The sequence below is a fragment of the Rhodamnia argentea genome, chromosome 1 (assembly GCF_020921035.1).
Source record: "Rhodamnia argentea isolate NSW1041297 chromosome 1, ASM2092103v1, whole genome shotgun sequence".
In the NCBI taxonomy this organism is placed as follows: domain Eukaryota; kingdom Viridiplantae; phylum Streptophyta; class Magnoliopsida; order Myrtales; family Myrtaceae; genus Rhodamnia; species Rhodamnia argentea.
This window is the reverse complement of record NC_063150.1, coordinates 20,177,040-20,229,402: the sequence shown is the minus strand read 5'-3', so window position 1 is coordinate 20,229,402 and position 52,363 is coordinate 20,177,040. Positions and strand designations below refer to the sequence as shown.

The 52,363-nt window shown below is 39.0% G+C and overlaps 3 protein-coding genes across 7 annotated transcripts; 1 reads left to right on the top strand and 2 right to left on the bottom strand.

Annotated features, from left to right (window-relative positions):
* Positions 1-24,690: 24,690 nt before the first annotated feature.
* LOC115728702 (transcription factor MYB15-like) lies at positions 24,691-26,535 on the top strand. Its single transcript, XM_030659067.2, has 3 exons — positions 24,691-24,847; positions 25,015-25,144; positions 25,695-26,535. The coding sequence occupies exons 1-3, from the start codon at positions 24,715-24,717 to the stop codon at positions 26,407-26,409; spliced, it is 978 nt and encodes a 325-aa protein (XP_030514927.2). The 5' UTR covers positions 24,691-24,714; the 3' UTR covers positions 26,410-26,535.
* A 9,224-nt stretch (positions 26,536-35,759) lies between these two features.
* On the bottom strand, positions 35,760-38,839 carry LOC115731734 (putative F-box protein At5g55150). 5 transcript variants are annotated; one of them, XR_007198845.1, is made up of 3 exons: positions 37,622-38,838; positions 36,766-36,853; positions 35,760-36,425 (listed from the first exon to the last, which is right to left on the bottom strand). XR_007198845.1 is itself a non-coding variant. In XM_048281049.1 (2 exons), the coding sequence occupies exon 1, from the start codon at positions 38,744-38,746 to the stop codon at positions 37,655-37,657; it is 1,092 nt and encodes a 363-aa protein (XP_048137006.1). In that variant the 5' UTR covers positions 38,747-38,839; the 3' UTR covers positions 35,760-37,120; positions 37,622-37,654. The 5 variants fall into 5 exon arrangements, 2 of the variants coding, with proteins under 2 accessions (XP_048137006.1, XP_048137009.1); XR_007198846.1 differs by having other exon boundaries at positions 35,760-36,205; XR_007198844.1 differs by having other exon boundaries at positions 36,766-38,838.
* A 9,919-nt stretch (positions 38,840-48,758) lies between these two features.
* Positions 48,759-51,905, bottom strand: LOC115727439 (malate dehydrogenase). The gene is made up of 7 exons (XM_030657663.2): positions 51,749-51,905; positions 50,950-51,108; positions 50,667-50,842; positions 49,752-50,029; positions 49,517-49,652; positions 49,302-49,413; positions 48,759-49,060 (listed from the first exon to the last, which is right to left on the bottom strand). The coding sequence occupies exons 1-7, from the start codon at positions 51,789-51,791 to the stop codon at positions 48,966-48,968; spliced, it is 999 nt and encodes a 332-aa protein (XP_030513523.2). The 5' UTR covers positions 51,792-51,905; the 3' UTR covers positions 48,759-48,965.
* Between the last annotated feature and the right edge of the window lie 458 nt (positions 51,906-52,363).

Sequence of the window (52,363 nt, the reverse complement as noted above, 5' to 3'; positions counted from 1 at the left end):
GCAACGAAATGGATTATTCATCGCAGTAAATTTGCAACGAAATGATGTTCGTTGTAGTAAATTTGCAACAAACATCATTTAGGTTGCAAGATTGCCAATGAAAAATTTTTTCGTTGCAAAATTTCCGACAAAAACTCTATGTTGTCGCAAAATTTCCTACGAAAGGCTATTTTCGCCGCAAAAAAAAAGAGGGCTTAATTCCCAATTAGGTCACTCGCTTCTCTCTCACGCCCTTCCCGGCTTCTCCAATCTATCTTTGCTGAGTTTGCTCTTGTTGTCACGCGTCTCCTCTCCGAGTCCTCTCTATCTCGTGTCTATCTCTCGCTTTGTCACCTTGCCTCCCTCGACGCCGATCTTCGCCTCATGGCTGCCAGCCTCCCCTTAGGCCCTCAACTCACCTCCTCGCTCGTCTCGCATTGCCTCGCCTCATTTTGCCACCTCAACTCGCCTCCTCGTCTCATCTCCTTGGCTCGCCTCCTTCAAGCTCTCTCATTCTCGCCTCTTGATCTCGTTCCTCGCTCATCGCTGGACGCTCGATTTTGGTATTGTGGGTCCACTCTGCTGCACATGAAAACTAGGTAATTTCTTGTTTAGATGTATCGTGTTGCGGCATTCAATCTGAAACTTTTTGGATCCTTTCCCTCCTTTTTGAGATCCATGTGTGACAATGAGTTTTGAGTTGAGTCGGATCTGGTGGCTGCTTTGGGATGGATGTATAGGCACTCTTTTATTCAGATATGTTGCTCTTCTTTCTATTCGCCGCATTGTTTGAGCTTGAGGTGAAAGCTTTTGGTCCGGTGATCTTGATTTTGTGTCGTGAATTAGCATGCGACTATTGGATCTAATTTGTTGACCCATCGCTTTTGGCATTTTATGCGAAATTGGAGATTGTTTATATGAATTTGTGTACTTGTTTAAGCAAAAAAAAAGCATACTTCTTTTATGAATGAATTGAAAATGTTCCTTTTTTCTTTTATTGGCGATTATTCACCCTTCTAGTTAATTGGATGTCCATTGCCTACTTTTTGTGGGTGGAGATCTCTCGGTTACTACCGAAAAAAAAAAAAAAAAGAACTCTCCATTCTTGGGTTTTTATTTTCCAAATTGCTCTTGTTGATAGGTTTTCTCTCAATTTTGGTCTGCAGAGCTCTCTAAATTGGCTACAAATGCTTTCTTGGCCCAAATGATCTCTTCGATGAATGGCAAGTCCTCACTTTGCAAGGCAATTGGGGCGCTTGTTATTCAAGTGGCTTATGCTGTGGGTAAAGACTCGAGAATTGGTCCCAAGTTCCTTAATGCTAGTGTTGTTGGCTCTAGAGACCTATAATATCGTGATGTTTGGAGTTTATAAAAATGGTATTTGTTATGCTAAGATCTGATTGAATGATGTTGTAAAGACATTGGATTTACAAATTTTGGCATTAAAAGAACGAATTCCTTTTAGTCAAAAGCACCGGGCTTTTGCCTAGTGGAATTTTTGATACATTCTATGTGTTGAAGCCGATGTAGTCAATGACGATGTTAAAGCATGGTTTACAATGAAAGAGCAAACTTGTCCATACATAGAAGGGAGCACTGTTTCGTGAAAAATTAGTTGCAGCGTGCAAAGAAGGTCAATGGGCATCTCAGCTTTGAATTGCCCTCATTTCATCGTGTGATAATGCTCTTTTTTTTTTATAGAAAATTTTCCTTCTATTTTCCCATGTGCCTACTAAATGGTTATCATTTTGTGATTGCTCTTGTATTCTTTTGTAGATTTATCTAGTACTAAATGATTTTTTCTTGTGCCCCAAAAAAGTTTGTGGGAGTGTTGGCTGCATAGCCGCTTGTCTTGAGTCAGAGATTGAATTGGAAGGAAGAGCTGCTTATTATATAGGAGTACCAATTGTGATATACGTGCATCTAAATCCGACCATTGAAGAGGTAAAATACAGGTTTCAATCTTGGTCCAGATTGGGTTATATTTAGAAGATTTTTCGAATTGAATTACATTTTCAAATGTTAATATAAAGTGTTTAGTTCAATGTAAAGTACATAGAAATATTAATATTTTGATATGCACTGTCTAGAGTAACTATGAAAAGAAAATTTCCTTAGGCCGAAGTAGGAAAGAAAATGTTGGGAATGTTTGGTGTGGCACGAACCGATATTTTAAATCGTACAATCATGTGCCATTGGGATCTTGATTTCCCTTAAATGGCCTAAGTTAGCCTTATTTGTTCTTACTCATACTCTCATACTCAAGGATTTTGGATAAAAAGTGGTTAGGGATAGCTATGTTTATATTACTGAAATACTTTGGATGAGGTGGAAAATAGTCTCGCAATGAGATTAGACCAAGTGGTGGTATATATAGCTCATGAGATAAATAAATTTCTTTCAAATTTTTAAATTTTTTACAGAATGACTAAATAACGAATGTACTATCGATTGGATTGTATTCTTTCTATGTGAGGGGGATATTGTTAGCCCTATTGAAGGACCCTCTTTGACTAAAGGGCTTCTTTGGTAAAAACCAAACAAAAGATAGGCAAGTATATAATGTCATGTAATATGCTCCTCTTTATTTTTTCGTGGAATCCGATGATTACAAGATTTCAATAGGGACATTCGGTGCCGGAGCTTGGTATTTATTAGAGGCGATAGCAAGTTTCTTATGCTTCTCACTTGCTCTTCAAAATAAAATGGTAAGCTTCATGATGTATGTCATTATGTGTCCCTAATAGATGTTCTTATTTTTTTTTCTATGTTTGTATAACCTTTTTAATTGTTAGTATAAGCGTGGAGGTCACATCCATGGTGCATCTTCACAAGGAAGACCAGGTCCTTCCCATTCACCTTCGCCTTCCCTCTAGCTTTCCCCTCGCTCATCCCCCTCTCTTTCCGCTAGCCCTGCCTTTCCTTTGGCTCTTTCACGGCTCTTTCCTCTTACTCTCAACCACTACATGCCAAAGGACCCATCCAACCTGAATGTACTTCAACTCTACATTCTTATGTTCCACCTTCTTCAGTGGAACACTTGCATGATGAGGGAAGCACACCCGAAGAAGATAGCCGGACCGTGATAAGGCCATTTGGAGATTCGTAAGTACTTTTTTTACGGTTATCCCTTTGTTTGGTTTTACATATGGATGTGAACTGCATTGTCCTTGTTTGCAGATTCAACGACACTCTGTGGGTGGTGTGGGTACTTAATAAAATTGTGAATAACTATTGGAGGGGTTGTGGATTAGTTATAGTGCCACTCCAAGACAAGTGAAAGATTTGTGATGGAACAAGTTCAAGGTAAGTTTTGTTCTTTTGTTTTCTCACAAACTAAGTTCGGCGTAAATGAAATTAGTTGTTTTTCCATTGATTACAACGAAAGTTCATATGGGAGGAATTAGAGGAGGAGGAAATTAGAAGAATTTTTAAGAAAAAAGCTGGTGATCACATTCGCAATGTGATGAATAGAGCAAAGACACAAAATGTCAAGCCAGATTTTATCATCGGTGACAATTGGGCGGAAAATGAAGACAAGTTGGGAAAGTGAAAAAAATAAGGGAAGGAGTGAACGTAACAAGAAGAATCGAGCTTCTTGTTCTTCCGAAGGGTCTCAGACGTATGCTAGGGGGCTCCATCAACGTTGCGGAGCATAAAAAAAGGATGGTAAGTTCTAATAAATATGCGGTAAGTTAATTTAATTTAATTGATCACTTGTGTTTCAATTTTGTAGGCACATGAATTGGGGATGGAGCCCACGTATTTCGCTATATTTGAACAAACATTTAAAAAAAAAACAATAAGACATGGACTAACAACCGAGTGAAATGTTTTAAGGCATGTAAGATTATATACTTTTGACTTGATGGAAACACGGTTTGAAAACCATGAATGCATTCAATGTTTATGGTAGTTAGATATATGTAGTTATTTTATTTTCATATCTATTTTGTTGATGTAGGAAAAATATGATGAGCTATTAATGAGTACGGCTAGTGGTGGTGAAAGTGGGAGTGCGGATGAAGTTTCAGCAGTTGACGAACAGGCATTGTGGATGAAGGCAGTGGGTGGGAAAATATAGGGCCTGGGATCCATGTCAAGGGTGTGCATAGGAAAAGCGGTTGGGAGCTCGTCCTCCAGTGCGGTTGCTTAAACGAGGACACGTATGGAGGAGGAAATGACCCAACCGAGACATTTACTTGAAGAGAAGGATGAAGAGATTAAATTGGTCAAAGACCAGCTTGCACAAAAAATGAGCAAATCAAACAGATGGATGAGTGACATAAATCCTTCAAGTGTCAAATGCAGTCTCAAATGCAAAGGGTCATGCAACACCTCCATCTAAATGACAAACGGGTTCCTCCTATACCTCCCACTAATGAAAGAGGTGATGGGCAAAATGATGGGCAACACAATGAGGACGAGATTTCTGATGATGATGAATTAATTAGAAATCTTATCAATGGTTAAACAAGAAGGTGGAGGAGGTGGAGATGAAGACACGGTACACGATCGCTTTAAATTTCTGAAGAAGGTATTTTGTTTTTTCTAAGTTAGGATTTTAATTTTTCTCTCCTTCAAGCCTAAATTTTCTTAGTGAAGTCTCAAGCACTATGACTGAAAATGATTCTCCTCCTAGTTGTTTCATTGTTGTTGTCATGAGTTAGAAAGAGTAGGATGGTTGAACCAAAACTTAGTAGTGCATAAAATGAGCCAAATTTGCTTAGAGTAGGAGTGGAAGAGTCGATTTCTATACTTTTAATTGTGATAAATCTACATTGGGCCAGAAGTTTTTAGTGCATATGCTAACCGGATCATTACACAGATTTTGATCTGTCAAAACCACATTATAGACTAACTAGAGACAGACCAGCTGTAGAAAAGTGCTGCATAAGTACAATCTTTGAAGTAACAATATTACTTTTTGAAATGATAGTGCATGAACTAGTTGTAGTGGCAGTTTAGCTTCCGATGAACGCCATGATAAACAATGAACAGGGACAAGTTAAATTAGAGATTGAACAGCATAGCGACACTCTACTGTCAGTACATAGCGCTGAATGTCTTTCACAGCTTGTTGCTATTGAGCTGCAGGGCATTCACATATTTCTGTTTCCTAATTCCTGCCAACTTGTCAATGTTAATTCAATTTCTTCTGATCCTCTAGGACCCTTTTATCAATGGGAAGGAGATCTCTGCAGCAGACTTGTCCTTAGGGCCGAAGCTATACGACATGGAGATTGCTTTGGGTCATTATAAGAATTGGTCGGTGCCAGACTCTCTACCTTATGTGAAGTCTTACATGCAGGTAACCAAAATGGGTCTTTCGCTAGTATGACAGCTGCTTGACTGTGACAAATTGATTCATTGTGAAAAGCTAGTGCTCAATATCCAATGATGTCCTCATATGAAGATTCTTATGATATTCCTATTGTTGTATTCTTTCGCCTATGCTTGCTGCGTAATCATTTTTCCCTTAATCCTATATGAGCTGCTTTGTCTGGACAAGTTTTGATGGCAGCAACAATTCCTTGAAATTTCTTGAAGTTTTTCCCATTACAATGATATTTTCTCATATTCATCGGACTTATAATTGGGGCTCTCTTTTGGTAAAATTTATTAGGTGGCTGATCAGCTTATATTTCCCTTTTATACTCCTGCCTTATTCTAATACTGCTCTGTTTTTCGCGTCCAGAGTGTCTTCTCAAGAGATTCATTCGTCAAAACACGGGCGCTCAAGGAGGATGTTGTAGCAGGATGGCGTCCGAAAGTTAGGGGTTAAACATGTCTCAAATTGACGATTATGATCGAGGATCCGAGGGATGTTGAGCGAAGGAGACTTTTCGGGGATCAAAACCCCGATGCCCCTACCTTTTGCTTTTTGCCTTATCGAGACTCCTTTTGAGTTATCACAATGCACTTGTATGGCTAGAATAGTAGGAGATCTTTCAGTTTCCTATAATTGAAATAGATGAATATATTTTATATTATATTATTATAATATTTAGATCTTATTACTTGCTTAATTAATGGTAACTATAAATTTTAGAATTAATTTTGCTTTCAATTAGATTTAAAATCGGAAAATAAAAAATTATCAAATTACGTCGCTAAATTTATCACTAAAGAATAAATAAAAATTCATATATCGGTCACTAATTAGCGACGGAAAGAGAAGTCCGTCGCAAATTTGAAATTTTGCGACCAAAATTTCACCAAAATTCGTTGTTAATGTGTTTTGCGAGGAATTTTGTGACGATAGAAAATTTCGTCGCTAATAGGGTGTCCCAAAATTTGCGACGAAAATTTGTAGATTCGTCGCAAATTTGAGACGAATTTTGCGACAAAAATCGAGTTGTCGCAAATTTGCCACAAAAGTCGGGATCGTCGCAAATTTGCCACAAAAGTCATGTTCGTCGCAAATTTGTGGCGAAAGAAAAATTTGGCGCACATTTGCAACGAGTTATCCTTCTCATCCAATTCACAACCTATTTTGTCAAATTTGCACACTCACAAATTTGCGACAACATTCGTCGCAAATTTGCAAGGATCTCGACTTTTGTCACAAATTTGCGACAACTCGATTTTTGTCGCAAAATTTGTGGCAAATCTTCAAATTTCTGTTGCAAATTTTGCGACGCCGTATTAGCGATGAAATTTTCTGTCGTCGCAAAATTTCTCGCAAAACACATTAGCAATGAATTTTGGCAAAATTTTCGTCGTAAAATTTGTTACAAAAAGTGTGTTTTTTTAAGTGAATGATTGCTGTGGCGCAACTATCATTACTTGTATTTGAAGGACCTTTTTGAAGATAGGTCCCTAGAAAAATAATTTCCCGGCATTCGTTTCGCTGAATCTAATCGAACTATGTAAGCTTATGTTGAGTAAAAAAGACATTTCGTTGGGTTCTAATTTAACATGAGGAGAAGATGGACGAACAAATTACTTTTTAAAGAATGATACGAGTTTGATTACGACACGGTATAGAACATTACTAAGCATAGGATGTTACTTCGCATTTTCACTTTGCGTAGAAAACGAAACTTTTCCAATAAAGAAAGAAAGCAACGTGACCAACGTTAAATTTAGAAAATTACATTAAATTGCTGTAGGAATATATGGAATTTTCAGAGATCAATTAGGTGTGAAAAGGCTTGGCCAACGCGATTTTTGTTGGCACATCATTTCAAGATTCTAAAAGTGAAATGTATAGTTTTGAGTTCACAGACGATATATTTTCTTCGATTCGCTAGCGAAATGTCACCTATATTGAATCTGCAATCAAAACCCGTCCGACCCTTTTCTCTAGAAAAAAACAACAATCCAACGATCATTTCGATCAGATGCGAAGATGAGATTGACTTTGAGCATTGACTTTTCAGAAATTGCCCCACCCCCCAAAAAAAAAAAAAAAATCCAATTTTTGACTTATTATCAGAAATTATTGGGTGAGAAAGTACCCATAACTTGGCAATGGGCCTAAATTTACAAGATCATGGGCCGTTGAAATCGGGTGCCACAAATTGTTCACCAGAAGGTTGCGCAAAAACAAGGGTCATGATTCAATGGGCTAAATATAGATTGAGCCCTTAAATGACTTTTTGCTTTTGAAATTTCAGCTGAAAAGCGAAGCGATTTGCGAGTTTGGGCTAAATCAAAACGAGCCCAGGCCCATCTATTCGGCCCGACCCGATCAACCACACGGGATTTTCCCAATCAAAGGAGTCTTATCAGCATATTCAGTATCCAAAGGACCAAAGCTACTTACGAGAATGTTTCTGTCTTTTTTTATTTTTTTTTTATATCTCGTCTCAGCTAATAATCATAAATGCTCGTAATCAAATCGCCCGTGTGCTCATCTAGCAAAACAGGGCGACGGGAATGGCGGGCGTGTCTCCATGCTCATCGAGCGGTTCTTGAGATTACATTGGCCGGCGATCATATCGACATATCGAGGAACATAACCGTAAATTTTCCAATTCGATTACAAGCTCATAATAAAAAAGACAACCAAGGAGGAGGAGGAGGAGAGAAAATAGGAGATGGAGGGAGCGATCTGTTTCCACACGTCACCCATGAGTACGAAACAAAAAGAATGTCTGTACGTGCCATGTTACCAAAAGTGGACTGTCAACCATACCTGCTTTAAGAATTTCCAAGAAAATGTCAAAAAAGTTCTAAACCTGTTGTATTTTTACCAATTCAATCTTAAAACTTTTAATTTTGTCAATTCAGTCCTAAATCCTTTACATTTGTGCTAATTCAATTTTAAACCTTTTTTATCTATGTCAATTCAGTCCATCCGATCAATTTTGGCTTGTCGACGCTTATGTGGATCCGACCGGTCTTGACAAGGCAATTTTTGATAATATTTTAGTAATTTTAAAAAAATTATTTCTTTCATTTTATTCATTTTTTTTAATTTTGTTTGTTCATCTTCTTCCCGATGAACAGAGAAGAGGATTCAAGCAAAAAAAAAAAAAAAAAACCATAGATGAACGACCATGGCGTTGGCTATTGCCTCCAACCAACTAAAGGCCCATAGCCAAGTGAACCTTGACAACCACTAGTGCCGCCGTCGAGCGAGCTCAAGCTAGCTTGGATTTGGCTCGGCGAGGTCCGACCCCGTGGCCACTCTTTGGTCTCTAACCAACTCCCTTGTTTCCCTCTTGAGCAGCCTTGCGGGTTAGACCTTGAGCTCCGTCGCCATCTCTAGGCGCCATGGTTGGCCGAGGTCCGGCTTTGCCCAACCTTAGGGTGCCTCGGCCAAGCCAGATCTATTCATTAGGTCCTCTCTGTTCATCGGGAAGAAGATGAACAAACAAAATTTTAAAAAATAAAATGAAAAAATAAAAGAAATCTAAAAAATTGAAAAAGAAATACTAAAATATTATCAAAAAATGCCCCGTTAGCATCGATCGAATCCACATTAGTGCCAACTGACCAAAATTGACCGGATAGACGAAATTGGCACAAATAAAAAAGGTTTAGGACTGAATTGACACAAATGTAAAAGGTTTAGGACTAAATTGGAAAACTTAAAAGGTTTAGGACTGAATTGGCAAAAGTGCAATAGGTTTAAATTTTGTTTGACAATTTTCCCAAGAATTTCCCAAGCAAATATCGCGTGTTCGAGATGTACTCGAATTTAAACCTCATGTAGGGGTTGGAATTTGGCCAAAAGGCTAGAACGTGGAAATATATTTAGGAAGGCGAGTAAAGGGTTGACACCGTGTGAAATTTCGCGACATCCCTTATAGTCATTGTAAAAGTTTATGTCCTTAGACGGAATGCACCGTTTCACCTTTAAATATTCCAGCAGTTTCACAAATTTAAGGATACCAAATCAACGTAAGAAGCAAAGCCAAAAGAGATGATCTCATCTTCAAAGATAATACGGAACTGGGACGAATTCTCATTGTTATGTCATATTATATCATATTTTAGAAGGTCATTTTCCTTTATAATATAGTAAAACAAATATGAGAAAGTCATTTTCTTTATTATATCGTATTATCGAGGAACATCATATTCTTGTGAGAAGGTCAAGTTGTTTATCATATAATAAATCATTTTATGCATGTAGGAAAATTTTCTAGAAGACCCAAAGCAATTTGTCTGTCAAAACCGTGCTAGCACGAAGTTTAAAATTGCAGCAAGTGGATCCAAAGTAAAAGAAAATAGTTTATTAATTCACCAACCCAAGCAAACGTCATCGTTTCATTCATTTCTATAAATGCCTCCATTTTCTTTCTTGGGCGACAAGAGACCGAATTTCACGGAACTCACACTTATTATAGTAACAAAATTCTGACAAATCACAAATCATAAGTCAAAGCAAAGGTCCATTCATTCTTGTAGATGGCTCTATTTTCTTACTTGGGCGACAAATAATATTAAATTTCATTGAATCTACCCTTATTATAGTAAAACAATGGAAAAAATTGTTTAAAAAATCATAAACTTATTGCATTGGTGCCAACTCAATTATAAATATTATAACCGTGCCAATCTACTTCTAAAATTTTGCATTTATGACAATTGAGTGACTAATTTTGACTGGAAATTGCTAACACGGATATCAATCGTCCTACGTGACATGGATGACGATGGCGTGAATATTTTTTAAAATAATTTTATTTCATAGTATTTTTTTAAATTATTTTATTGAGGGCCAGTGAAGGTCACCGGCCAATCCATGTGGGGTCCTAGGCGAGGGCCGGGCCAATCCCTGTGGGGCCACGGGCGAGGATCGACAACCCTCACCCAACCCCAAGTGAGCGCGTCATTGCCCTCGCCCAACCCTCACAAGCCCTCACCAGTCTTCAATTAGAAAAGAAAAAAGATTGAAGAAAAGAAAAAGAAAAAACAAGAAGAAAAAACAAGAAAATATTATAAAGTACAAAAAATAACAAAAAAATAAATAAAGCAAAGTCTAGGTTAACGTCATCCAATCAGCAATTTCTTGTCAAAATTGATCGGATAGACTCAATTAGTACAATTGTAAAAGGTTCGAAACTAAAATAGTACAATTAAAAAATTTATGACCGAATTAGTACAATGTAATATATTTATGATATACTTTTTTTTTTTTTGTACTTGTCCCACAAAACAATTGTAACCTGACAAATCATGAGTCAAAGGCAAAAATTTCAAAAGACGAGATTCACCAGTCGTGTAGTTGTCTTGGTCCAACTGTTTTTGTCAGAGATACTTCATTTCCAAGATAAATTATATAATTGATTTATATTGGACCACCTCATTTCTCTGTTTTTTGGTCAAAGACCACCTCATTCAAGGCTCGGGAAGAATTGAGTCAAAATTTTTTAGTCAAGAGTTTGCGTCACATCAATGTAATCTTGTGGCCTCGTATTCTCAAACCGTATTACCGAACACGTTTAAAAGGAGAAATTGCACAAAATTTCTACAATGGTGCGTGCTCATCTTCAATTGGTTAAACCAATCATTCTTGAACATTTAATTTGTTGCAGGTGTCGATCTTCTATCTATTATGAAAAATATGTCCTAAATTTACACATTTCAATGATGGCATCAAATGTTCGACATAAATTTCAAAACTTGTTCTTATGAAGTTAACCACATTTTCGTTGTCGTCGTCATTGTCGTTGTTGTCGATATTATTATTACTAATGTTGTTATTATTGCCATGCCCCAATATTTTTGGGATGGTCGTCACATTTTCTTATCTTCCTCATTTGCTATAACAAGTTTTATTTTTTTTAGCGTATTTGAGGCACGAGAGTAATTTCACTAAACAATAAGAAGAACTATGATTATACCCTTGCAAAATCACATGTTAGGCACGTGCAAATATAAAAATAATCAGAAGGTTGATAACCGCAACAAAATGAAAATTCAAGGGATCTTGTGCAATGGCCAAAACTTCAGGGAAAGGAGGTACACCATCTTGAATTTCATTCAGCGAATTTTCTGTCTAATTTCCTTAATATGATATTTTACTAACTAATGAAGGGTCACCATTTCTTTGCCAACCACCTTGTTCTTCTTATCAACTATGTGTTGAGGCATGCACGATGATGAAAGATTCTATATGACAAAAGTTTTCAGCACCTTGTTTGGAACAAAATGTAGAAGGTAAAGCAAAAAAAATGGGAAAAAGGCTGTTTTCTCGTATAGAACACTGAGGCATCACAGCCCTCGTTGGGTCTAGGCGAGGGCCTGCAAAAAAAATATGTAGAAATGCCCTTTACACAATTTCGGTAAAAGTTAAAGCGGCGTCAGAAAGTCTTTTTCAAAAAAGTTACGTAAACAACGTGACTTAATTTTGCGATATTTGGGGAATATCTCGATATAAAACTATTTTTCTATCAATAGGATAGTGGTACAAGGGATGAAGTAGAATACCATGAGAACAGCCTCTTGTTTTACTGTAATAACATGTATGATCCGTAGTTAAGGTGGTGGATCCTCATGAGCCAACAACCTGCTTATTTAAGTTGGTGCAAGTCTTTGCTTGGTGAGCTAGACATTATCTCAATGAGGCGTGACTATCAATCTCCTCGTCCAATGCAAATTTGGACAAGTATTTATGTTGAACTTGTGATCCCATATTACCCGATAATAAGTCCTATATGTTCTTTATATGCATGTGATCTCCCTCCACCTATAAGCTTAAGCTTTTAGTCCTAGTAGTTGTCTTGCCACAGTATCATTTGAAACTTGGCATTCTCGTCTCAATCATGCGTCTTCCTCTAGAATTGGTCATTTGATTTCTAGTAGTCAATTAGGTTCCGTTGACAATAAGCATTTTGATTGCTTGCCATGTAAGTTGGGAAAACATCATGCCTTACGTTTTGATCTTAGTGAATATGTTTCTCACGTTCCTTTTGATTTGATCCATTTTGATATTTGGGGCCCATCTCCTACTCCCACTATTGGAGGATCTTGCTACTTCGTGATTTTTGTGGATAATTGTTCTCGTTACACGTGGATCTATCTTATGAAGCATTATTCTGAACTGACTTGCAAAGTGGGATGCCTATTCAAACTTATCTCTTTAAAGCTTCCAAGTGCTCCTAGACTAGTTGATTGTGGCCCCATAAAATCTCATAGGTATATGTTCTCACCCCCCCCCCCCCCAATTAGTCAAATTTCACGTGTTGCTTGTAATCTAGTTTGCACATGAGAGGGGGTGTTTAAGATGTTATCCCACATCGCCGGATAACGAGTCCTATATAGTCTTTATATTTATAAGTTTAAGTTTTTGGGTTGGATTTTCTAATAATTTGAAAAAGTAATTGTATTTTTGCTCCTTAAAGTAATGTGAGGACTCTTAGGTTATGGCACAACATATATTGCCAGTTGCGGAAGAAGCCCAATACTTCATATGGAAAAATCATTAAGAGAGAGCCAAACCCAACCCCATTTTTGTATTTACTTGTTGCTTAACAAGTTATACCAATTATTCGTCACAACTCCAAATCACATCAATTCTCTTTTGTGTTACTTCTTTTACTTAACATCATTACGTTTTAAACCTTAGCAATCTACCTCTATGATGTGAGCCTCGTTTGTGTTTGGTCTGTCCTCCCTTAATCTAAATAGCCTCGCGCCAACATATCTTAAGATATATTTCGGAACAACCATCATCGTCAATGTGAGACCATGCTGCTACACTATCGTTCCCGGCCTTCACCCATGATTTCTCCTTGACCACACCTAATCGGTTATACCATGATCTACTCTGGGCCTATCAATTAACCATTGACGGTTATATCCTTAGTTGGGAAGTGCCGAAAAAGCCTGATAACTCAATCTAGAAAGATCATCAAGTAGCTCAAGTCTGAGAGCCTGTTAACATATGCAATTTAATGTGCATTTATCGAGAAGTTTAATGCATTGAGTAATTAACCACAACAGTTCTATTTTCTATTTTTTTGTTCCGGAGAAGAGGTTTGGAACAAAAATCTGTTTGGTAATGCAATTTCATTTTTTCCATTTTTAGGACAAATTTTTTGCCCATAAATAGATTCGAAACAGAAATAAGTAGTAAAAATTTTCTGCTTTTCCATTTCTTGAACAAAAACAGAAATAAGAATTCTTCTTATTGCTCACTCCCTCTCTTTTGCGTCCGGTTTCCATCTCTCTCACATCCTTGCCGTCAATAGTCATCCGTCGGCCACCGGTAGCCATCTACTTGTTGTCGGTAGCCGTTCGCCGGTCACCCACTACGGATCTCCGGTCTTCGATCTCCGATCCCCTGTTGCCGGTTGCTATTCGCCATTGGTTGCCTTTCTCATGTCCCTACCGTTGGTTGCCTTGCGCTGTTGGTCACCTCTCTCGGGTCCTTGCCATCGTTCACTATTTGTCGGTTGTTGATGCCACTCGCTATCCCTTGGCTACCGTTCGTCGGCCACCAGTCCCAAACTCCTCTTCACCCTTCGTCGACCGTTGTTCGCTCATCGCCGATTAAGGCCCGGCGATTGGCCGCCGTACAAATTTTGTGTTGTTATCAAACGAATTTCTGTTCTATGAACAAATTTTGTGTCATTATCAAATGCATGTCTTTGCTCATAAACTCATTCAAGAATAGAAATAAAAATTGGCCAGAAATAGAGCCTGGAAAGAGAATGGTTGTCATTCGCTCCCTTACTTACCATTAGTTATGTCACACCACATCAATTTATCGATAGATGATTCCACTAAATTCTCTTCCCTTACACGTGCACCTCAAATCACACTTCATCAAATTATTTCTCTCCATCATTTTGTAAACAATCTTACCACCAAATGCAAATAATTGTAGTTCTGCCCTTCACCGGGCCTTTGATATGCTTCTCACCTAACCCATGATAACAAACGAGGGTATTCCATCTATCCAAGAAGCGTGCGACTATTCCCCTTTCAAAACATCATCTAAGGACATTCAAGGGAACTTACTTTGGATATGGACCACGAAAACGTGAGAAAAGTCTAATTAAAAAAAAGATGACATGTATACTTCTCGTCAACCACGCATTGTCCCATTGACGAGGACGATACAAGTTTGAACATTAAGAGATAGACAAGTCTCTGTCGCATCAACTCGAAGGACTAAAGGCATAAAGCTTGTCATCATCGCATGGCCACCCACAAAGGAGCTCTCTGATCTCCACCCCCTTATAGTCGAAGGGATTAGGCGTATCGAATCTACGACTCAGCACAAATTGCAACAACACACCTTCAAAGTCCTAATATGGCGAATTGGAAGAATATTGCTACAAGGAATGATTAAATAATGTTTTTGTCCGTCAATGCCTTAAAGCAAATCGAGAACGTACTCCCTCTCAAGTGGCGAAACATCAATGGCCCAAAACCCTAGAGTTCACCGCCTCACCTACTATGCTTAAGTTTAGTAAAAATAAGTGTGCTCAAAAGTCACAGAACTGCTACGTGTCAGGTAGATCACTTAATGTTCCCCAGATGTATCCCCAGACAAGGACCATATAAATTCTTCACATTCAATTCAAACGAGGAGACAATTTACAGGCACCTCATTTACCCAAAAGGGTCAGCGATGTACTTGAGAATGTGAAGAAATAGATACCTCTCTCTCTCTCTCTCTCTCTCTCTCTCTCTCTCTCTCTCTCCGAGGTTACTTTCCGAATTTGGGAAATTTCAGTTAATATGGGGATCAAATGAAATTTAGCACCTGCTTTTGGTACTTGGATGCGATGGGAGCTTTCAATGGCGTCATGGTAATCCACGATTAAAGTATGATCTGGATCAGGTTCTTGACCACCAAAAGCAAAGCTGTTCGAAGCATTAAAAGATGTGGACAGGCTGATATAGAACATGAAATCACGCTGATCCCTGATTTGGCTTTTCTGATTTCCAGCGTGGTTGGTGAAGTACTCTTTATTCAACGTGGTTCTTTTGCTACAATGTTTTTGGACTACTTTGTATACTGTTGAAAGAGAAAAGTGTGAGAAGTCAACAATCATGGACCGTTAGGTGAGGACTTGTAAGCCCTCGCCCAGGCCAAGAGGGTTGAGTCCTCGCCATTGGCCCTCGCTCATGGCCAAGGGAGGTCGCTGGCCATCGGCAAGGCTCAGTGACCGGCGAAGGGGAATACGAGAAAGGGAAGAAGAAATAAAATAAGCAAAGAAGGAAAACAAACAAAAATTCAAAAAGTTTTTAGAAAAGCTGTAATAATCGTTCGCGTGGGCGTCGGTCGTGCCGTATAAAATGGTTGACAACTACATTAGTGATTTTCGGTTAAAATTAATCAAAAGGACTACATGGGCAAAACGTTAAAAGACTTACAATTAAATTGGCACAATTGAAAGATTTATGTTTGAATTAGCCGTCATATAATAGATTTAAGACTTTTTGGACAATTTTTCCCATTGAAAGATACACAGATATGCCATGATTATAATGCATATGTGAAATAATATTGTCCGTACCTTGTTGTTTGATGTTACAAATTCTGTACAGAAGGACTACCGTTTCTTTCTCGAGTCAACTGTCAAACAATGCAAGGTATGCTTTTACACAGAAGTCCTCGACAACCAACTTGTGTGTATACCCGAATTCGAAATGAAAATAAATAAATGATGTTAAGTTTGGATAACTCGGCATCTAAATTTTATCGAAAAAAAATTCCATACCCGACAACAAATATACGTAACTCAATCTTTCAAAATAAGTTAGATTCTCGATCAATCGTTCAATTTATTTTTCATTTACGTACTTATGTGTAGCCACTATTTTTTTTTCTTTTCTATTGTTTCAAACAATGATGCTTAATTTGAATCCGAGTAAAGTTCTTAAATTGTTTCGTTTGAACTTTGGAATGTAAAATTCGAGGGTATTCTCTGGAATGAAGGGAAGAAAAATATTTTCTCTCAACTTGGGGGGTGATGGTGGGGAAGGTAGACTCCACATTATTTCTGGATAGTTACAGCTAGGTAAGGTCATATAGTAACTTCTCGCACCTGAGGTGAATCATTGCAACTTTGACTCATGTGTTGTCGCCCTGTGCTTCGCACAAAGTCTTTGAACGGACTTGTTGCCAATGTACCCTGGTTCAAAGACATTATGCTGAGGTATGCTTTTGTGTCGTTGTCCTCAGTAACCAACTTTAGCATGTACCCGTGTTATTTTTCTTATCTTTAAGATAAAAAAATATTAAACAGTAAAAACTTCCACTAACTTAGCAATTTAAGTGCATATAATCACTCTTTTAACAATTATTTTCCGTTTGACAAAAAAAACAATTATTTTCTGTTGTTGATCCGTCATATCAAACACCATTTTTTAATTTCAAGACAAAAGGAGAAATTCCTTCACCTTTGACTTGCATGCAAAAAGCGACTGGAATAACATCAAAGCCATACAGTAGGTATGTATAATAAGCTTTATTAAAGATGGGTATAGTATGTTAAAAAAAAGACATGTTCTAGTATTGAGATCAAGCACATCGAAATCAAGTCATCATAACGACGGATGTGTTTTACCAACATACATGGTCCTTTAAAACATATATAACATTAGAATTTCTATTACTATGTCTATATTAAATTGACTCTAATCGTAAAACTTCAATTTTATGTGTGCTTTTTCAATAACCAAGTTGAAAAAACTAGTTTGTAATGGAAATGCTTACCTCCATTTAGAGAAGGAAAGTAATCGATAGAAAAGGCATGTTTTTGACACGACGTGCAGAGGAGATATCCTTGTTCGATAGGAAAGTCAAGTCGTAAGAAGTAAGTCATTTGCGTGGATGGAATACTGCTTTCGATATTGCACTAGAGAAAAGCAAAGTTTTCCATGCGGTTTAAGCAAAAGCCATTATGAAAGGCATCCGTGCATCAAGCGACGATCACTTAGTGGATCTAGTACTCGGATGCTCTTTCCATGCTTTCTTGAGACAACATAAATGGTAAAAAGTGCATTTAAAGTAAGTATGATCTGTAATTTTAATCTCTTTATTCATAAATCGATTAGATTATCTCGAATATGGTTATTTAGGAACACATGGCGATTTTTTCAGTTCATAAGAATAGACTAATGCAAGGAAGACGAGGTTCTCCTTTTGTGGTAAATCTGTGCCACCAACAATTCATGAGGAAATTGCAATAAAGCATCTGAAAAACATAATATTTTACCATTCACCTGTAAACGTTCTAAGTTTTCACTTTCCTTTCAACTTTGATATTTCCGTTTGTCCACTAATTTCTTTATCTTTTGGAATATTATGGTGGACAAAATTCAGAAGGCTATTTGATTAGTTATATATTAGAAAAGAAAATGCTATTAGATTGGCCAGAGGAGAGCTATTTGATTAGTTGATAAGAGCATAGTTTGGTCAATAATGAATAGAACAATCGATCACTTGATGGGAACCGACAACCCACTAATGAAAAGTTATGGACAAGTGCCTTCATCAAGATTTGAAAAGTTGATTGATCGACACGAAAACGTAACTAGGTAGTTATGTTTTGTTGCCGCTAATTTAGAAATTTTAAAACTTCTTGCGAATAAGTGATCTAGATAATAGGAGTTGGTGGATAATACAGCTTCTTATAATTGCCATTAGGAAGTGATTTGATTATATGAATTCCAAAGTCGTAACAGTTGTCATTACCAAAAAAATATAAAAAGTTGTAACTGTTGTATGTAACGTCGATTGTGGGCTATAAATAGATACATCATACTCTTTGTAAATCCTCCATCCATCCATCCATCCATGCATCCATCAATCAATCAATTAAAGAACTTAATGTCCTTGCAAATCAACTACAACTTAAATATCTTTCAACTCCCGTACTTTAGCTGTAGTGTTAAGATGTTCTTCGTCGACTAAATTCTGACCTTCTATCTTATTATCGCACCTTGTCATCGATTAAACTCTAACAAAGCTTTTTATGTTATCGGACTTCATCGTTGATTAAAATCCATTGAAGCATATTTGCTCTTTGAAAGAGACCCGCCAAATTCATTGGCCAACGTATATACAATCCTGGTCAATCATATCTTTGCTTTTATCCTGTCATGGTTGGGAAAGAAATGACCACTCGTCTTCTTTGACTGAATATAATACGTATGGAGAAAATCAGACCCTCCTCTTTTTCTCCCGGAGATGCTAGGTTTGGAAATTCTTTCTTGCCATCGGCATCGCATTTGAATTTTTTAGGGTGGTGAGATGATCACCTAATAAAGATGGTCCGTGCGCAAGAAAAGATATTGATATCATGAAATAGAACGTAAAAGGGAGAATTGGAAATACTGATCGTAATATTTGCATCCATATCAATTTGCATTTTCATGGTGCATCCCCACTTTTAACGCTAGAAATTTTGTATGGCATCCTTTATTCATAGTTGTTGTTTACTCATTAATCAAATTGTCATTTTCTTTCCCAAACTACCATCCCCATTAATCTCATTGCACCAACAAAAGAACTCATAATATGCTTAATCTCTCTCTCCGACCATCTCAGCCGTCGTTCATCTCGGACTCACCTGCCGCTCTTCCTTCCACATCTGCAGCGCCGCCAATGGCCGCCTTAACATTGCTGGCTCAAGTCGTGCCACCACACCTCTCTCTACACCCTCTTAATGGTTGTCAAGCTCAGTGTCCCTTCCTTGGCCGCTGAAATCTCAACCATGCCGTTGAGCTCGACCGCCATGGAGGGCTCATTGCCTCCAGATGTAGAGGAGGGAGGGAGGGTTTTCAGGTTAGGTTTGCAAGAGCGGCACCTTGGTCCTTTTAGTATGGGATGCATACTGAAAGTTTCAAAAATCAGGGATGTAAATTGATATGGACGCGAAAATTTGAGGGCCTTTTTTGCAAAAAATTTCAAAAAAAAAAAAAAACACTAAAGAGGTTAGCATTGTCTAACATTAAGTAAACTTGACCTTCGAGCTAAATTTGGAAATCTCGTGTTGCTCCTTGACTGATGAATAAGGAGAACTACCTTCAAGGAACATGAGGCTGGACTTGGAGTGCTATGTTAAAGGACAACCAACCCCCAATTGGCATATGAAAAAACAATGATTTTACTCTTTGAATCACATGGAAGTCTGCTGGCGCCAAAGAAAGAAACAATGATGGCTTCTTTCATATGCTCCAGTGGACATTAATCAACTCCGCCATAATTTTCTCTTTCATGATGTTAAATGCAATATTAGGAACCAAAATCACTTGAACAAAAAAAAAAAAGAATATGTCTATCCGGTAAATCTCAACCTTCATACTTCATTGGCTTTGGCTCACTCCAGACAACGAAAATGATAGATGTGAATTTCAATAATAGAGGAAATCGCCAATCATCATTTTCTGGAACCTGAAACCTTTCTCCTCAAATTTGTTGGGCTACATTTGGTAGTTCGGATTTCTAATCAAGATATGATTAGATAGGATATGATAAGAAATCCAATTTTTTTTTCATATTCTATCTACTGTTTGGCGAGCTACCGATTTAAAGTTGAATAAACAGATACAAGGTGTGGCTGAATCGACTTTATTTTGCTTAAACATCAATATTATTTAGAAATTATTCAATGATAAGTTCTAATGAGTGAGTCATTATTGAGCTGAGGTTTGGATCATCTGAATTCGGGCACAACATCGACGAAGCAAACTCTGTAGGATCAGTGTATTGATTTGGAGTTGAATGACCCAATGGCCTTACTCGTTCTCTTGTTGAGTGAGTAAACAATTGCTGAACAATTTAATTATTCGACCTCTTTTTGCAAGTTGAAGATGCACTCATGCAGGTCATCCAAGAGAGCCCTTTCGAATATCGAGACCTCTTTTGAAAGACGATGATCAACCTCGAATTCTTCATAACATGTCGAAACCTATTTCAAATGTTGAAAATTATCAAGCGATTAAAGAACGAGGGATACGATCTTATATCACGCTAAACAATCGATTAAAGAACAATGTCATGGACATACCCAGCTTTGCGGCAGGAAACCCAGGTCGGGCATTGTCGGAGAGGTGGCCAGACTTGATGGTCGCCGCCGCTAGAGAGGCGCTCCTCCCCCCGATTAGAAAGGCGGCCCAATGCAAGGGATAGGTAACCCGAAGCAAAAAAGAAGCTGTGGTTGAGAGAAAAACTCGGTTCTTCTCATGCTTGCTCTCTTGAGAATTCGTATCTTGGTCTATCCCACTGCCTCTCCCGGGAATTTTTTTTTTTTGTCCCGACTATATCCCCATTTATCTCCTCTTTATTATATTCTGAATAGTTGGCAAACACAGGATATGATAAAATATACCATATCCTGACTTATATCCTATTGATCAAACGCAGCCTTGATCCTCAACTTTCCTTATTTTGTCATCAGACACAAATAAACAGAACATCAAAATTATATCAAAAAACACATTAAGTTGCTTGATTGGTGAGACCGACACTTCTCAGGATATGGGCAAAAGATTTCATAATAGATCCAGTGATACAATTGACAATTAAAATTATGTTTAAGTCACTCAAACACACATTCGTGTTTCTCAACCCCCAATCAAACAAAAGAAACTCTCGAGTAACGAGCCTCACAATTTCACACGGAACGATCTCATTTCCACGGAGGAACACACTAATCTCACCATAATATTTTATTGGTTAAACTCTAATTTATTGGGTGCAATTCGTGGGAATTCCCCCACATTGCATGAGACCCACGAGCAGGACACGTTGATAGTGGCGCCCTCGCAGCACCCTCTGCCGGGGATCGAAATTTTTGAGCAGTTCCTAGCGATTCCATTTCAAAGCCTGACCAGTTCAATTCCCAAAAAGCTCATGATAACTGTTGGTTCAGACATATTCAAAGGAGATAGCTACTAAGCATTACCTAAGATCTCGCAAATCCTATGTAAATAATCATGGATTATCGCAAAACGAGGTCAGTACTTTAATATTAAAACGAAGACCATGCAAGGAGAATCAACTTGTCAATGACTCGTTCCTTCTCATATTTCGGATTGTACCGTATAATGGCGACACTGTCACCAACTTTTTAGCATGTGAGCTACTGAAAGCAATTCATGCAGAGCATGCTCCGATAATATAATGTTCTGATAATCCCCCAGTGTCTCCAATTCCCATGTACGATCTTGTATGCGTATGGAAGTGGAGACAGTATAACATCACGTGCACATATAGACGGAATGCAAAACAAAAAATGAATGCAGGGCTTGCGGGCAACTTCATCAGGCACCTTTCCTCGAAAAGAGGCGCAGAAATTAAATGAAGCAAGACAAAAACAGGCTGCAAAACCCTAGTTTTTGAGGTTTTGTTAATGAACAATTTGGTCCACATGGTCACAAAAAAAAAAAAAAAAACAGATTGGTTTACTGAATAATGTTTTTCCTAAGCATCATTTCGGAAGAATTCAAAAACAAAGCCTTTTTTTTTAAAATCCCGAGTTCAAATCTCAAATCAGCAATTCCTTAGGTTTTGCACATTTCACGGTCTTTTGGCTTACATCAAGCAAGCAAAGCTTACCAGCTCTTGGACCATGCGTGATCAAGTGTGACAGATAAATTTCACAAAGGGAGCAACACGTTAGTGTAAAGTAGTCATTAAAATTAAGGAACATAGACAAACTTGTTTATCAATTTATATGCTTCTCGTGAAACTCATTTGTCGCATCCAAACATTATTCTTTCTTGTCCTACAAACCCAACTCTTTAGGTTCGAGATTTCGCACAACTTTCCTAGATTGGAAAGGTTTTATTGACAATTTTGTTTTTGTCATTTTAGAGTTCATTTCATATGCCGTGATTATACAACAGCTGTGTTGTGTCGTGGTTGAGTGGTGGAATGCTGGGACTTATACGCTGTATAATAAAAATATACAAACTACATCAATTGGAATTCATGAAATTGAAGAAAACATTATCAAAAGTGCAAAAATTGTCTACGTCGGCGCCAATCACGTTACATAGAACGGCCGGCATCCACGTAAGGAATTTCGAGTCAAAATTGGCCAAAATGACTACATTGGCAAATCGTCACAAGGTTTAGGACTACATTGACACAATCGAAAAATTTAGGATTGAATCAGCCATCGTACAATAGATGTAGGACATTTTGGGTCACACATATTATCAATATCTCTGGCAGCATAAGTTGTTGCCTTCATTACGTGATTTGATACCCTTGTTAGTCATGCAATAAACACGCTTAAGGACTCAGACAAATGAAAAAGTTTGTTCAGGCCTAGTTTGGTTTTTGATCAAAAGAGATTAAGGCGTTCATCCGTCATTGTAAGATCTGAGGGAAACGCCTTTTAGAAAAGAATTTTTAAAAAAAAAAACTAGCTTAGATCAACTGGGCTATAAGCGTCGGGGATCACGCAAGTGTTTGCTCCTTCACGACACTTGTAGTAACAAAATAAGCAAGATATACAGTGTTCAATGCCCCGACTATTCTTATGATGTGCGCTGTTGATGCTAATGTAGAGATATATATTTCCGGCTAAATATACATAATAAATGTCTGGAAAAATTGTCAAAAAAGTTTTAAACCTATTGCACTTTTGCTAATTCAATTCTAAATCTTTTGATTTTGTCAATTTAATCATAAACCTTTTGCATTTATGCCAATTTAATCCTAAACATTTTTTTGTGCCAATTCAGTCCAAAACCTTTTGCGTTTGTGCCAATTTAGTCCATCCGACTAAATTTGACCGGTCAACGATGATATGGATGCCGATCGATGCTGATGTGGACGCTAGCGCTAACGTGAATTTTTTTTATTAATATTTTAATATTTTTAAATTTTTTTATTTTTCCTTTTTTTGTTCTCTTTTTTTCTTCTTCTTCTTCTTCTTTTTTTTTTTTTTTTTTTTTTTTCTGTTGTCTTCTTCCTCCTTTCTTATTCGCCTAGCAAGCGGATCCCCAATGGCAACATGCCAAAGGCTACCGGTGGCCTCGGCGGCGCCGGGCAAGGCTAGTCATAACGAGGCACGACCTCGCCCATATTTGGCCTAGGCGAGGTCGACCGGTCATGGTAGCCTCGCCATGGACGGCGAGGTCGACCGACCATGGCGACTTCAGCAAGGCAAAGAGCAAGGTTGGGTCATCATGGCTTCATCCTTGAGATTGGGCGAGGCTCCTCCAAAAGTGACCTCCCCATATCTTTTCCCTGATTTTTGCAATTTTCTTCTTCCGCTACATTCGTTCATTGGTTGCCGTCCGGATCCATCTCGCCGTCCATGGCGACGCCACGACACGCTGTCCGAGGATGGCATTTGGCCGACCTCGCCCAACCCGGATCTGGATGATGGGCGAGGTCGCGACTCCCATTCATGGCAACACCACCATTGACCTGGCCTAGGCCTAGGCAAGGTTGCAACTCGCCATGGCTAGCCTCGCTCGGCGCGGACAAGGCCATCGGCGGCCTAGCATTTGGTCGGTCTTCACCGGCAACCTACTTGCTAGAGGAAGAAGAGGAGGAAAAAAAATGAAAATAGAAGAAAATATAAAAAAAAAATAGTATTAAAATATTAATAAAAAAATTATTTACACGTCAGTGCCGGCGTCCACATCAAGACCGGCCGATGTCCACATCACCGTCGGCCAACAAAAATTGATCGGATTGATCGAATTGGCATAAACGCAAAATGTTTATGATTGAATTGGCACACAAAAAGGCTTATGACCGTATTGGCATAAATACAAAAGTTTGGGACCGAATTGGTAAAAGTACAATATATTTAAGATTTTTTTGATAATTTTTCCTAAATGTCTCGAATGCAATTGCTAGAACTGGCTCGTTTTTTAAATTTAGTTTTTTTTATCGTGTACGTAGTTAGCTTGTGGAAAGAGGAAAGAATCGTCCGAGCTACAAGATCCGCATGACCCGGATTGAGGGCGAGATGAACAAAGACAAATGGATCCGCATCCGGATCCGGATCCAGCCAAATTCCCCGGCGAGGGCCCACTATTGCAGACCGGAAAATCTCTCACCAAACACGTTGGAAATTTTCCAGGAAACTGCCAGCGAAGCACGTGTGGCAAAATGGTGAGAGATCTTCGTGCTGCTTTGGACTTTTCATACTTCTCTCACCCAACACATTCTGTACCTCCAGCTTGGACTTTTAATGCTTCTCTGCCGCCGCCAACCCCCACACCCCCCACCCCACACACACAACACGTGCCCCTCCATTAAATGAAAACTGGATAAATACCCATCCTCGTCCTCGCAAAGCACTGCTAGGGTTCTTAGAGATAGAGAGAGATAAGTGAGAGAAAATGGTGAGATCTTCGTGCTGCTGGAGGCCCGGACTGAAGAAAGGGCCATGGACGCCTGAAGAAGACCAGATACTCATCTCCTACGTCCAGAAACACGGCCACCCTAACTGGCGAGCTCTCCCCAAGCATGCCGGTAAGTCGAAAACCCTCATCCCGCATTCGTCATGAATTCGATCAGAAGCTTCTTTTTTTTTTTTTTTTTCGCGGAACTACTCGGTTAATGGTCTTGTTCATCGACCTCATTCAAAGTGTTCTCTTTTTTGGCTTTGTGTCCTTTTGACTGGTCCATTCGTGTTTTAGGGCTGTTGAGATGTGGGAAGAGCTGCAGGCTCCGGTGGACCAACTACTTGAGGCCGGACATAAAGAGGGGCAACTTCAGCTCCGAGGAAGAGGATTCCATCATCAAGTTGCATGAAATGCTGGGTAATAGGTACTCAGTTATTTCACGCTACGTACGCACAATTAGAACTGGACTGCTCTTAAATCAACTACAGGGAGAAAAAGAAATCTCCGACGACATTGAGCGCCCACTGCGGTCTTCCAGCCGGGCCCGTGTTTTTCCTCCAATCGGCTTTCTGAGATTCGTAGGTTACTGATAAAGACATCAGTCACGCATTTCTATCTAACTAAATTTGTATTTCGGCGACCATGTCCATCATAACGAGTAACTCACCAATCAATCGGATAATTAGAAAATACTATGGCCCTCCTTTTTTTTGTATAGTACGGATCCGAGGTTTACACTTGTTGTTATAAGGATGCCTAAAAGTATTTTTGGAGCATAATATTACAAACAAGTGTGGTCAAACATGCATGCATCTAGTATAGGGTCCAATTCGTTATGATTTATCATAAAAATTATTCTAATCAATGGTAAGTACGACAAACACTTGACTAAATAATAAATTTTTTTTGGCAATCTGAGCATGTGACACCCAATTCTTAATTACACCATATTCTCTGTGTATAAATTGTTTTAGGTGGTCAGCGATTGCAGCAAAATTACCTGGACGTACGGACAACGAGATTAAGAACGTCCGGCACACCCACTTGAAGAAGAGAGTTAAGCAGAAGCAAGCCAGCCACCACCCGAGCACCCCGTCCGCCTCCGCCCTTGCCGCCACGGCCACCTTATCCGACAATTCTAGCATCTTCAATGACCCCCTGGAACCAAAAGATTCAAACCGCTCGAGACCGCCCGGATTCGAAAGCCCTCTGTATGCTCAAACATCATCGCCTCCACGATCTTCTAGCGAAGTTTCTTACAACACGGACCCCATGATGGCCAACGCGGAACCGAACTATGACCTTGACGCCCTCATTGTTGATCAAAACCTGATCGAGACCATCGAATCAGTCCCGGATTTATGGTCGGATCCAATCTCGACTGATTCCTATGTCAGCTTGCCATCAGATTTCGCAGAATTTATTAGCAGTGACGATCAAGCTCCACAAGTCGAACTTCCCTTGGACAAAACTATTGACGACTTGCAATTTTGGCCTGAACTCGAAGGCATGCCATCAGATTTTGGCCACCCCAATGGAGTGCAACAACATGAGTTCCCTTGGGATGTGACGGATCAATTCGAACTGTGGAGCGGCGATAGCAATTCGATGACCGACGACAGCGTGGAGCATTTCTGGTACGATCTTTTGGCGAGAGCTGGAGGTTCAGAAGAACTACTGTTCCCATAAATTAATTAGCACAAGCGAAGAGAGTCTGCTTGGAGTCCAAAACGAAGAAATGATCTCGCCACCTTTATTTTTGACGAGAATTGATGGCTTCGAGATGGAACAAGGTGTTGACTCTTTGGAGCATGTCTACGTAGGTGTCGTCTTGTGTTGTAGTTAAGAGTGAAAGTGAAATAGGACATCGTCCGATATGTAGTTTGACATTAATAAATCAAAACGAAAAGGAAAATAGTGCGTAAGAGGAGAAAAATATGTGGAAAATTGCATAATGATCTCTTGAATACTTGAAAAGTCACCTTGACTATCTCAATTTCAAATTCCAAACAATTATGCCAACCTTTGGCGCAAAAAGAAAATCTGCCAACCTCTTATGCATGATTATCTTGGTGGTTTAGATAAATTCAGGATGATCCTGCCTTTTTTTTTTGTCCCCTAATCAAAATGATTATCGGCTCATGTCGATCACATCTAAGGTTCCATTAGTTTCTCAAAAAATAACTTTCTAAAAAAATGTTTTACGAATTTTTCGGCATTTAGTTATTTCCTCTTTTTGAAAAGAGGAAATCATTTCCTTCTCTTTCCTCCACGCACTCCTTCATATTCCTTTTCCTTTTTTTTTTTTTTTCTCTTTTCTTTCTTTTCTTTTCTCCTTCTTCCTCCTTTTTCCACCAATCCATGGCCAACCATGACGTGGATTGGTGAGCTCGAGCTCAAGCCTAGAGTGAGCGTGAAGCTCGTCGATTTGGCATGGGCGGAGCTCGAGGACACCGGATCTTACGAGGTGGAGCCTCGCCCGAGTTTGGTTCGACTCGACTCACTAGAATATGGAGAGCTCGAGCCTTATCGGCGGCCTTAGGCGAGGCTCAATCTCGCCTATGACCGGTTGCAAGCCTCGGCGACCAGCCTCGCCATGGCCTACTATCGATGGAAGAAGAAAGGGAAAATAAAATTTAAAAAAAAATGAAAAGAGAAAAAATAATTTGAAATTCAAAATTTTTAATAAAAACTAAAAAAAATGGTAAAAGTAAAAATAAAAATTAGTAAAAGAAGTGCACGGAGGAAAATCAAATCTGATTTTCCATTCCAAACTAAAAAAAATTGTTTTTGGGCATTTTTTTATTGCAATTGAACAAGGAAATTATTGTCATTTTATTGGAAAATAATTCCCTGGAAAACATTTTTCAAAAATGTCATATTTCCCGTGAAATGAACTGAGCTTAAGAGATGCTTCTGTTCTGTTTTCTGGTCAGGATAGCCGAAAGTGCACTAATCTTGATCATTCCCCCTTCCCCGACGCCCGATCAACGACGTCCACATCTCCAAGAACTTTGTTTCCGATCTGATTACCAGTCAAAAACTCAGCTTGCCATCAGATTTCGCGGAATTTATTAGCAGTGACGATCAAGCTCCACAAGTCAAACTTCCCTTGGACAAAACTATTGACGACTTGCAATTTTGGCCTGAACTCGAAGGCATGCCATCAGATTTTGGCCACCCCAATGGAGTGCAACAAAATGAGTTCCCTTGGGATGTAACGGATCAATTCGAACTGCGGAGCGGCGATAGCAATTCGATGACCGACGACAACGTGGAGTATTTCTGGTACGATCTTTTGGCGAGAGCTGGAGGTTCAGAAGAATTACTGTTCCCATAAATTAATTAGCACAAGCGAAGAGAGTCTGCTTGGAGTCCAAGACGAGGAAATGATCTTGCCGTCTTTATTTTTGACGAGAATTGATGGCTTCGAGTTGGACCAAGGTGTTGACTCTTTGGAGCATGTCTACGTAGGTGTCGTCTTGTGTAGTAGTCAAGAGTGAAAGTGAAATAGGATATCGTCCGATATGTAGTTTGACATTAAGAAAGTAAAATGAAAAGGAAAATAGTGCGTAAGAGGAGAAAAATATGTGGAAAATTGCATAATGATCTCTTGAATACTTGAAAAGTCACCTTGACTATCTCAATTTCAAATTCCAAACAGTTATGCCAACCTTTGGCGCAAAAAGACAATCCGCCAACCTCTTATGCATGATTATCTCGGTGGTTCAGATAAATTCAGTACGATCCTGCCTTTTTTTTTTTTTGTCCCCTAATCAAAATGATTATCGGCTTATGTCGATCATATCTAAGGTTCCACTAGTTTCTCAAAAAATAACTTTCTAAAAAAATGTTTTACGAATTTTTCGGCATTCGGTTCATGTAAAATAAATGATCATGAAAAAAAAAATTCGTCAATAGGAAAAAAAAAAGAGGAAAATTATTTCCTCTTTTTAAAAGTGGAAATCATTTCCTTCTCTTTCCTCCATGCACTCCTTCATATTCCTTTTCCTTTTTTTTTTCCTCTTTCTTTTTTTCTCCTTCTCCTCCTCATTTTTTTCACCGATCCACGACTAGCCATGACGTGGATTGGTGAGCTCGAGCTCAAGCCTAGAGTGACCTTGAAGCTCGTCGATCCGGGGAGGCTAGAGCTCGAGGTCATCGGATCTAGCGACGTGGAGCCTCGCTCGAGGTTGGCTTGAGTCGGCTCATTAGAATATGGAGAGCTCGAGCCTTATCAGCCTTAGGCTCGATCTCGCTCGTGACCGGTCGCAAGCCTCGGCGACCGGGCTCACCATGGCCTGCGACCGACAAAAGAAGAAGGGAAAATAAAATTTAAAAAAAATGAAAAGAGAAAAAATAATTCGAAATTCAAAAATTTTAATAAAACCTAAAAAAAAAAAAGTAAAAGTAAAAGTAAAAATAAAAATAAAAATTAGTAAAAAAAGTGCACGGAGGAAAATGCCTCCACCATAGCCACTATGCCATTGCGTATTCGTTGCCTCCTCTCGTTCTATTCTGTTTTCTGGTCAGGACACTAACCTTGATCTTTCCCCCTTTGCCGGCGCCTGATCAACGACGTCCACATCATCACTGGTCAAAAACTCAATTCTCCCCAAGGAAAATTCCAGACACTCTATTTTCGCCTCTCATAAAAGAAACAGAGCCCGTGAGCTCCACCGCCGCTTTCCTTGGCGGCCGAAGGTGGGAAGCAGGTCGTCGCCAATGGGAGGAGCTGATGGCCATTCTTCAGGTATCTTCGTGGTGCTTGTGATTTGGTTTCGTAGTGTCCATTTCAGTGAACGAAATCGAATAGAGGGAGAAGATGGTGCTGGGAAAAATAGTGGTCAGTGAGCACACAAGTGGGGAAGAAGAAGAACGTGTGATTTTTTTTTTTTCATCTTTTCAAATATCACGTATTATACCCGGGTCTATCCCACCTCATAGGTCAGATTGTTTTATCCAGATTATTTCCGGTCATACCCAAATTTCGTGTCACTCTAACCTACCTCGTAGGTCAGATTGTTTTATCATAGTTGGAATTTTATCCGACCGACCAAACGCATCATTTACTTTAAAATAAAGAAAATGTTGAAGTGTGTCCCTTGGGCCCTTGTTAGGCCTTATTAAATGCATTTTGGAAATATGGAATTTGTTGTCCGAAGTAAGCGGCTTTATTAAAATATGTAATTCTTCAACTTTTAAGGTGTCCTGAGAATTGTTATTCCTTAAGTAGCACCGACACGCGACACGACATGCTAACACGTTATTTCTAAAAAATTAACACGTCAGAACACGTTATATATTAAATGCATGTTTATATATATATATATGAGATAAATTAACATGTATATATAAAAATATTAGCGGTAAGTTTCTTCTCTCTTTTTTTTCTTCTATTAGGGATTTACGATTAGGTTTTTTTGAGGTTGGTTGAGTATGTTAATTTTGGAGTGATTAGATTCTGATAGATTTATATTTTGACTCCTAATTTATTGAAAATGTTTAAAATTGATCATGTACATCCTTAAATAGCACCGACACGCAACACGACACGCCGACATGTTATTTCTGAAAAATTAACACGTCAAAACACGTTATATATTAAATGCATATTCTTATATATATATATATATATATATATATATATATAGATAAATTAGTATGTATATATAAAAATATTAGCGGTAAGTTTCTTCTCTTTTTTCTTTTATTAGGAACTCACGATTAGGTTTTTTTAGGTTGGCTGAGTATGTTAATTTTAGAGTGATTAGATTCTTATGGATTTATATTTTGACTCCTAATTTATTGAAAATGTTTAAAATTGATCATGTGCATGTCGGGATGCTGGATTCGCATGTCCGAAACGCCGACCAATCCTCGGTAGCATGTGGGAAAGTGTCTGTGTCCGATATGACACAGAGGCCCTCGAAAAGTGCCGGTGCTTGCAAAGTTATTCCCACTCTTCATTTGGCTGGTGCTTTCTTGGGGTATTTATTAATAAGATCCTCAACACATGTTCATGCGCTTGGCTCCCACCGCCATCTCTAAAGGGAAAAAGGAGGTAATCATGTAATGTACTTTTGGACCGTAGAGAACCTATTTATTTAACTTTTTACGAGTAATTCACGGCATTCTAATTGTTCATCGATTGTAAGGGAATAAAATCCCTGCTACAAACTCGAGCGGATGACATTGGTTTATGCAGCACAAAGGCATCACCTCGTAAAAAGGGTCAACTGTCCTCGACAAAGCGACAAGTGCAATTCGCATCGTGGACAAAACGACTTGCGCTGCGATACCTAGTTACCGCATGCTTCATGCATGTCCGGAGATTTTTTGCGGCTAGCATATTGGTGGGCCTACACTAATGGGCTCACTAATCTCGACTTTCTAGCCAATGAGTGGTACGTAATTACTGCTTAATCCGGCATTTCGTAATGGGGTGTTGGACTTTTTGGTTTTTCCCCAAAAAGAATCGCTAGCATTGATCGCCCCTTCCCATCTTTTCAGAAAATAAAGGAAGGCAATCTTTTCCTATCATGATATTTACATGTGTGTATAAATTATTCGTATTACTGGCTGCTGTAAAAATATAACAGTCAATTGGATAAGTGTTTTTCAAATGGTTGACCCTCTGGAGGTCAACCAAATAGCGTATGCTTTTAGCAAAATGCGTTGACTATCACCTATTTTCCGAGAATCTCCGCGAGGGACGGCATCAGTTCGTTCACTTAGGTTAGTAGCGACTGTCACCACCATGAGATGATGGAGCTTGCCTATTTTCCTGAACGGCGCGGCCTCACCACCGCCACCTGCGCAGACTCGTTGAACCTCTCCGAGGTCAGGGTCTGCACTGCAAGCAGGGCTCTTTCCAAGCTCTGGAGACTCTCTCCTGCCTCACCCCACCTGACATCGCTGTCAAGACCTGCGTTTGCTTGGGCCGGGGTGGCTCCGATCCCAACCTCGCCCTCTTGCCTGAGGGCATCGTCGTCATCCACTGCGGCACCGCCCGCGCTTAGCGGATCTTCTGTGACACCCCGACCAGGACATGGTTGAGGAGCCTGGAGGTGCTCACGCTGAGGAAGAGAGCCGGGAGTGAGATGGAGATTAGAGAATGAGTGCCTTGATGGTCCTTTTTCAAATAATTGAATAGTCCGTAGCTGATCCAATGGAGAAGATGGAGGAATGGTATAATTGTCGCGACCTAAAATTAGGCTAACAGATTATCAGGTTAATTAAATCAACTAACCTAATTCGAACCCTCCCAAGTCCTACCGACTCGCAACTTAGGTTTATTTATGAGAAATTATTCAATCGGAGCCGTCACTAATCATTTACGGTAGGTTGATTAGAAACCTATATAAAATAGCGGGAGAACTATTTTATCTCTACGAACCAGAGAGAATGAGTCCGGGGACTTGGTTACGCTAATTGAAAAATTTAATGCCCTTTCGGTACCAATTTCATGAAAAAGCCTTTCCGATTAATCGATGTGAATTTGATGATTAATTGGAAAAATGTGACATGAGGACCATATATTAAGTGCTCGGAGGATGATTTTTTTTTTTTTGGTATTTTCCGCAATAAAAGAAAACAAAAGCAATCAAAAATCTGAACAAAAATAAACAAAAATGCCCATAATATACCTTTTAATTTTTGATTTTTTCGAAAATCCTCTCATTCCCAAAGATCTGGGCTAGAGCGAAATTTTATCCGCTACATCCTCGAGGATTCGAGCCAGTATGCGGATATGTGTATAGAAAAACAACGTCCCTTCTCGCCAAAGGCCAGAACACGAATTTCCGTACTAAATCACATCCCATTCCACGAGATCGTGGCTAAGGCGTGTGATTTAATTTTTCCGAAGGGTCTAGGCATATAGGGAACATATATTTTGGGCATGTTTGTTTAAAGATGTGCAAATTTTATAACAAATCAAAATAAACAAGCATGACAAAAATAAAATGAAAAATGAAAATCAATTGAGCTTGAAATTTCGAAAATTAAAAGAGGGGTGGTCGACATTATGAGATTGGAAATCCACCTTTCCTCATCCAAAAATTCAATCCATTTTTAATTTGAGAAATTATCTTTGAGATTTGAAAACTTAATTTTAGATAATCCTCATAAAAAAATAGATAGACATTCAATCCAACCAAACCTTATCTCTAATCAAATGTGTTTAGAAAATTCACCAGATATAAGATAAGATAACAATATATAACATCCAAATCACTTCGCATGTGTTAAAAATAACGACTAACTCAAAAAAATATATCCATGAGTAAAAAATATCTAATTTAGTTAAATCAGACAAAATTTCAATCTAGTCAAATCTTCATTCACACCAGGAGATAACGTCGAACAATCACAAATTCCTATCAATAACACAAGGTTGTGATCGAACACCCCATGGATAAATTCCAGTCAACCAAGTAGTGAAAAAGATTAATCCTCCACCCACATTAAAATGTCCGATCAAACGGATTGCCTACGTGCCAAAAATTCCATGCTCATGCCATAAAGTTCTGATTTTTTTCTTATTCAATGTAACTTGACGACCATTGAGGAATAATTTTTAATTAAGGACGGACAAGTTCCATTTGAATTAAAATCACCTTCCCTAACACGTGCAAGCATCCAACCAATTCAAAAGTAAGCATAAGATGTAAACTCATTCATGATCAGAATTTTTATGCGTCCTAAGACAAGTTTCGGTTTTGAGCAAAAATTTTACTTTCAATTGCAAATCAACATATGATGGCAAATACCTAGGCAAGTTATCAGCTTAACGAGCATTGAATTACAACCAAAAATTGAGAAAAAGTACCTTTTAACAAAAACTCCAGCACACTTGCAGCTTTGAAATCACGTCCAAAATTGTCTCTTCTTTGAACGAATGGGAGCTTTAGTTCTCAGGGACTATGACGCCAAATAACACTTGAGTTGGTGACTGAATATTGATAAAAAAATCAGATCAAATAAACCTGAAATAGTGCTGGATCAGTGACGCAAGGAAAAGGGGGGCTGAACAACAGCTACAACTCGTCAGGACAGTAGCTAGCTCAGGGGACTGCTCTTTACGGATCTGTGGCTTTTTGAGGATGAACAGGCAGCGAAAAACCAAGCTCTGGGGCGAAGCTAATGGAGGCCGACAATGCTGAACAGTGGAGTTCTGTAGGGGGACGGACGACCTTCGGCGGTGGACGATGAAGCTTGATCATGCACGATCAAGACTCCGCTGGTTGAAGGCTATCACGAACGGCTGAGAGAATCAAACTTTTGGAACCTTCCTTCAGCTCTCAAGTGCCGAAAATTCTAATGGATGCCGAACGAAAAAAATGCGAGTGAGCCCTCGTTATATAGAGCTAGGCACGACTACTTCTAGTAGGAGTAGGACTTCTTGAGGGCCATTAGATGAGCAATCCTAGCTATCGTAGGAGTTGTTATTAGCCATTGGATCATGAGTTCCCACATCAATAAAACTCTTAATTAAGATAGGAATTCCAAGCTAATAAAACTCTTGATTTTAATTTGAATTTTGAGAAGTCCAATTCTCCTAGATATATTTCTGCCAAGGGATGATGAGTATGATAATGGCAGAATTTCTTATGTCTACGTGGGCTTGAGATGGGATCTTGAGCTTGATTGGCCTTCAATTAGTTAAATGATCATCTAAAGGCATTATAAAATAAACCAAATTGAGCCTAAATTAGGGTCCAAACCTACATGGAAATTTTGGCAGCCATGTATCTACATCCCATTTCGAATTTTCCATCATAGGTTTGTTTTTACTTCGGGCTCAAATAAGACTCCTTCTAAATAATGGATATTAAATTGAAAACCTCAATAATCAAATCAAGCTTAAATGAATTGAATCGAGCCCAAGAACAAGTCCAACTGATTTAAGCAAATTCGGCACCCTCTCTAACTCTAGGCGAAACTTTCAGACCGAGTCTTTGATCCCATCGCCTATCAAAATTAAGCTCAATTGACTCACCACTATCTTAGATGTAAATGACACGTATGACTAACGAAAAATATGCGATGCATGAGAAATTATTTTTGTGAGAACTGCAACTAATTCTCATTTTATGAATTTTTGGAAATCAAAATTTAGGTGTTAACAATAATTCATGACAATTATTTCTTTGTTATGCAGGGACAAAGCAATGAAGCCATACGGTGAGATCCATGTGATGCAGAAAGACAGGTTGGTCCATCAATTCCTATCATCTGAGGTCGATACATATTCTGAACTTGTCACAGCTAGGTAATAAGTATTCCCAAGATGAGATATTAAGCTCTTTTTCTTCCGAACTTGTCACGGCAAGGTCACAAGTATTCCCAAGATGAGATTTTAAGCCCTTTTTTCTGTAGGCAACTAGATGTTCGCCTTGATTCTGCGGATGACGTGAATGAGTTCGTGCTAAATGTGGCGCCTTTGTGGCTGAATTGGGGATTTTTTATGGTAACATTTCATTTTGATTATGGAAACCAAGCTGCTACTGAAAAGGTAGGGAAGGTGCAGCCATTGTGGGGCTCTTGAAGATTTATGAATTAGAGGTTTTAAGTAACGTTCAGACCTGCTGCGAGGTTGGGGACGTGCAACTATAGTGGGGGTCTTGAAAGATTTACCAATTCAGAGGTTTATGCGTAGACTGGGCATGCCCTAAAGGACGTAAGTTACATTTTGTCAGTCGAGAGCTTGATCTCAGGAACAAATCTAAAGCTGAACTTGTAGCCAGGGGTGTCAATGGATCAAGTCGGGTTTTCATCTACCCGATCTGAACCATAAGAGATGTGTGTTCTCTCTGACTTGAACCCACTCGAATCGCATGTGACCCAAACCAAAACCCAGGTCGAGTTGGTTTTTTTTTTTTTCAATGCTATTACGAGCTTATATCCAGAATTTGACAATGTTGAAAAAGACTCGAAGGTTGACACTCATTGCGCACTTCCATTTTTCTCTGTCAGAGCATAAAAGAAATTCTAGAAATAAGATCACCAACAATAAAAAAACGGAAAGAAAATTATAGCACAAATCGACAACACACCGCATTTTATCAGTCATTCCAGACAAGTTGAGATTGTGGTCGTGGTGCTTCCCGAACATAGCATAAGTTAAGTAACCAAAGCCAACAACCTTGTAAGAAGCCGTACACCTCCATTCCACACACGAAGAGCGAGCTTAGAGAGAACTGGAGAAGTCCCCACGGGTGAATGGGCCACGATCCGAATTAGATCACTTCAGCACATTTGAAACTCGGCAACACAAGCCACGTTTCTACCCATTTCAACAGCAATGTATTCAATTCTTGCAAGAGTGAAAGTAATATTCTCAAGCCCTCCGGAGATTCAGATCTCAAAGCGAACACAACTTTCCACCCAGAAAAACAAAAGGCAAAAGGGACAAAGTTCTCCAATCAGCGCTGAGCAATCAATCAGTATGACAAGAGACTTCACATTTGGGACTTGAGATCTTCAAAGTACAAAAAACAAATTCCACAATGGGTTCCTCAAAAGTAAAGTGTCCTGCCCAAGCAAACAAGCAATTAGTAGCATTTCCAAACAACTCTACACCAAGTGGTTGAAAAACCAGAACATGGAATCGCTCCATATCTTCCGATCACTTAGCAACACCAAAGAAACAATAAAAATACAGCTCCATCATCATTCATCAGAGTAATTTCATCAAACAGCTGGTGGTCATTTCAATGGTAATGTCAGTGATTAGAGATGTCATAGCCGTCTGAACAGTGGTAGCTTCACTACATACCTCTAGTGCAACAGCAAAGTCTACTTCTCGCGAACTAACATGCAGAAATGAGGAAAATGTAGAGAAACGCTGAATCATGAAGTTGCAATGCACAGTAATGTACTTCCTTTTGTGACGAGTGGCTTCATGCTTTTTTGGTCCGAAAACTCAAGTGGCCAATTGATATAATTTCTGACATTTTAGATGCACAAAACATTGAGTCGTTCCTTTTCCCGATTCCATTGACATGAAAAATCTTAGTATGAGAAAACTGAGACAATTACCTCAATCTTAAAAGCTTCATTTCCCAGTGCAGCTCTTAGATGCTCCATCTCCTGCAAGTCCAAGCATTCCCTTGAAAATCATGCTGTGCTTTTTTGCCATGTCGAAAAGATCATTAAAACAGGATATCCAATTTAAGAATATAATCCCATATGATACTGAAATGAGTGAAAATAACTCAACTTACTTTCCATAAATGAATGGAAAAAATTTCAGGCAAAAGACACGTGAAAAACGGCCCTTTTGTCACATAAAAAGTGGTCACGCCTTCTACAGCTTTGATTGTGTATATTCCTATAAGCATTGTCTAGACGAGTACTTATAACCTTTTCCAGTGGGCAGACACCGTTAAAACGTCTGTCGACGGAAAAGCAGAACCTCCTAAAAAATTAATATAGTAATTTCACATGATTCATGCATCATATGACACAGGAAGCATTGCTCTTGATTAAAACTGACACTGAGATGGCAAGGTCCAATGCATAAGCATATTCATCAAGCAAAACCAAACAATCTGATACATAAACATGCGTAGTTTTGATTTTCCAATGGATACATCTTTCATTAATGGAAATATTTTTATACTTGATCTCTTTCTTTTTGGAAAAAATAACAAACAGCAAGTAATTCAAATAAGCGAATGAGGTGCATCTCAATTCTTCTGTTTGTATCATCAATCAGCAACAACCCACCAGACAATTTGTTCACACTTAACAATTGATTACCCTCAAAGCAAACAGCAAGCATTGAAAGCACACATTCATGTCCAATGACCTAACAATTTCATGTTTTTAAAATGAATTGCCAACTTTATACACCAACCATATTTATCACAGAACAGTCCACTAATCTGCTCACCTTATCAATGATAACAAGCCAAACAGCTATGGCTTAAAAGCTTGGTTCAATCCAAAGCAGAGGAGAGGATTTCCCTTTGACATGCGGCTTGATCGTACCATCTTTGAGGTGGTATATTCCCATGTTTGTGACTCCTCCATCTTCAGTAAATTGGGATGGTGGGATATTATACTTAGTGAAATAAATACAATTTGACTCAATTATATGATTTTCATCGACCTCCAAACAGAAGGAAGAATTGTGGCCCAAGAAGAGGGACTTGTTCTCCAAGCTCAAAACTTCTGTGTATGTCTGAGTATCCAGGTCAATCTCGAAAACGTCAAATCGATAGGATCCAGTAGGTCTTCGTCTACTCATGCTGAAATCCGAGCAATCTTCCCATTGTGACACAAACAACAGAGATCCTGTCATTGCTTGCACTAAATACAATTGAACTAGACCGAATGGTTCTAGAAGTCTTTCCGGCATCTCAAAAACAACTTGAGCCTCAAACGGAGTTGATCCATCCACATCGCACCTATATATGCCACCCTCACCATCAAGAGCAATGAAGCACCCCTTATGATATATGACGTCGCAATATTCAACCGCGGGGGAGGTCACTGCTGTCCACTCCTCGTCACCAGGTTTCCAAAGACCTAACCTTCGTCCGTGATCATAGATGACCATGACCTTGTAATCTTGAGATGTAGTAGGGCTATCAGATAGGACGAACTTAGTGATGAAGCTAACATAAAATGGAGGCAAAACATAGATGTCGGGGAACTTATTCCAACTAGGAAGCTTAATTATACGACTGTAACGCAACATGGGATTCCTTAGCATTTGGAATTCCCAGTCTCTGCTGATAGTTAACACCCAATCTCGCGAAGAGAAATATCTGTTCGCCATCACTTCTGGCAGGAGCTTTGTGTGAAACTGCTCACATCGGAGGCAGAAAAACTCACGCCACAGCATTTCCCCTTTGTCCGCGAGCATCAGACTTGGGACGTCACTCCACTCTTTGACAGCAGCAGATCGCCACGAGCGGCACACTGCTCGGAACACCGATAAATTCTTCGGACAAAGGCGTCGCGAGCATTGTCGTAACAACTCTTGTGGGAGATCTGCCCAGCTTCTCGCCATGCTAAATTTTCTCAAATTGATTTGAAGCAGAATCCAACAAGGAAGATACACAATCAGTTCCGGTGAAGTTAATATTAAACCATGAAAGTTGTGTACATGTAGAAGGCTGTTATTTGCTAGTCAATTAAGAGCTTGGATCTAAATGAATCGATTCATGCATAACTGGAATTACTATGGTTTTGATGAGTCAGGTTATAGCTGGTCTTACAAGACATGGCTTTCAGTTTAGTCATGAAAAAGGACATATACATACATAAAGATGTGACTCTCACATTGGGAGAAGCAAAACACTGAATGCCATGACTACTAAACTTGTTTCACTCAGATAATATGCATTCTGATTTCACTCAGGCATTTCATCGAATAGGTGGCATGCACTTCAATTAATAAACTTCTACTCACATGTAAGGCAAAGAATCACCATCAGGTCATCACTACTGCATCAATTTGTATTTGAAACATTGATAAAGCTCTAACCAGAGGCGAACTTCACATGAGCCTCAACCGCATTTCTCGGACTGAATTAGGCATATACTCGCGCCTGGTAGACGCAATGATCAGAACACCGACTGAACCAATTTGGGCTGAAAATGGCTCGTGAAGTATACATGATTAACTACCATTTTTATGATTATTTGAATCAAATTAATTGGCCACAGGATCCTGGCAAGGGTGAAAAACCTCTGTCAAAGAAGTGGTACTTATGGGCTGGTTATCCATCCACCTACATTGTGATTGCCGGAAACAACTTCACCATCGATGAACTATTAACTGGCTCAATTCACTGAAGGAATCAGGAACAATGAGAACCCAAGATAGATACCCTTTGTCTATTCTCCTTTTTTTTTTTTTTCAAATCAGAATGAAGGCAGCTTTTAAGTGTTCCTGCAAATGGATAAGTACTTACCAGAGAAAAACAATACGTTCTTCACCATACCATTAGAAAGGAATGCTAAAAATCTCTCTCTTTTTGGTTTTTCAACGAGAAGTCAATATCTATAGGATCCTCTCGGCTCTCACACCAAGTGATCAACCAGGTCAAGACAGGCCACTAATTCAAAGAACAAGAAGAAAAGAAGGAAACAGTAGAAGTAACACAAATGCTTGGAAGACACAATACGATGCATGATCCTTGCAACCCCCCAATATCGCGCATACTATAGTTCACATACCCAAGCGCATAACTGGGGCAAAACCAAACCCTCTATCCTGGGAAAAAGCGCGATTTCAAAGCGAGAACAGATCAAAAGGGAACCTGTAGGTTGTGGGTCCCGAGAGGAATCGAGGAGGCAATCGTCCCCCAATGAGACGTCGATGAGGGCGAGCCGCTCGTCTTGGACTTTGGAGTCGGCCACCCGGCAGATTCAGGAGCAGATCCGAGCGAGAGGAGGAAGGTGGTCGACGGAATGAGAAGCTTCACTGTTTCCTCTTTTTGGGCTGTTTCCGTGTTTGGGCTGGGCACAATTTCGTGTTTGGGTGTTTTCTCGTTTGAGTTCGGGTAATGCCCGACCCGAGCATAAACAAATTCATGACGATACCCGACTAATTTTTCTCACCTGCCGTTGAGAAAAATAAAAACCAAGAAAATTTAAAAAAAAAGGAAAATAAAATATAATAACAATTACAAATTTAGAAAAAAAATTAAAAATATTATTAAAAATTTATCCATGTCAGCACTAACCTTTCCACATGAGGTATTTTCGGTCAAAATTTGCCCGATAGACCCAAGTGAAAATGGTTTAAAACTCAATTGTCAAATTTAAAAGGTATATTACTTAATTTAATAGAAATGCAATAAGTTTAAGACTTTTTAAATAATATTTCTCATTAAATAACTCCTGACCGACCGAATGACTAAGAAAATATGGTTTTCAATGTCAACATATGACGAAGGTGCACCCTAAATAATTTTGTTGGGCATCGATCTGTGATAGTTATAATGGAAGATTCACTACTTTCTTCTTAGCTATCTCTCTCTTCATCTCAAGTCTCCCCACGAACATTTGTCATTGACTTGTAACATCTTTCGGCCCGACCACAAGGCCGAGCCGCTGGGGTGAGTTATTATTGACTAGGATCCGAAAAAGTGTTTTATTGAGTCGATTTTGACGAACACAATTTAAAGACTGTGTAGAACTTAAACTTTGGTTAAAAAATTGATACCCTCATATTTTCACTTTTGGTTGATTATGCAAGTGAATTTTCTATTTATTTTTATTTCCAGGGCCATAGATGGTGTCATATTTACTTTTTCGACATACAAGTGTGTTGTACTATTAGCGAAACAAATAAATCCCACATAACTAAAGTTCAATGGCAAGCATGTCGGATTTCTAAGTCCGCAGTTTTGAGTTTACTTCATCGACGGACTCTTGACACCAAACAGCCTTTCGATTTTGCTGCCCTCCTCATATGGTCAAGTATTCACTTAGAATCGCCAGACATAAATCGAACGTTATCCTCCAATTCGGGTATAATGTGGACCGTTAGTTCAGGGAGAATTACGAAAAAAAGTCCTAAATTTATTATAATTATGTCAGTTTTTTTTTTCTGAATAATTATGTCAGTTCATTCCCAAACTTTTCTTTTATCCGTTCACTCTTAAACCATTTGCAACCATATCAATTCAATCAATGCGACGACATAGCATTTGAATATTTTTTGAATTTTTTATTCTCCTTTTGCTTTTCTTTTCTTCTTTTTTTCTTCCTTTTTTAAGCGAGGTCGCTGTCGTAGTGAAGAAACAGAAAAGAAAAAAGAAGAAGAAAAGAAAAAAAGGACAACAAAATTCAAAAATTCAAAAAAAAAACTTAAATATTATGTCGTTGGACGGCCAATGCTGGCGAGCGTCCATGTCGATCTTGATTGGCCAAAATTGATCAGATGAATTGAATCAAGACAATTATAAATTATTTAGGATTGAATCGGCAAAAAAATAAATTGGGACTAAATTAACACAGTTACAATAAGTTTATGAGTTTTTTGGTAATTTTTCCTATTTCCCATGTTTGGCTCCTTATTTCGGTTTATTAAGGCCTTACGAGACCATACATGGTCCTAGTTTTTATTCTATACTATGGTGAATAATTTTCATTTAATGGTCAGATCACCAAGGTGAGTAGACATATCAGTTTTATGCCTTCAAAATAGTTGCATGTCGTGATTCTTGAGAACCTATATGCTTACGAAAATTACACGTTCCAGACGTGAATCACAAGCACCGGACGGACCCGACGGCGATGGGAATGAATCTATGGCACGGCCGAAGTATCCGTCCATGCCGATGGGGCACTAGATGCTGCTCTTGGATCACACCCAAATGCCAAGCGGAACTGGTTCATGATCGGAGTCAACAAGCACAATACCGAATGCATGATTTTGGCCGATGAGGATAGCGGGAATTAGCGTAGTTTCCGGGATGGAGTTGAAGGATCCGAATCGATGTTGGTCGCACATTACACGGATCATGTTCGCCCATGTTCACGCACGAGTCGTGCGAGCACGTAAACCAGGCTCGTTCGCACCAAAGATGATAATCGCCCCCACACTTGAGTATTAACCGTATCCTTATGTATAAACATGAGCCGGACACTGGTGACAGTGTCCCTATGGGTGGCCTCGGACTAATGTTGATGTTGGTCTGAAAACAAAATTGCGGATGACAACGCATCATAAACTTTACTTGTGTTGGGGCAAATCCTTGCCCTGTGATCCATCCTCTCAAAGCAACCAGGAAGCATCAAGTGTCGGCGTCTTCCGACGTTCCGGAAACATTATCTGGTAAGGTGCAAATAAGTCTGCTGCTTAGTTAAAGTGGTTCTATAACCAGATAAATCTACAGGTAAGCTGTGGACAAGACATGACCAGTTTTGCAAATTTACAGCGTCCCGATATTCAGGCATGACTCCGTATCACAAAGTCGTACCGCACAATAAGCGTATCGTAGAAGTTCACGAAGCTTGTACCAAGCTCGTACCATATGATAAGTGTATGACTTGTACGATGATCCTCCCGACCGTCATTAACAGAAACATTTAAAAGAAAAAGAAGGTTCCAAAACCAAAACCAAGCCAAATACCTAGTAATAAAAACTCATGAACCGGATATGTGAAAAAGATCTCATAGGTCACTAGCAACGAAAACCAACAGTTCTTTTAAGGATCTCACAAATGAGGAAGAGTTCCTTTCCATCTTCGCCCGTCTACCATCTTACAGTTTTGAATAATGCTGTCTTGTTCTCGTGATTTAGAATGTCAAAGCGGCTTCCATGGATATCGTCAAATCCTACATCGATCATAGTCTTTTCCTTGCCACCGACAAGCGTTTTCATGCAATTCGCTGTGCCTTCATTGACTACAACTCCTTTGCTTCATTATTTGATTCCAGTCGAAATTCCCAACCCCAAATGGTACATTCTCAGTAGGACCATTACCACAATGAGTCCAACCCTCATCACATCATATGCTAACCATCCAATGCTGCATAAATAGATACCTACGAAGAAAGGAAAAAAAAAACTAGCATTCGATGCTTATATTTCACGGAAAATTTCATGACAAAAACAAATATATTTTATGAAATCCTTTTGAAGGAAATGGTTAGTCTTCATGTATTTAGTGATTTAGTGAAAGTGACTTCCTTCTTACTATAAGGGGAAGTATTTATCCACCGTTTACACTTGTTATTTTCGGTCCAAGGAAAACGTTTTTGGGAAACCGACTAACTATTCCTCATCCAAGTACTGGAAAGTCGAAAAACAATCTCCCAAAAATAGTTTTCTTTCAAACATCACTTGCAGATACATAACTACCAACAATTCTTGCGGAAAGTAGAACACGCCTCTTCCGTTACTTCTCCCGTTGAAAGAAGTTTTGAGAGGGCAAAGTTACGAAAGCAAATCTTCCATGACAAAAAAATTATATTTTCCAGGATTTTTTTTTAAAAATTTTTTTCTCTGGCATGACCCCATAACGTATGCTCACAACAAGGCGGTTCCTTGGTCGCTCGACGACCATTGGGTTTCAAAACAATCCAAAAAACATGTAGTTGATTAATTGCCCCGTCTGAGTAGTTTTAAGCCCATTGGCACAGCTACAAGACAACCATTAATTTCTGGGTATTTGTGCTGCGGACTTCTCTTTAAAAAGTCATGCATATGCCTAAGCGACCATTATAAGGACTAACACATTCAACATCAAAATGAAAACACAAGTGCAGTCATATCGAGATAAATGTTCATACTTAAGGGTAACATAATCACAAGATATAATAACGTCTAAATGAAATAGAAAACAAAGGCTTCCTCCCATCATTTGATAAATTTAAATATGAAACAATTTTGAAGGGATGTGAAGTGATGAATAAATCTTTCGCTTTATATGGATGTACTTAAATGTTACACGGACTATCTGTTATCTTTATACATATATTTATATCTATAGGATTAGGGATGATTGGTTTTTGGGTCGGTCGGTTCCTACCCTAAAATTGGCAATTGGATCAGAAGGGCTAGTTCTCGGTTTGTGGAACCGAGAACCGACCACTTGATTCCGGTTTATCCGGATGCAAACCGACCGACTTCGTTAATACAAATTTGGGGTTTTGATGTCATGGTTGCGAAGTTTATGATTTTTGTGATGGACAGAGTATCGAGTTTAGTAACATTTTCAAAAAAAAAAAAATGGAGTATTGGTCTTTTGGCGGTGACCATAATTTAAAACCTTGGACCGGTTTTCATATGTTTTTTCATTAAGAAAATATGGGCACACTAGAATGAGAGGCAACTGAAGAGCTCCTTAGAATCGAGAATGTTCCTATACCTTGAATCCACAAACAGATTGATGAAAAACGAATAAGGATCGGGTTTTTTCTACTCCCATTATGGCTAAAACATTCCTCTATTATAGTGTATTGATAGGATTAGCTTTTTTCGATCCTACTTTTTAAAACATTTTCTTTTTGAGCACGGGGTGTTTCGTTTATTTCCTTTTCTCTTTTTTCGCGAGTCCCACTTCCCTCCTTCTCATTGTCCCTCTCTGCTCCCTCCTTCCATTTATCATTTCGACACCGCCAATGGCGTCATTGCCGGGGCACTCTTCAGTCGTCCTTGTTTGAAGGGATGCTGGGGCTCATAGCTTTGCCCTCTTGATCTTGACATGTTCCTACTAGAAACTCTCTGGCAATTCGAGCAACACCCAAATAGACGAGAAAAAAGACGCGGAGCAAAGATGAGTGACAAAAAAGGATACAACAAGGTCGTGAAGGTATATTCACTAGGGGTAAGCAAATCGGACCGATCGGACGGGGAACTACTAGGACTAGATCAGACCGGTACTCCGATTCTCGATTCCAGAAGGCGGTGGTCCGGTTTCCGATCCTTAAAATTGGAACCGGTGACTGGACGGTCCGTTCTCTGTTCCAAGGGTACAAGATCGGATCGGACCGCCCGGCATGGACCGATCGATTTTAGTTTTTTTAAAAAAATTTAAACATAACCGTAAATCTAATACTTCCTTCTTTCTTTCCCAAACTTTCTTCCCATGGCCTCTTTCTCTCTCACGTCTCACGTAGTCATGCCTCACCCTTCTTTCTTTCCCAAAACGTCGCCTCTCTGCTATAGTGTCTCCTTCCTAATATAATATATTAATATAATCAATCAACAATCAGGAGCAATGGAGGATTTGCACAATCATAGGAAGATGATGCACAATCCCGAGAAATATACGGAATCAAGGTAGATAATTAGGAGACTCCATTTGTTTCGTGGAAAATAAATGATCTCAAAAATATTTGAAATAATTTGGTAGTGCAAAATATATTCATTACTAACAACAAACTATGTCTAAATATTTTCATGGATAGTGAAAAAAATTTGTTCATTCATTTTCGTAAGAGAAATAAGTGATCATTTTTTAGGAAAATATTTTCTAGATCATTCATTTTCCACAAAACAAACAAGCCTAAATGTATCTTTTAATGGTTTCAACTTAAAGCTGGGTTTAGCAATGTCAATCGGAAAAAGGACACTAAGAATACCAATATTTGCGTACAACGCTTACTTTAGTGTGTATGTATATTTGATTACTTAAGTGCCATTTTTTTTAAAAATGGTTATTTTAGTGTCAACTCCGGTGAATTTTGCTAGAAATTTGACAGGGCATCTACGTGGCTCGCCAAAACATCCTAGTCAACAAAAAAAAATTAAAAATCAATAAAAAAATCCACGTAATATTAAAAAATAAGTAAAAAAAAACTAAAAAACTAAAAATAAGCTAAAAAATAAAAAAAAAATCATAAAGTTAAGTTGCAACGGTGAGGGCTCGGCTCAAAAGAACATCCTAGTAAGCAAAAAAAAATTAAAAATCAATAAAAAAAATCCATGAAATACTTAAAAAAGTAAAAATAAACAAAAAAAAAGTAGAAAAAACCAAAACATTTAAAAAAAAAATCATAAAGTTAAGTTGCAACGGCGAGGGCCACCGTCGCCCACCATCGTCGGTCGGTGATCAGCCGATGAGTGCCTAGGGGGGTCGCCGACCCCTGCCGAGGCCTCGCCAAGGGTCGATGAGGCCCGGCCATGGCTAGTCGACCCCACGGTGAGGCTCGACGTCACCCAAATCTAGGCAAGTCTCGAATTGCCACCCACCGTTCTTGGGGTCTACAAGGCCTCGTCTAGCCATGGCTAGGCCTCGGCATGGGTTGCTAGGACTCGGCGACTCCCCTAAGCACTCCCCCACCCATTGCCTGCCTATGATGGTGGGCTGCGGCGGCGAGGGCTTACAACCCTTGCTTCTGCAACTACAATTTTTTTAACAATTTTTTAAGTTGTTTTTCTATTTACTTTTATTTTTTAAAAAAAATTAATTGAATTTTTAGTTTAAAAGTCCACGTAGCGTCCATGTGAACAGACTTTAAAAAAATCCACATAATATTAAGAAATTAATTAAAAAAATGCCACATGTATTATTTCGCCGGAATTGATACTTAAATTATCGTATTTTTTCCGATCTGGTGCTTAAATGATAAAAAAAAAAAATTGATATTAAAGTGAATATCGTACATAAATATCGACACTCTAAGTGTCCTTTTGCTAATGTCAATCTGACGTTAGACGTCCTTACCCAAGTTCTGTCGAAGCGACTTGATCTAGCGAGCATTCGATCCAAAGATTCGACTCCTACTTCTTGTCGTTGGTGCGATGTGTCCGGGCGCGACCGTAAACTGTGTCGAGCACCCAGGTTGACATTGATTGTCGGGAAATTTGATAATTTTGACACCGAGCTAGGATCTAATTTTGGTAGTCTTTAAGAGCCGTTCTACACATATGTTTCCGATATTTGGCTCCTTCCTTCACTTTATTAAGACCTTAAGATCACCGTGGAAGCATAGCTTATTTTCTAGACTATGGTGATTAGTTTTTGATTCAATGGTCCAATTACCAAGTTGAGTAGCCGAATCAGTTCTATGCCTTTAAGATATCTTGCCTGTAATGATTTTTTGTAAAAAAAAAAAAAAAAAGAAACGCATGCTTGCAAAGATTACTAGATTAGTTCTTCACAGCCCTAGCCTAGTGGCAGGTGAGGGTTGCCGGCCCTCGCCAGACTTGGTAGAAAGAAAGGGAAAAGAAAGAAAGAAAAACAAATAAAAAATAACAGAATCATAAAATTTCAGAAAATTTGAAAAAGAATTAAAAAAAAATTATATACATCAGTACTTGTATTTCAGCCTTTTTGGTGGAAAGACTATATGGGCAAATCGTAAAAAGCTTAAGTACTCAAATTGAATTAGAATCCTAAAGTAAAAATAGGACTATTTTTAGTAATTTTTCCATGGGCTTTGGACGGCCTTATTATATTACAAGGCAATCAATAACGAAAATAAATCATTTCAGAACGACGGGTCGATGCTTAGAAGGACCACACGAGTTGAACAAAGCCATTTTACCACTCTTGGATTATCGTATTGCCAAGGGGAATGAGCACGACAATGTACGATTTTGGCTTTTTAAGAATAGTAGGAATTAGCAGGGTTCGGGAAATCATGAGCGGGGGAGCTTGTGCACATACAAGTGTTAGGCATGGACGGGTAAACTATAAGGATCGATGTCGGTCGCACAGTCCACGGGCCATGTTCGCCCCTGTTCTTGCGCAACTCCTGCGAGAGCAAGCGGATTGAGCATGCGAACCATGGGCGTGTTATACATGTGCAAACTGGATGCTCATAAGATCAGGCCATGAACAGACGATCCGGGCTAGCGAGCCTGCAAGCACATGTAATGATCATGCCCGAGGCTATGCTGGACAAGTGGACATGGGCAGGGGCATATCCATGAGCACCAATGTGACTGTTGGACATTACAATGGGATTGCTATATAGTTTCCATAGTAGATGGCAACAGCTGAGAACTTCAGAGATCAGTCCAGAGAAACGTCATAATCGCCATGCACTTATACCTGTCTTACCGTATCCATGTGACTGTATCCGTAAGTATAAACATGAGCTGGACACTTGTGACCGCGTCCCTATATTTAAGAGGCCTCGCGCTAATGTCTTAATCATAGGTTTTGGTAAGCAAAATTGTTGGAAGCATTCTAACATCACTTGGGCATCGTTGAAAACTTGGTATGCTTGTGTAGTGGCAAATCCTTGCCCTGTGCTCCATCCTTCCAAAGTGACCAGGAAGCATCAGTGTCATCCGAAGTTTGGAAACATCCTGGTGATGTGCAAATAAGTCTGCAGCTCAGCGAAAGTGGTTCCCTAGCCAGATAAATCTACAGGTGGCTGTGGACGAGACATGACCAGTTTTGCAAATTTACAGCAGGTATGACTTCATATTGTAAAGTCATTCCACATAATAGGCGTATAGTAGAAGTTGATAAAGTTGCACCCTATGATAAGCGTATGACATGTACGACAATCATCCCGATAGTCGTAAACAAAAACAGAAAAAAGTTCTAAAACCAAAACCAAGCCAAATACCAACTAATAAACTCATGCATCGGATAAGCATAGAATAAGCATAGAAGATCTCATAGATCAATAGTAAACACACCAACAATTCTTTTACGGATCCCTCAATAAGGAAGAGTACCTTTCCGGTGGCCAAAAGAAAACATAGAAATCCATTGAAGCTGCTCTCCTGTCGCTGTAACATTCTAAATCATGATAACAGAACAGCATTATTCAAAACTGTAAGATGCTAGACGGCCAAAGATGGCATTCAAGAGAGGCAAGAGTATGCAAGTGCTTTTTCCTCAGTCAGTTCCTCTGCTGTCGCATCCATCTTCTTCCGCGAGAATTCATCGATTGGGAGACCTATATCACGGCCACGACATAACATGGTCATGGTAATAACACAAGAACCAAAGACAGATTTCAAGAAATAGTTTCAATGAATAGTCCCATGTCATATTGCAATGCAAGAGGACGTATGAAAGACGAAATGCAAGATAAATATTTCAGACTAACAGCAATTTTTTGATAGAATTTGCTGGCAAAAAAGTGCAAATGATTAATATTGTAACTATTTCTAACAGAAAATTACGATGTTCTATACCTTTTACGATGGTCCATTCTCCATTGCAACAAGTTACTGGAAACGAATAGATGAGGCCAGCAGGCACATTGTAAGAGCCATCGGAATACACCCCCATTGAAACCCATGTTCCCTAAGAAAAAGTGTAGTCCAAAAGAAAAATAATTTAGAAAATCCAACCCGAAGTAATAGTTGAACAAGATCGGGTGAAAAGAAAGGGAAAAAGGCACCATTACCTCTGGAGTTCCAAGAACCCAGTCACGAATGTGGTCGCAAGCACCACTAGCAGCAGAAAGTGCACTTGAAAGCTTCCTAGCTTTAATAATTGCAGCACCACGTTGTTGGACTGTAGCAATGAATTCTCCATTCAACCTTCAGCAAATAATATTTTTTCAACAAATTCAGAAAGACTCGCACTATAATACCAACTAAACCGGTTAACAATAAAACTCAAAAAACAATTTCTCTCACCATGCATCATCCTTAATGAGTTCACGAACAGGTTTTTCACCGGATGGGGTATTAACAGTCGCATGGTTGACATCAGGATACTGAGTTGACGAGTGATTTCCCCATATAATGGCATTTTTCACTTCAGAAACTTGAACCTTCAATCTCTCAGCAATCTGACCCAATGCCCTATTATGATCCAATCTAGTTAGACAGGTAATATTTTTCTCAGGGATGGATGGTGCATATTCCTTCAGAATCAATGCATTTGTATTTGCAGGATTCGCAACGACCACAACCTACAAAAGAAAAAGAAGATAAAGTAATTACGTAATTAACAAACCACCCTTAGATAAAAATAACTCTTGTGGAAACACTTGATAAAAGATCAAATCCAAATACTCGCACATGATAAACTTAAGTTTTAGAAAACACAAGTACACACTAAAAGAAAAAAGGGACTCAAATAATATAATGTCAATAATTTAGCAATGTTATGGCATGTATAATGCTTCATCACTCACACAAGAATATCAAATACCAATATGTTAGCAATGTGGTGGCATCTACATTGCCATCACTCACACTGTTAAGAATACCCGACTGCCATATTTACTATGCCCAAAGATGAAAACTAAAATATCATTGATTTAGCAATCATCTCAACAAATTGACATCAGTGTTAAATCTATTTACCAATTAGTCAACCAAATTTTAATGCGGAGGAAATCGAAAGATTTCACAAGAACTAGCATGTTACCTAGTCAATCAGAAAAAAAGGAAATGAAAACATACCAAGTTTCCAGATCAAATACACATTTTTGGAACTCTGACAGTTAGCAATCAGGGTCTTATTATTTTAGGAATTGCTTTTATTAATTTATGTCTCCTTGCATCTAGCCTCCAGCTCACACCTTCCTTCATAAAAACATTTACCTTGCAATTGGCGGCTGCATGCTTTTCTAAAGCAGAAGCCTGCGACTTGTAGATTGAAACATTTTTTGTCATCACATCCTTTCTTTCCATGCCCTCTTTCCTTGGGAAGCCACCGACCATGATTGCAACACTAACACCTGTGCAAGCCTCAACAACATCGGTTGTTGCAACCACACCTGATTCAAGTGCCACATTAGATTATTTTAGCATATGGAGTCATCATCAAATACTATATGGTAATTACCAAATCTAATACAAGAAGTAACTGAGAATATACACAAACCTTTAAGGAGAGGGAATGCAGCATCGACCAATTCCATCTTAACACCATTTAGAGCCTCCGCAGCAGGTGGGATATCAAGCATGTGCAAAATCACAGGCTGGTCAGGACCCAACATCACTCCCCTAGCGATCATAGGAACGAGGGCATATCCAATTTGCCCTACGAGGTCAAAGAAGGTATCTTATGTTTATACATCTGAGAAATGAAAATGTCTACTAGATAGAATCAGACAACTTCTGGTTCTCAAGGTGTAAACCACATATCATAGTTGACAAGTGAATGGAAATATGCGGCAATTACAGCATGAATGAAGTGAAGGACACCAAAAGACCATATTTTTCCAACAGAGCACCCAGCTTATTCTATTGGCGATGTCAAGAAAAATGAATAGGTGCAGCTGCTTTCATAAGCATAATACTAATTCCACTTGCTTTTGCTTTCGCAGATCAAAGTATTCACTTTTAGCACATAAAACTAAAACAGTCCAGAAAAAATTCACTAGGATCCACTCTACCAAAGTCAAATCTTGCTTCAGAAGTGAAATGAAACCAAAGGGAAAGCACACAAGTCCTTCTAACAGTAACAAATTTCACAGAACGCACAAACAGCCATGTCTCGAGAAACCACGCATTCGACCACAATCAAACAGATCAAATACAGATTGCCGCGTCAAACGATCCACGACACAGATTCAGTTTCTTAAATCCTCCGAAAGGCAAAAAAAAAAAAAAAACAACAACGAAGCAATCAAAGCAAGGATCAAGACATTAAGAAATAGCAGATCTGGATCCGACAATACCTGCGGCACCGGTGACGAGAACGCGAACGGGTTCCTTGGCCATTGGCGGAATCGGATCTAGACGGAGCGAGAAGAAAAGGAAGCTTTTCAAAGGAGATGGTGGACTGAGAGACGAGAGACAGAGAGTGGCCACGAGATATTTGGGATAATATTTATCAGCGTGAAGAGTGATGCTTCCGAGATGATGTTGACGGGTAGACGACGCCGGTGGTATTACTGTCATTTCGTTATGTCGTGAAGCTGTGGAACGACGACGTGTAAAGCTGCTGGCGGAGTGGTCCGAGTCAAGTTGATGTCTCGACGATAATTAGCTAGGTCGGTTCGGTTCTGGTCGAATTTTCAAGATATCTTAATCGAATCGAACTTTATTAAATGTTTGCCTACTTGGTCCGAACCAAATCGAAATCCGAATATTGATTCGAAACGAAAATGCAGTTTGGTTTGGATCTCGGATTTGCGATTTTTTTTATTTGGAAATATCAAACGTATGACCCATTTGAGTTAGAAGTCTTTACCTATATCTTTATGTCTCTTCATAACAATAGAAACACTGTACTCATGAACTGAGCTCATGTCCGCCTTTTACAAACAATGAACTAAATCAGGGGAAAAGGT

Excerpts from the sequence above, each read along its gene's own strand:
- LOC115728702 (XM_030659067.2), top strand. The coding sequence starts at position 24,715 with ATGGTGAGATCTTCGTGCTGCTGGAGGCCCGGACTGAAGAAAGGGCCA. Across the intron at positions 24,848-25,014 it reads AGCTCTCCCCAAGCATGCCG|GGCTGTTGAGATGTGGGAAG; the intron begins GTAAGTCGAAAA and ends TTCGTGTTTTAG. Across the intron at positions 25,145-25,694 it reads CATGAAATGCTGGGTAATAG|GTGGTCAGCGATTGCAGCAA; the intron begins GTACTCAGTTAT and ends AAATTGTTTTAG.
- LOC115731734 (XM_048281049.1), bottom strand. The coding sequence starts at position 38,746 with ATGGCGAGAAGCTGGGCAGATCTCCCACAAGAGTTGTTACGACAATGC.
- LOC115727439 (XM_030657663.2), bottom strand. The coding sequence starts at position 51,791 with ATGGCCAAGGAACCCGTTCGCGTTCTCGTCACCGGTGCCGCAG. Across the intron at positions 51,109-51,748 it reads TCTCGTCACCGGTGCCGCAG|GGCAAATTGGATATGCCCTC; the intron begins GTATTGTCGGAT and ends TTGACCTCGTAG. Across the intron at positions 49,653-49,751 it reads CTCATTAAGGATGATGCATG|GTTGAATGGAGAATTCATTG; the intron begins GTGAGAGAAATT and ends TATTTGCTGAAG.